The 72,089-nt window shown below is 33.8% G+C and overlaps 1 protein-coding gene and 1 long non-coding RNA gene across 2 annotated transcripts; both read right to left on the reverse strand.

Moving 5' to 3' along the window:
* Positions 1–6,496: 6,496 nt before the first annotated feature.
* On the reverse strand, positions 6,497–34,963 carry LOC123542452 (multiple epidermal growth factor-like domains protein 10). The gene is made up of 15 exons (XM_053531238.1): positions 34,745–34,963; positions 24,795–24,843; positions 21,672–24,386; positions 20,776–20,893; positions 20,296–20,399; positions 16,411–16,619; positions 16,086–16,202; positions 15,585–15,672; positions 14,734–14,798; positions 13,039–13,075; positions 12,117–12,223; positions 11,249–11,371; positions 10,369–10,517; positions 9,872–10,007; positions 6,497–8,897 (listed from the first exon to the last, which is right to left on the reverse strand). The coding sequence occupies exons 1-15, from the start codon at positions 34,961–34,963 to the stop codon at positions 8,832–8,834; spliced, it is 4,302 nt and encodes a 1,433-aa protein (XP_053387213.1). The 3' UTR covers positions 6,497–8,831.
* A 3,696-nt stretch (positions 34,964–38,659) lies between these two features.
* On the reverse strand, positions 38,660–51,600 carry LOC128551107 (uncharacterized). Its single transcript, XR_008368616.1, has 4 exons — positions 51,242–51,600; positions 42,405–42,542; positions 41,647–41,814; positions 38,660–41,135 (listed from the first exon to the last, which is right to left on the reverse strand). It is a non-coding gene; the product is annotated as an uncharacterized LOC128551107 (long non-coding RNA).
* Between the last annotated feature and the right edge of the window lie 20,489 nt (positions 51,601–72,089).

Below are 72,089 nucleotides of genomic sequence, written 5' to 3' on the forward strand. Positions count from 1 at the left end.
TTTTACTACAGATCGTCGGAACTGTAAGAAAAATACAATACGAACATAAAAACACTTTTAAAACTTGGACTTACACATGGAGATGTACTTTATGAAATTAGGAAAATTAAATATAGCACTCATTTTAATCAAATATTTGTAAAATGAGTTAAAAAGTTTATCAAAAGAGGATACGATGCGAAAATCGTGAAGCACAGTGCATGTTTAGTGACTGACCCCTCTACAGTTAATTGTTACGCTTTCCTATTTGATGGTGCGATGACTAATAAAGTCTAAGACTCCATGATGCTTTTCTCCTAAATCCTACATACAACGGACGGAGGGAGTTGATTTTTGTCTTACAATTTTCTTAGTCGTGTCCTTAAAAGTTAAGCTCTTGTTGCTCTGACTTTAGACAAGTTGTTGAGTACTTTGGTGTAATCATACCTTAGATATACCTTAATTTTATGTTTTGCTTTATTTATCTGTTATTTTTGCACTAATGTTAGAGCCTTTCTCAGCGGGGATTTTATTTACATTGTGTTGTTTAACTTGTTAAAGATAGGGTAAGTGCGAGGTTGGCATGCCCTAAACGCGTTTAAACACCCAGTTTCCTTTATATAGGTTACTGACCGTTCCAAGGCGGTGTCCCTGTTTTCAACTTGTTGTTTTTATGTCTTGTATTGTCTGTAACGTATATTTTCTTGTTTGTTGTGAGTGTTTTTTCCTCCTCCTCACTCTCCATATTGCCCCTCTTTTCCCTTGCATTTTCACTACTTTTTGCATGCCCCCCTTTACTTTGACTAAGTTTTTGTGGTTCCCCTTTGTTTTGGCAGCCGGAATCCTAAGACGGTACGCGATTGCACTTGTGTGGGTGCGTTTGCATGCTTCTGTGTCTATAACGGTGCCCTACTGTTTTCTTATGTGTTGCTTGTTCGTTTTTTCTATGTTATTCAATTAGTCGTGGTTGTATATTTATCTTTGGTACACGAGTGTCTGTGCTATTGTAGTTTACGTTGTAGTGTGACTGTTATTAATGATCATGGCATTCCCTTTGTATATTCGGCCTTGTTCATGTTTCCGCTTCGGGTTCCTCACCGCCCCCCCCCCCCGGCCCAATTTTGCCCTTACCATTTCCTTCTCCTCAATCTATATTTAGCATTTAGATGTACTTGTTGGATGTTTGAAACAACCCGTCTGAAATATTTTTTTCATAACAGCTTCTTTTTGTTGTGGGTCTACTGTGCAAATGCTCTGTGCTTACGAGAAATCTACCCTTACCTATAATCTTTTGAGTAAATTAAAATAAGATAAGTTTTATTTCAAGTCAGCAAGACAAAAAAACATAACTGACACATGTGTATTCTGTTTCTATGTCATTTAAATCAGTTACAGATTGTGTTTGCGATGTTATATTTGTTTCTGATTGTTGCGATCTTTCCAAAAAAGAAGTGACTGAAGTCTTGTGTTAGATGCTGTGGAGTTGAAGGTGATGGTAAAACCACCTCATTTATGTCACCAAGAAGAATTTTGGTAATCTTAGAAAATGTCCAGTGGTCACCCCCACATGACTCAATGTTGCTTGCATAATAATCAACACGAGCTTCTTTTAGCATGTTATTCACGTCAGCACACTAATTTGGTAAATTTTCCTTCACGCCATTTGCGCTTTAGTTTGCGATTCTGATGTTTTGCTTCGTAGAGCTGCTCGGTATACCACGGACAGGAAAGTTTTAACAGTCTTGGTAGTCAAAGGGGCGTGTTTGTCTACAACAGAAATTAGCTGATTTGAATATTCCTCCACAAAGTCAGTCATCAATATCATATGGAGTGCATTGAATGTTAAAGAAATCTATTTTTCCTATACATTGTATCTTCTCGTAATGAATCAATGTCGATGGATGTAAGACACAGTTTTTCGTATCGGGTTGTTTGGAAGCTTTAGCATTGAATAAAATTGGAGCCAGAGTCCAGAATCTATGACCTCGGTATATGAAACCGTGTTATCATTATCTCTGATTATCGCTACATCCAACGTTTGCACAGCAACATGTGTTGGTTCTAGTACACGTTGACGCATGCCACATGCATCGAGACCGCCTGTAAACTTTTTTGTGTCACTATTTTCCGGTAAATCAAAATAGACGCTAAGGTTTCTCATAATGATGTTGGTCTTACCAAGTGTAGCATATTTAGTTAAGAAATGGGGCCATTCTCGCGCTAGGAAAATGTTTGTGTTCAATCCGTTTTGTTTAGAATGGGATGACCTGTATATAATGGTAAGCCGTATGGAGTGTTCGCCTATAACTACATTGCAATCCATTTACTCAAACTGGGAAAATTATTTGTCTTTGGCTGATTGACAATGTTCACTTGTATGGCTACCTTGTAAATGATCGCTACGCCCCCGCCGCATCTACCACTACGGGTTTGTTACCATTGGATACAAGTTCGCTGAAGTACGTTTTGTCAACAGAGGTACCAGGGCATGTTCCAGTTATGGAGAGTGTTTTATTTTTCACTGATCGTGTATTGATTGAACAAATCTTGATTTTTTTCTGCCTCTTAACTATTGTACAGTTATCAGGATTAAGCCGTATCATGTTGTACCATTTACCATATTGTTACTGTCCCATACTGGTTTAATCTGAAATTTTCCAACTTAAGGCCCTCTATATTGCATTAATAAACTATTCAATGTTGTGATAACAATGGGATTAGGTCTCTTTTGTGCACTTGCTAATTGTCCAATATTGTACAATTCTGATCTTTTATAACTTATTCTCGGTGACATTCGCTCACTGAAACACATTATTGCTACAGGCTATGCTGATATATGAAGGTTTTAAAACTGAATAGCAGTACGTTTTTAAATTCCAAATATCTTTAAAATCACAATTATAATCCACATTAAATTTACAACACTCCAATCACAATAAACTAATATCCAATATATCCAATTTTCAGAAATCTGAATTTAAGTATAAATGTCAGAAATCATCAATATTTTAGAACACTGAAAAAATGCAGCCCACACTATCGCATTGCATATGTCTTATATTATAGAGCAATCTATTAATGACCACTAGATCCATTTATTAAAATATGTAATAACGAATTCAATGAGAACGTGATTGAATTATGTTAGACTGTAAACTGTTAAGCTGTCATCGTTTAAGTCGTTGATTAGAACATTACGAACAGTTAACTTCCGGTACAACAGAAGTTACAAAATAGTAAAAAATAAAAGGTATCGATAGATTTCCCCGGAAGCACAGAGCATCCCAAACATAGCCACATGTACATATGTATTGGAACAGTAAACTATCTATGTTACCTGTAACACAGATAAAACAGTTATGCATCTAATAGTCCTCAGTGTTTTCCTTGATATTCTCATATTTCTAGATAAATGTATTTGTCATATATACTTTATATACATATACTTTAACGCGTATACATATATTTCACCTTGTCCGACATAAGTACTTTTTTCATCTTTTTTTGTTCAGTCACCTTACTTGTTATATAATACACTCACACTCTTTTCAGTTAATTTTTTCTTCATCAAAGTCTCATATGCATCAATTATTACAATATTGTTTCTAATTAAAGCTTTAAGGATGTATAAATGTAACTATAATCCTATTGTTAGACAAGATACCTAAATTACACTTTACAAGTTTATTTCAGTATTATCACAGAGCTAATATACAGTAACTTCATAGTTTGACGGAGGTTGAAAATACGTAATCACCTAAGCCTAGAACAAAGTTTTAGACTTCATTTTCCCGAAATTATTTATCCAGGATAGTTCTTTACTCAACAAAAGCTGTCGGAGGACAGTAACTTTCGATTTATCAACAGCCTTGTCAGTTGAATGAAAATAAAAGTTGAAAAAGGGAAATAATTTTGTAAAATTGCAAAACAGGGTTATGGAACCTGAGTGTAAAAATGCTTATCAGTCAAACAAGTGAATGAAGTATTGCCATGGAATACAAAGTCCCCTACTGGAAGGCACCTAATTTTCTCTGCTGCAGTATAACATAATGAACTGATATTTGTCAATGATGTATAAACAATATTGTACTATATATACAATATAATGTAACAAAGCACTTGGATTAAAATTTGTATATATAAAAACGTACAGTTGTTTTCATTTGGATTTTTTTTGACCGATTATACAAAAAGTTATCATAAAAGTTATTTATAGTAACAACAAAGTGAATTAATCCTAAAAAAAAAAAAGTCTATAAAATGTAAGTCCACAAGAAAATCTTTACCAGGTAGAGATAGATCAAAATACACCTAAATATTGGATGTAACATGTATGTTGTACCATAGAAAAGTGGTCTCGATTTTTCCCTACGGCCAGTAATAAAAAGTTACAATGTAATCTATTTATAGTAACAACAAAGAGACGTAATTCTAAAAAAGTGTGCCTCATGGTGGTGAACATTTGTGCCAAGTTACATCAAAATCTCTCCATGCATGAAGAAGAAATGCTCCGGACAAAGTCATTCTTGAATTTGACCTTTGACCTCTAAGTATGACCTTGACCTTAGACCTAACGACCTGGTTCTGGCGCAAGACAATTTGTCTCATGGTGGTGAACGTGTGTGCCAAGTTACATTAAAATCCCTCCATGCATAAAGAAGAAATGCTCCAGACAAAGTCATTCTTGAATTAGACCTTTGACCTCTAAGTATGACCTTGACCTTTGAGCAAGGGCTCCGGGATTTGCGCATGACACGTTGTCTCATCATGGAGAACATCTGTGCCAAATAATATTTAAATCCCTTAATGAATGACAGAGTTATGGACCGGACACGAAACAGACCCTGTTCATGCCATGTTAACATTTGACTACTAAGTGTGACCTTGACCTTTGAGCTAGGGGTCTGAAAGTTGTGCATGACACATCATCTTATTATGACATACAATTTTGCCAATTGATATGAATATACCTTCATGGATGAGAGAGTTATGGACCGGACAGGAAAAAAGCCCCGTTGACCTTTGACCTCCAACTGTGACCTTGACCTTTGTGTTAGGGGTGCAAGTTTTGCGCATGACACGTCGTCACATCATGGGGAACATTTGTGTCAAGTAATATTAAAATCCCTTCATGGATGAAAAAGTTATGGACCGGACACGAAACAAACCCTGTTCATGCCAAGTTAACATTTGACTACTAAGTGTGACCTTGACCTTTGAGCTAGGGAACTGAAAGTTGTGCATGACACATCATCTTATTATGAGGTACAATTGTGCCAAGTGATATTAAAATCCCTTCATGGATGGGAGAGTTATGGACCGGACAGGAAAAAAGCCCTGTTGACCTTTGACCTCCAATTGTGACCTTGACCTTTAAGGTAGGGGTCCGGGTTTTGCACATGACACGTCGTCTGATCATGGGGAACATTTGTGCCGAGTAATAATAAAATCCCTTCGTGGATAAAAGAGTTATGGACCGGACACGAAATTGCGGACGGACGGAATGACGGAATGACAGAATGACGGAAAAGCGCATTCCTATAGTCCCCGAAACTGGTTTTCAACCAGTAGGGGACTAAAAACTGCTAAGTCAAAAAAGGGCCATAATTTTGTTAAAATGCAAAGTAGAGTTATGTAATCTGTGCACTGCATGTCAGATCATGACAGTGAACAAGTGTTTGATGTTTCTATCCATTCCCATAGGTGGATACTGAGATACCAGCTTACATATAAAACCTTTACCAAAAATTTCAAAGTCGAAAAAGAGGCATAATTTTGTAAAACAGCAAAACAAAGTTATGGAACCTGTGCAGTGTAAGTCAGTTTATCACAGTGAATAAGTGTGTGAAGTTTCAGTCAGTTCCCATAAGTCGTTACCACTTTACATACAAAAACTTAACCAAATCGGGACGCCGACGCCGACGCATGAGTGAGTCCAATAGCTCTACCTATTCTTTGAATAGTCGAGCTAAAAACACTTTTCTTTTCAGAAATGTTCCTAATCAAGATTGTTAACTTTGATGCAGGTAACTACCCATGTGTCTAAAACAAGTAGTGCGTACTTGAAGTTTGTATTTTTAATTCCAATGCATATATTATGACTATTGTAATGAGCAGAATTGATCTGTCTTCAGAGTAAAACTTTCATTCCACTCGCTTCTAAAAACATGTGAATGCAGTATATTGCTAAAATTGTAAATCTTTAATTTCATGTGGGTGTTGTAACTAAATTATCACAATATGTATTCCATTATTCACAACAGAAAGATAAGTAACTCAGATGCATGTTGAAAATATTCGTCGCTTTTGCATGGCTAAAAACGCATTTAAAGGACATTTACGGCTTCTCTTACGAAAAGATTATAGAAAAGAATAGAATAATTTTACTTTCTCCAGTAGCAACTATGCAAACATAGAAAGTCTAAGCCGTGAATACTGCAAGATCATGTTATGCCGAATTCATTAATGCGCACTTCTGTTGATATATAAGGGGAGAGAAACAAATCCAACAATCAACAGAAGTTAAGAAGTTTTAATTTTTCCATTAATAAAATATACAAATTCAGCTGAGCACAAACATATTCTTACAGAGTGTAAGTAAGTAATGACCAGATCAGAAGCACACGTATTTACATCATTTTATTGTGTTGTTATACAGATATTTCTAAACAATTCACACTTCATGTTATAACATTCATGAACTTGCCAAAAGGTTGATTACATTCAGTATTTTCACTACTCATAAGCTATATGAGGACATATTTGAGAAGTGAATAATTACCAACTGTCTTATATATTTTCTCGCGCTATGCGTTATATAAATTATAATACAACCAATAACAAAATGGGTCTCATTCTGAGTTTCTGCAGAACGTCATAATTCACAAAACCTCTTGTCAGAGCAGGATTTCTTTTTGTCAACTAGTTATTATGTTAAGAGCTAATGCTAAAATCAGTAAAACAAGTTCTGATATTTCTTTGTTTATTAAAGCAAAGTACTTTTCTTGATCGTGAAATTTTCAACGTCAGTTTGTACAATATAAGACATAGAATCAATGAAATGTGTTTCATACACGCTAAAAGGTTTCTGTTTAACAACAGAATAAAGAATTCTGCTGTACCAGCATCTAACTAAACTCATCTGTTTTACTTATTTCTACACAGATAATCACTTTCATAAACTGTACACTATAACAGGCTTTCTTTTTACGTTCAAAAGCTGAATTTTATAGCCTGCAGACGGTGCCTCACCACATTTTATTTTAAAACTGCAGGAGCATTCCAATAATTATAACATCTCTAATCCTATATATACTTGTTATTTCATTTCTCTGCAGTTTTTAAGGTTCTTATTCTTTTAAAGAGAAATATTCAGATATAATTAAATGATAAATAAACAGTAAAAATCGTCATTTCGAATGAGTAATGCACAGTTTCCGTATTCCCTTTTTCAAAGCGGAATAAGGAAAATAAAATTCAAAAAATGAAAACAATTACATGTACACGTCAAGAATATTGTTCTTGAAATATGTGATGACTGCATTTTTTTATATTTTGAGATGAATACAAAGACCGAAACTTCATTGTTGGAAGTCATGTACATTCAGAAACTGAGGAACATATATAATGAAGACGGCAATTAATTATAAGTAGCATACGAACCGGTTCAACTCCTTTTTCAAACGTCAAATAAGGAAAATCAGTACAAAATTCCAAACATGAAAACATTGTATATGCAAACTATTAAGAAACTGGTGAGTAGACATACTTTAGACATTAATTAATTACCAAAATTTGTCCTTTCCTCTGAAGCATATTTATTGCCTATATATGGATGTTCCACATTATGTAATACCTCTTCATCTTTTCAGTTATATGCATCTTAAATATATGAAACAAACAATTTGCTCTTTTACTTACTTACTTACTTAATTTTATACCTGATAATACAAGCAAGAACAAATCGACGGCATAAAGCAAAGAGACGCCATCTGTCTGCATTTCACATGTGCTTGCTTTGCGCTCTCGTAATGTTAGCGTGAAATTTCATGAAAACATAAAGTTATAACAGCTTTTAACTTTGTACAAAAATTGTGCATGCAAATGAATTACGTTATTATTACAGTTCTATCAAATATCAATAACGCTTATTATGATACATGTAGAGCAGACCCACGAGCTGAACATAAAACTCGGGACCTCTTATACCTAAAGCAAACACTCATAACTTTAAAAATTAGCTTTATAACATTGCAGTACAAGCATATCCTTATATTTTACCCCCCCCCCCCCTCCTTTTTAGAATTTGCCATTGAATTCAATTCATTGTAGTCGGGATATATATACACTTTGTGGAATATAAGCGCACTCTCAAACTTGGCTGGACTACACAGGTTACATTATCATCCCAATATCAAACCAGTGTCACAGAATTATTTAAGTGTATGTGTTAACTTACTGCATGAAATTCTGCAACGATTGTCTGTACTTATTCTTGCTTTCTATTCATATACTGTATACATTAATAACAGCCTTTTTATCAATTTCAGCCCTTGTGCCTCATGCTAGGTAATTATTATAAAATTCTGCAAAAATATATACAAGGAGATTCGCGAATTAATAGCGGCTGATTTAAAGAACATAAGATACATTCACATAGCAGTTACTCAAACATTTAGCGTTTATTTGGTAAAGAATGTTTCATCAGCCTAGCATACTGAACGTGCCGTCATTTTAACACGCTGCACTATATGATAATTTCCAATTTTATCGCTGGTGACTGTTGAAAGCTCCATTATCATTCATAACAGGTATGTGATGTTTGCACTTCTTGCTTAACCGGGTGTGGTTTATCATACATGGGTGTTATCAGGGGATAGAATCTGTAACAAAGCCTCATGGAGGAATCGATATTGTCCCTGAAATATACAAAATATAATATTCAAGAAAAGCCTCACACAGGACTAAACAGAACCAAGGAAACCAAACATTTACACCATTAGGAAAAGACGTAACGCTGACTACTCTTATTTGTATAAACGTTATACAGACGAACCAGCAACATAACACTTCTGTATTTATTGTCATGTTGAACAATTTTAAAAGGAAATCCAGCAATAAAAGGTATGAACCAATCATTAGAGAACAGTAAGAAGGAAATTAAGGGAAAAATGGAAACAACCTAAGAAGACATCAAAAAGTAGTTTCTTAACACATATGGTCTTTTATTACTTTTTTCTTTTAAAAGCACAAAAATGAATTGAAAAAGTGGTCTCTAACTCTCTCTAACTAGATGTGGTTTCTGGAACTGGTTTGTCTGTAGAAACACGCTTTAAGATCAACCTTCAAGATAACGGAAAAACAAATATCACCACTAATTTTAGTTTTATCCTTTAATGCGATATGAGGCAGAATATGAGTCATATGTACGATATTTATCATTGATATAACGTGAATCAAACAATGGCGTAAAATGTTATTTTTTTCGCCTACTTCATGTTTCAGTCATAACACACTGAAAAAATTTGCATACCAAACTTGTACGAACTAAATTTTCCGAATTTAATACTGGTCGGATAAACAATTCCTAGTCCATTTTAATCGACCTGGCGGGGCGGGGTTTCACAACGGTCCACTGCATTATTGTGCAGGATATGTAGTTTATTTGGCAACCTGCTTTCTTATTCACTGGCCATCTACCTTACACTGTAACCACTGTAGCTCTACCTATTTTGCTCGATTGTTTTTCTCTCTTTTTTTGTGATTACGATCATTTGCATAAGCCAGAGATTAACTCCGCCCCGCCAGGTCAAATAAAACGCACTATACTTTTTTAAATTGAGAGAAACATTGCAACAATTAGACTATGATTATGTAAATAAATACAACCTACCACTGTCTGTACCAAGCAGACGCGTTCTTCCCTCAGGTTTCTGACACATGCAAAAACATCCACGTGACCCTCAGACACTCCTTCATTGGCTAATATGTCCAGTGCTATATAAGTTCCCGTTCGGCCAACCCCTGCACTAAAGGGAAAAGAAAAGTCAATATCACCTTCATTCTTTTAGACCCTATACTCTATAGACATATAATCGTCGTGTATAATAAGAGATGGATATCGTTTGGGACAAGTGCAATTACATGTGCTTGGGTTGAAGGTTGGTACACACGGTGCATCAACTGAACTAGAAACCATTTGTAGTGATATAATGCTTGTGTGCGTTGTTCTACAAGTAGCTGTGTGTTTGAAATTTACTAATGGATATGACACAGGATCGTACAGGTACAGGTACAGAAACTAACATCGAGGATGAATTTATTAACTACTTAGTCTACATTGATTTTGATTTTCTTCTCTTCTGCAAGTCGTAAAAATGAAATATTTACCTGCAGTGAACAATTATAGGTCCATCTTCTGTTGTGCTTATGCTTTTTACTTTCTCCCAGAAGTCTGTTAAACTGGAAACTTGTTTTGGTGTACTTTTGTCCGGCCAGGCTGTAAAATGCATCTGATATAGCGTCCTTCTCTCTGTTTTCTGATAAAAACGGGAAATATAACACGTAGGAGGAATCGTTTTACTTGCTAAAGAAGCCCGATGGTTTTTTTTTTCATTATTTTGAAGTAATTACTATGTTGACGTTTTTTATATTATCTACAACATATCCAATATAAACGTATCTCATTGACACTTGATGTTAGGGAATTCAATCAAAGGCACATTACATTTCTGTGGTGTTTTCAACAGTATACACGCGGGCAGTTAACCTAGATTCTGTGCTACTACACACTTGTTCTCCGCAAGTAACTGCCAATTTCTTCACATGAATCACAAGTGGAGGACAAATGATTTCAGACACAATGTCTTATCACAAAACGTCCCGGAGAAAAAAATGCCTCGCCCGGAGATCAAACTCACGACCCCGTGATCTGTAGGTCTTCATCCTCCTAAATTAGCAAAGCGGATGGACTATACATATATAGATTGTTTCTGGACAAATCAATAATATAGCGGGGAAAAGATTGAAGGAACTGCCTTTAAACTTTTAGGTTAAACCATCAAAATACAACAATTGTATAAGTTTTATCATTAACAGAAGCGACGTCATTAATTACATTCTCCTGAAGATCCAAATGTGTATTTTTACACAATCAAGCTATGTAATACAAGAAAGACATTTTTCCCGCTATATATATTATGAATACCTGTACTGCTAGTCTAAGCATTCAAGTAATGATATACAAACTTAAAACCTATGCTTTATTTACCTCCATTGTGAAGATCCTGGCTGTATAATTAGCATTGGTCTCTTCAACCTGACACATGACCTTCACGTTTCCATACTTGTTACAACATCCTTCATCAGGCCAATATTTATCACATTTCTGTACCTGAAATACGAAGAATTTTAGATACAATAGCGCTGTTTGTATTGCATTAATTGACAGAAATATGTGAAGTTACAAAACGCCATGCTACAAGTTAAATCATATATCATGCGTTATCTACAAATTCTGGTCTTGGACATTTTTGTAAGTACGTTTTTGTTTGTACTAAAATCGGTGGAATGTCTCGAAGGTTGAAAAAAGCATAATTTCAAAATCACGGACACGTATAAATCTTAATCTCTTTAAAACATGTGAAACGAGCGCGCGCGCGCGCGCGCGTGTATGTGGAGCGGGGAGGGTGGTGGGGGTGGGGGTGGAGGTAATGAAGGCACACATAAGTTTCACCTGTAAAAGAATCTGGTATCTAACTCTACCCAACAATGGCCGTGTTATTTTTTCAAATAAAGTGGATGATCAGTCGGATAGATTAATATACTTTCCTCATGTGCATATCGGAAAATGTAAATACGCTCTCTGTTAGTCAATCTTAAGATGAATCTGACTGATTTTGGTTGGTAGGATTAGTTAAAGGTCTATCTTTATATATATTTAAGATATAAGACGGAAAAGGAAGCTGGACGCTGTGCGACGAAAGGTAAATTGTTACAATTGCTAAACTTTAGCACATTATTCTCTGTTGAGATAAAAAGATACTTAGTACCTAACAGAATTTCTTAACAAAAAACGTTAAAGAGAAAACTGAAGAAAATTTCAGTTTTATATGATTTTGAATTTAATATTTGCTTACCCCAGACTCTCTAAGATTGGTCAGCATAACAATTTTGCCTACTCTCTCCTGCCAGACCATGTTCCAGAATACATCAAAATCAGCACCCATTTGTTTGATTGTCGGTCCTGAAATCATGTTCTAACATGTCTCATCATAAATCGTAATACTCAGGATCATACTAATGATAATTTTTATTATCGTCTCTATATTGCGGCATGAAGCATGTAGCATGGCAAAATATTGACCAAAACTTCTTTAATTGCCATAAAGTAATTGTACTGTTACATCTTAATGGTTTTAGCTGGAAATTTCAGTACTAAATCGTTGAATAAATGTAATTGCCTTACGTTCTAATTTCCTACAAAATACAAAATATTCCAGCTCTAAACAGCCACTCAGCTGTAGTAACATCATTCACAGGACTGTAGCTAGGATGACGTGGCTGGTATCTGTATTTACTTAATCTACGTATTGTAATTTATGTTCTCTTTTTGTCTTAATTATCGTACTTCGAATACATTGCCCCTAACTGCTATGGTCTCGAAATCTCGCTTTGGACGAGAAATCATCCAGCTAGCTTACGGAAGATCGTTGGTTCTGCCCAGGTTAAATATTGCCTGGAGAGTATCTGCGGTTCTCATCTACCATCAAAAGCTGGACAGTCGCAATATGAACTGTAATTGTGTCGATGTGACGTTAAACCCAACAAAACAAAGGTAAGCAAATCGAACAGAACCGAGTCTGCATTTAGTTGACTTTCGTTGCGTTCTTACACTTTTAAAGCCTCTTATAGTATTCAATGTTTTCTGGATATTATTTATTATTTAAAATACATGTGTTGGAATGTGTATGACTGAAAAAAGTGTTATTTATGGTAAATTTGCACATGTGATACAGTTTGAGTACGTAAAGATATGTATAATGTATACAAATGTCATACCCATCGAAGCAATGTATGCTCTTTGTTTCATGTAACCCTAAAATAGAATCCGAAAAATGTATCACATTAGTACATTTTGAATCTTAAAGGGAATTCCGATAGTTTTTTATGCGCATCTTTCTGCGCAGCCGACACTTTCTATGGAAAACTGAACTGAAGTCAACGTTTGTTGACACATGTTACAGACAGTCTTAAATATGAGAAATCTTGAATGAAATAACATTTTTGATAAGTTTTATCAGTAATCAAATGTTGATACTGGTTTATGTTGTATTGACAAGTATCATGCCTGACAGGTATCTTGCTATTTTTGTGGTTGTATTTTCACATCGCATTTTAGTACAAAGACAGTGTTGTTCATATAATGTAAGATAATTGACTTAGTACTGATAAGACAATATCACCTTTCAGATTATTTAGTATTCAATTATAGAAAGAATTAAGAATTTTTAAAACTTTTTTTGTAACTTCTAGCAGACATACATGTAATCAATTTGGCCAGGTTCGCGCCATTTTCCGTCCGAACAGGTGTTGTATTCTAGCGGTCTTAACATAAAAATTAGCCTGGTGACCCATACATTTTTAGCCATTTTTATGCTCATAATACAATTATCTATACACAAGAAAAACAGGAAAAAATTCTATGAAAGAGTTTTTTTCAAAACTTAAAAAATAATCTTCACTTTGGGTATTTTTCACTGAAAAAAGTTCACAAAAGTAAATATGAAACAATTTTTTTTTTCCATTTTTACCCATTATTGTAAGGATAGAGTATTACAAATATGACTATGATATCAAATAAGTAAATAATAAAACATATAAAAAGAAAAAAACCTTATTGTGCTGTCTTGATGTATATTTTGGTTGGTAATTATAAAAAAGCAGAAAATTAAGAAAATGTTGAAAAATCGCTAGCAGTTTCAGCAACAGTGGGTGTGTTCAAAACAATTTTTCACAAAAACAAGCCTGGTGACCTATTGTTTTTATTTGTTCATTGTTTTCAGCACAAATTTTCCTATCATATACGTGAATTTAAAAAAATTCTATGAAAGGAAAAAAACTATAGGAATTCTCTTTAAAACAAGATCTTTGTCGTTTAATATTATTACATTCAGAGTTGTTAACAGTCGCTGTTTGCATCGACATTTAAATTTATTCAGCAGGTTTTACGTCATTTGATAACTATTCATACAACACAACTATAGAAAATATTATCCAATGACCTCCGTGCTCTAGTGATTAAGGTCGCTGACAGAATCAATCGCCCATCGGCAAGGTGGGTTCAAAACCTCGCTTTCGGTATTTAATTCTTTATAAATAGAACGGTGCTTTTACCCAAACGTCGGTTCCTTCCTATACCAATGCCCGGAGGGGCAACTAGGGTCTTCCTCAAACAAGTCGCAATATGACCTAAACTGCGTCAAACTGACTTAATAACCAACAAATATAAAGAAAGAAATAAAAGATTCTGCAAAACATTTGCAAATATTTTAAGGAACATGATGTATTTCTTATTACACAAAGAAAATGTTCGTGTTTATTTTTTCAGATATATCATATAGGTGACTCAAAAATCTTCCAGAAGTTTTTTCCCCTATCTTTATCATTATAATATATCTGTATCTATAACAATATAAGTAAATGTCTGAGTACTTCAATTACTAGCAGAAATAATGTTACGAAATAGTTACTCACGTCTATGTAACTTGCGTTAATGTAGTCAGATTTACCTTCCCGTAGAATTACCCTTTTACTGTCATCTGCAACAATCATTTTATTTGTATAAGTGATTTACATAATCGTTTCTTTGTAAAAGTTCATCCAGTATAGTGCTAATAAAGAGCGATCTGACACGAGGAAGATCCAAGAACAGAAAAAAAGAAAACAACTTTAGATATGCACTGCTTACTTATCCCGGTTGTTTGTAAATAGACAACATTGTTTTTCTAATTGTGTCCGGTAGAGAGCACCGATACACACGAAGCCCTCTTGTTTTGGAAAATACAGAACAGGTGTCTCATTTGGGTGGAAGGTACTTTTTAAGAGTATCTCAGAAATACCCAGTGTCTTGACCGTGATTCTAATAGTCGTCTGGATTGTCAGTCAAGCGTGTTTGCCACTAGACCAAGGAATTTCTTAATTTTGTAATGATTTTTAGTCAGAACCGCCATTATTATAGATATTATTCATTGCCACATTATCAAAGTTATCGCAAGTTATTTTAATATTTTATTTCGGAGAGCCAGGAGGTTTTGAAATTTGTTGTGAGGTGATTGTAACGAATCGATGTCGGCGTTATGTCTTACTTGGTTAATATAGGTATTTCCTATTTACAACGTTATTATTTTACATGTTTGACACCAGTCATATCTTTAACTTAAAGAAGGTATACATTCTAATCGTAAATATACAGTGTGATTTGTGTAATAGAAACGTATTACATGCACGATTTGTTTTTGCAAGGCGATGTTACACGCTATATATATATTTGTTATATCGAGGCCTTGTTGACGTGGTCGAGAAATGTATGCAATGTATTAACTTACAAGGGTATATGTCTCTGTAACGGTTTTTCAGTATGTTCTCTCTCTTCTGTGAAGCTTTATGCGGCTTAATAAGTCCTGACGGTAATTCCTGGTGATAGAGAATAATTTATCAAGTCCACAATCTTCACTGTCAGGTCATTTTGTCATTTTTGATTGTTCCTCTGTATATACAGAGATAGCTTTAGTTTTGGAAATAGGCGTGTTATATAACATTTCCCTTTATCTCATTGAGTTTAATTTAATGATCAGTATGACAATGAATTTCTGGCACTTGAATGTGTTTTTTATTCGGGCATAACGGTAAAATTGTTCCAGCGCAATTTGACACAGACTAATCTAGAAAAAACAAGTTGTTAAAAATTATAATTAAAGAATTTATTGACAGTCTCTTACCTTTTCAAGATCGAAGGAAACAACACCGAGTTTCAATGTAACAACTTGGAAAACAAAATAAATCAACAAATACAGCTGATCATTTATATATAAAATGTAAGATATTACCTTAAATTCTTCAACATAATTGTCTATAGTTTTGTTTTTTACAAACTCTCTAAGTTGATCTAGCGGTATTTTTCTTTTCATAACTTCATCTGCATTGAAGTATATACGATCGTCAAACTGTAATGTAGACATAGTAATTTCAGTAGAAATCTTTGAGATGTCACTGTATTTTAATATGAATAAGTGCATTACCATTTATGTTCATATTAAGCAACAGAATGCTTTTCATTATAAGTTCAATTTAGAAACTTAACGTATTTTATAATGTATTAGTACATGTACGCAATTAGTGGAAAAAAAAAACAAAACAAATAGTTATACACACTGTTTCAGAACATTCTGCTGCGCCTTCTTGGAACATCGTATCTACATGTTTCCTCTCGATTGTGGCATATTCAGCAGTGCTTTCGGACAGACAGTGTTTTGGATGGTTATCAACGTTGGATGCTGAGCTTTCTGGACAGGCTGCATTATGTTTCTTGTTTTCCGATAGCGTTTGTTTCTGTTTGTTATTTCTCTTTATGGGGACAATGCCTAACCACAAACAATCGAAATAGCAGACATAAGAAAAAATGTAATTTATAAGTACAAGAGGCCTAAATGGGCATAAGTAAATCACTTGAAAAGGACATTGGCCATTTGACCTTGCTGTCTGAATTTTGGTGAACATTCTTTAAGGAGTTTACTAAAAGTTATCATTCAATGTTTTTATATTTTGCTATGACAGCCAAAATATGCGTCACCGTTAGAAAAAACAGTGGACCAATAACAATGATGCTATAAATCAATATTAGTATCCAGCAAGCGGTTTATTACAAGAAGGCGTTTAAATGTATTTTCTATTTTGTGCTCTAGTGGTCCATAAAAGGACCAAGCGCACCCATTTCAATAAATATTGGAGAAACAAGACTGATGCTACGGGCCAAGTTTGATGACTATCTTTCAAGAAGTTCGTTAGAAGTTTTTTTTTTAAAGGCGATTCTGTTTTTAGTTTTAGCACTCTCAACAAAAGAGATCAAGCGCCCCATATGAAGAAATTTTGGAGAAGACCTACTAATGCTAATGACCAAATTACTGACCGGGCGGTTCCTGACAAGAAATCGTTTAAAGTTGCTGTTCTATGTTTTAACTCTAGTGCCCCTAAAAGTGGCAAAGGGAACCATTTAAATAAAGTTGAATAATGGTTACGCTTAAGTGTAATTCTTATCAGTAGTTTCAGTGAAAATAAAAATGTTGACACTGGTCATCCTATACGAATAGCTAACGCTAGTGAGCTTAAAACTCAAATTCGATATGTAATGTAAGTTTTTTTTTGTATTAAATAATCTGTAAAAAGATCCATTGGAAGCATAGAATGCAGCCAAGAAGACTCGGTTTGTTTGAGTCTGTTCATGAGAGGTAGCGAAATGTGCAACACCTCTCAGGTCCCCTAGCACTGGCTTAAGCGGAACTCTGTTACACATCCAATAAATTGACTCGGTGGTCCCAAAGGACCAGAAAATATAACAAGTAGAACACTAAATTCAACTACGGGGAGATTTTTAAAGCCACCACATGGCACTTAAAAGATTGCCGTTGTGACAGATAAAAAAGTCTGTAAAAAGATCCTTTTGAAGCATAGAATGCAACCAAGAAGAATAATAGTATACATTGACATAAGTAGGAAGTGAGAGTAAATGATTGGTTCTACGAGGGGCGTTCAGTATGTAATGTTACCCTGCATGTAGTTCCGTAACCGCTTGTTATTTTTAAATGCGATTTTTGGCACATTATAGAGCAATTTATTGGCAACACAATGCTATATAAATTATAAAAATCGGTAGATTCAAAGTAAAAATATAATCATATGAATGAGGTGTACTCGGGTATACTTGACAATTTTATGTCCAAAATATTGAGATTGTAATATGCAATCCTTAATTCTACTATTCAAAAACTAGAACTATAGTTCAATTTTCAGTTTAAACAGATGAAAAAAAAAAATCATGATCTTCACAAAAACATGAAATCTAAGATAAAAAAATGTTTATAACAGTTTTAAATTGAGTGTGTATATTTTTACTAGAAAAATGCTATGGTGAGTACAATAAGCCTCTGCAATTATGTCAGGCGCGATAATCATCGTTTAAGAAATTCTTGTATTTTAAGTTGATACTAGTATCTTAATTCTCGATTGCGAAACTAGTTCTTACAACTTTGATTAAACGCTCTCAACACCCATTCCAGATGGAATCAACCTCGAGTTTAGATTTTTTAGTTGTGTTGTAATATTAAAAATGCAATAAATAGTTTAAAAGAAACGCAAACTCATCACGAATTGCTGAACCTCGTAGAAAATTGATAGAATTTTGTGATTTTACAAGTTATTCTATTTTTCTGAGACTCTGGATGCCCAGGACCAATCTAAATTATAATAATGGTCCAGTATACCGGAGTACACCTCACTAAAATGATTATATCTTTACTTTAAACCTGTCGATTTTTATAATTTATACAGCATTGTGTTTCAAATAAATTGCTCTATAATGTGCCGAAAACCGCATCTAAAAATAACCATTGGTTACGGAACTACATACGGAGTAACATTACATATTGAACGCCCCTCGTATAATGTTCAATAATGAACTACATGAACTACACCTAGCTGTTCATTATTTTGCTGTTTATCGTATAAAAATGATTTTATTGAAAATTTCTTCTACCAAATATCTTTTTCTCGACTTTTTATCACTTGTTGCGTTCACAAAATGCAGGGTAATAAGGTACATATGTATACAGTGGTGCTGAATGTCACTTGAAGGTTCATGTATTACTCATGAGTTTAACTAAAAGGCTAGTGAATCAGAAAATTAAACAATGGACCAATCATCAACTGAACGTGATGACTTTGAATACAAAACAATGGACTGTTCATTTAAGGAAGATATATCGCAATTGTTATTAAATAGTTTGACTAACGCAGTAGATGTATTAACGTCGTCGTCCGATAAAGGTTGCAGTGATTAATAAATGAATCGGTTGAAAATGATAACTCATGTATGTAGTGTATTCTTTGAAACCTTTCCAAAACAGCACAACAAGGCCAACTGAAGTCGATAATTAGTTCATACGCTTACAGAATTTTCGATGTAAGTTCACTCAGGATGTTTGAACAAATTGTTTTACTTACCACGACAGAACAAGTTATTTGAGTGAAATATTTCAAACTTTCTGTTTAAGGTACTGGACCCGTAATAGAGTAACACCTTTTTGAAGAGTATTCAATTCCTACCATAAACATACTTTAAATGCAATTTTTCTGAGGGGGTGGGGAGCGTAGGTTCGTAGGTTCAATCCCCACTGGGGCCAAATTTTTTTCCATATTTTCCTTTCTTCTAGTTAGTTTTTACTTCTTTCAAGACCTATTATGGATGTATTGTACGAAAGTGGAAACAAATTTTCATTTTATAAGCAATTTCTTGCTGTTCAAAGTGAATTTACCTCTGAATCAGGAGGGGTAGAGTTAGACATCTTTAAAAATACTGAGTTACATGCGGTAAAAGTTCTCTACTTTACTTCATTCTTTAGATAACATAATATTATTGTGGAAGAAATGCAGGTAGGTTTTACTTCTGCTCCAAAGTTATTTTTTGAAGGAAGTGGGCAAAAATCAAAACAGACCTACCAGGATTCCATAAATTATACAAAATTTACAAAAAAAAAATAATACCGGCACGATAAAAGTTGTTTGAAATTTGCAACGCAGTGCGAAACATGGTCAACTTTAAGAACTTACCAAGCAAATACCATTTTTTAACTTTAGTATTAGGGGTCCAATACCTTAAATAAAACCTGTGAAGGCAGTCAAAAGTTTTATGGTTAAGACCTTCAATTGAACAAAGTGAGCATTAACTTAGCTGTTTTGCTGAATCATATAGAAATATATTTTTTGGGGTTAATGATTGCCAATTTATTAAAAAGTCATTAACGTTTGCAAGATTTCATATTTTATTTTGTGACTAAATATTGGAAAAGGCGTCTTTTGAAGCAATTTATTTTCATGAAACTTTGCTCAAGTGAGTCCTAATCTCTTCACGTGTAAGTGAAGACTTTGCATAAGTTGTTTTTAGGTTTTTCAGTAAACAAACTGGACATATTATCATTTACTTCAGAGGAAGGTATGCTGCTACAGCAAAAGTTATACGCAACCAAATCTTAATACTTATACCACCTAAAGAGTTGTCCTCCGAACGGTCACACGTACTTCTAACTTGTCTGTATGTCACAACATCACCAAACCTCCCACTGACTACACGTTCTCGCTTGGGGTTTTGTCTTGAAACAAAAAATATATTACACTATTAGAATAAATCTCTTATACACGTGTGAAACGCTTAATTCAACTAATCATAAGTGATTTTAGATTTTTACTTTTATTGTTGTGTGGTGTTTAACCTAAACCAAAGTAATAGAGGTCAAAATAAGCATAAAATGTCACAAATTCACATATTTTAATAGCGTTATATAGCGTCTGATTTTTGTTTTAAGAGAACAACTTTTCTTGAAAAAAAAAAAAGAAAAAAAAGGCTTTTTTACATTATAAAACCGATTACTCGCATATACAAAATAACGATACAATTATTATTTTTAGTTTCATTATATTTTGACATGTAACTAAAGAAATTTAGTAAATTAATAAAGATATTTTTACCTTTTAAGCAGTATGACAGCTACCAGAACTACACTAATGGTCAGTATTACCACGGATACAAGCAGTATTACAGAACCAAGTTGTTTTGTTGTACTAGAGTTATTCTCGATTGTTTTTTCTGTTCAAAACATATTTAATAAGTATAGGGTGTCTTAACTAGGTTGGCAATGTATTTTGAATTACGTTTTTTGTTGATAAGTTGTATAGTAATTTTACATGTATGCCGTAAATGAAATAACATATATTTAATCATGAGTAAGTACTAATCTACCGAATCAAAATATTCTGTTACATTTAAGAAATAATTTATGGCAAAACAGTGCTTTATCACTATTTATACACGATGGGTGGTTATACGTCGGGCGTAATTATTTCGGACGACGTATAGCCGCCCGAGTGTATAAATAGTGATAAAGCACAGTTTTGCTATAAATTATTTCGATTCTAATATGTTCTTTATTGTAAAATTTATATCAAATATGATGTAACTCTTTCTTCGCGCAAACATGGCGCCAATAGTAAGTATTTGTTAAAACACGCCAGGACCGGAAACGGTAATACGTCTTGCGGCAGAATTCAGTTCGAGCGAAAATTATTGCGAATTATTCAGCAATGCGAATAACTAATTTGTGTGTGTATAAATTAATCAAAACATTTGTGAAATGTGACATTTCGTTTAAAACATTTCATTAAATAAAATATTTCATGAAATTTGAAAGGGCTATTTCTTGATGCGTACATGACGCTAAATATCACGTTGACGTGACGTCAACATAACATCGTTGTAATGATTAAAGCATTGTCAGCCATATTAGAATTGTCAATGTGTCTTTATTAATGGGACTTTATTTCAAAATGGTATTAACTTGTACTTTAATAATGACAGTGGTTCTCACCCTGTGAACACATGGCCCCTTCAAAACCTTCTAGACATCCATGGTCACACGATCCCGTCTCTCTATCGCATGTTCTGTTGCGACAATTATCGCTGCATGAATAACTGCAATCTTCTCCGTAGAAGCCAACCACGCATCCTACGCTACATTTTCCCGTCGCAAAATCACAGTCGTGATCTTTACATTTATTATTACATTCTTGGTCACAAAGTGGTCCTAACAATGTGTTACTTTCACATTTCATACAGGCTCCAGTTCCCCGATGACACACCGAACATGTTTCAAAGCATTGCTTCTCGCATCGATCACCCCATGTACCATTTACACACCCAATAAGGCAAACACCTGTTCTAACATCACATTTCCCATCAGTGCATGTCTTTGTGCATTCTATACAATGCTTGCTGGCTGTATTTGAATGCTGGTCTAGAAAATAGCCCTGTATACAAGAGATACATCCGCCGTACTCTCCATCAGTGTTTGTTGTGCAGTCAGTGCACATGTCATCTTTTGTACTGCATTTAGAAAGACAAGCGGATCCGTAAAATCCAGCTTTACACCCATGTCTGCAGTGAAATTCAGAGAAACATTCATTTTGTCGGCAATTGCTATTACACTCACAACATGAGTTGCTTTGTACGTAATACGTTGAGTTAAAGCATGATGAGCATTGTTTTACATTGTTACATACTTTCGATGTACATGTGCAGTTCTTAGCTACATTTCCAAAACCAGCCTTACACTTGGCACAAGTGCCATCTAAATTACATATACAGTTAACTGGACAGTCGCATTTATCTCCATTAAAACCAGCTAAGCACCCTTGCCTACAAGTTCCATTATAGCTGTGACAGTCGCTGTGAAGACAATTTTTGGGACATTCCAACTCGCACTGTCCTCCCAAGTAGCCTCGTTTGCAGCCGTGTTCACATGTGCCATAGTCAGCATTACATGTTGTATTCATACAATTTCTAGAGCACCGTATACTGCAGTGATAAAACCCACTGCTTTCATTTCGTCCGTAACTACCTATTTTGCACGTTAAACATTCATTAATTCGACCACTAGAACTATTACAAGTTTGACATTTTGTATCACATTTTGACTGGCATTTGTTGCCGTACAAACCATCGTCACAAAATTCACAATAACCAGTACCAATGTTACAGTCTGTTCCTGTTTTACAGTAACTACATTTGTCTTGGCAAAACTGACCATAAAAACCATTGAAACATGACTTGCACGACATATTATCTGTACAAGACTGACAATTCTCATGGCAAGCTCCGTCACACCTCGTCCCATAAAGCCCGGATGGACAGGAATAACAACTTCCATTCCTCAAGCACTCACCTGATAAACAATTCGGAGAGCAAAGTTCAGAACAAAAGGCATTAAAATAACCTGCCTGACAATCGTTGCAATAACCTGTCATATTGCACAAAGAGTCTTTGCAGTTGTTTGGGCATTCTATATTACAATAATCACCATAGTAGCCAGGAATACATGCACTACAAGTTCCATTCAACCGACATGTGCTATCCAAACACCCATCAGGACATTTTGTCTGACAACGCTCTCCCCAATGTCCGTCTTCACATGACTGACACACTGTATTTGATATACATGTTTTGCAGTTGGCCGGACATGAACCACTGCAGTGAGTCCCATGAAACTTAGGATTGCACCCTTCCGAACAGCTTCCATCCATTTTATTACATACGTGACCCTTACAATTCATTGGACATAATAAGCTGCAATCGTGTCCATACATTTCTTTTTTACAAAGATCACAATATTTACCAGCAAAGTTATTTTTACAACTTTGAGAGCAGACCCCTGTTGCTTGTTCACACGATAACAACGAGCATCCATCAGAGCATTTCATTTCACATTGCTTGCCATGATATCCATTTTGGCACTTTGTGCACTCTGTACTGGATAAACAGGAAAGACATCTGTCTGGACAATCTCTGCTGCAGTTCTTTCCCCATCTGCCATCCACACATTTTATACAGTCTGGCAACTTAAAATATGGCTTACATTTAGAGCAATTACCATTAGGGCAGTCACGAGTACAAGTGGGACCAAATGTACCCGGAGTACATAGATCGCATGCATTTCCCGTAAAGTTACCTTGACAAGTACAGTAACCAATGTCTTGATCGCAAACGTTTCCAACGCATCCAGGAGAGCACTTCTGTGTACAAGTAATGCCGAAGTACCCTTGCTTACATTTCGTGCATTCATTAGAAAAAGTGCAAGAAGCACAGTTGTTTGGGCAAAGTGTGCAAGAATCACCGGTCTCAAAATATCCTTCTGGACATCTGAAGCACAAGGTACCATTCTGATGAAAGCCGACATTACATTCAAGGCAATTATTATCTGCTGTGCATCTTTTACATTGGGATGAACATTTTCTGCATGAATTACCGCTCTTGAAATATCCCGTGTCACATTCTAAACATATTTCTCTAGATAAACATTTGTAACACCCTTCGGAGCACGGATAACATACATCCCAATCGATACTATACCTGTAAAGATAATTTCCGATGACACATCTTAAACAAGTTTGGTGCGATGAGCATTTAACGCAATTTTCTGAGCATCTTATACAATTCAATCCTTTCAAATAATATCCATCCTCGCAGGCGGAACAGAAACCATACGTGTTACATTTACATCCTACTCCACACATTTGTTGGCCAGGCACTAAAAACAAATTGCAAACGTTATGACAAACAGAGTTATCTAAAATCCAGTATTTCGTTTATAATATAAAACATTGTAAAACGTTTGAACATTTAATAATTTGACATACTCATTTAATAATATTGAACAGGTATGAAAACACAGGTCCTTTGTGACGTATAAAGTCATTGACCGCAGCTTTAGGATTTTAGAAAATTTAACAGTTAGTCAAACGCTGAGACAGTACCATTTTAAAATCGTTTTATATATCAAGATCTCAAAGAATTTTCGATAATATCATAAAAAGACCTCTAGCATATTGTTTTATATTCTACAGCAGTTTGATCACAAGACTGAACTCTTTAAAAATGTAATTAAATGTCGTGCAAAACCTGTCAATGTCATTTTTGCTAATTTATGAATACTTACCACTGTTTATACAGAACAGCAGGAAATGGATAAGAAACAAAAGAAGCATCTGAAATAAATGAGTGATATATTTCTTGACTTTTTATAGACATTTAAAAAACTCTGTAAAGGATCTATCGAAGAATATGCAAAAACTCAACCATTCTTTGCATAAAATTAATAAAAAATCAAAATTACATATTATATCAAACTAAATTAATTAACAATATGCGTGGTAATGATGGCAAAAAGTAAAGCCAGATATGTTTTTTTTTGGCGGGGAAGGGGGGGGGGGGGGGGAAAGGTGCAGGCGGGAGGAGAAGTCAGTGGTATTAGTATTCCTGGTCCTTTCGGATCAGATGCTTCATTCAGTGTACTTATATAAAGCCGATGCTTGTTGCAGGTGTGTTGAACTTCTTTCACCTTTTATGAACAGACTCGGTAAGACCGAGTCTGCCATTATTTTGCTTGGTTGCCTCCTATCCTGCAACATAATTTTACTATAGAGCCAAGGACAAGCATCACTAGGCAATCTTGATTCAATTAATCAGTAGACACGCATCACTAGGCAAACTTGAATAGCATAATTTCATAGCCTAAGTACGAGATGTGTAAGGTAATGTAGCATAGATATTGATACTTTAACATACAGTATAAAAAAGAAACAAAAAAAAAAAAAAAAAAAAAAAAAAACATTAGATGTGAGAATACACAATGACGCAGTACAAATGTTGCACAAGCCTACAGATAATTGATAAATATCAAAATATAACATACTTGTTGATGATATAAAATAAACAGAAATATTTTTGATACTATAAATACAACACGATGTACAAAGAAACGGACAAACTGCTTTTCAGTAAAAAAATAAATGCATATTAGAAACACACAAATGCATACATAACGAGAACAAAATCTTTGTTAAATCGTTATTTCTTTAGTTTTGGGTGCTGGTAAAAATCTAGAAAACGTTTAAAATGTCGATTTTTTTATCTATACTCAAAGCTGCATATAAACTATATTTACGGTTAGGGTAAATTCACTTTATATTAAAATTTACAAAAGAGTCAATACTTAACTGTTTGTTACTTTTGAAAAAAAATTCTTATATCTTAACGGAATTTTAATCCTGTACTATATATTTGTAAGCCATAATTTCCTTCTAACTTTACCATCGATACATTAAATTTGTCAACAGCATCACGTTATTTACAATTGTACCAATGCGTCGCGCAGTTTAAAGCTCTGTTCATTATAATTACAAAGATGTAATGTTCCGTACGATTACTAAGGAGTTTAGATTTTATGAATCATAGAATAGCGAGAGTGAATAAGTACAAGGAAGATAAAGTTTAAAAAAAATAAATAAGGGCAATTATGTATGAGGCATTTAGTGTGTGTGCTGGTGGATGACAAATTTATCATTATTATTATACATTCAACACAAAAAAATGTACATTAAAAAATCATGGGGCGAAAAGTCGAAATGTCACAAATCAGCCTCATAGATAATTGCAACACGTAACACTTACAAAACGAAAATGAAAAAAAGGTCGCGCTGCGAAAAGTCTGAATTAGTGTAATAAAACTGCGGGGTCGCGGGGCGAAAAGGCTAAATATAAGAATTACAGTGGCGGAGGCGCGGTGCGAAAACTCGCTAATTGTCGGGGCGCGGGGCGAAAAGTCGAGATTTAGTAACTAAAATGGTGAGGGCGCGGGGCGAAAAACACGATAATTAGCGCTCTTCAAACGTCGAGTCTTTGCACCCAAACCATTAGATTTACTAAAAGGCGTCTTTTCGCCCCGCGACCACTCTAATTATCGTGTTTTTGCTCCGCGCCTCCTCTAAATAGTGAGGTATTGCCCTGCGCCCACGCAGTCTTAACTTGTTAATTCTCGTGTTTTCGCTCGGCGGGGTCGCGGGACGAAAACACGAAATGGCAGAAATCAACCACTATAGCAACCAGCGTGTCAGCTTTTCTAATCTTGACGGAACATCTAGAGCACAAAATTGGCGCAATTTCGTGACATACGTTACATTTGGCTACAAAAAGACGTTTCTTCTCAGACACACTTAACATAAGTAACATCCATGTAACATCCTTGTAACACACTTGTTACATCTATATAATACTACTAAAGACGTATTTCTGCCAAATTTAAGAAATGAGGTGTAACATGTGTAACATTTCCGCTAAAAAAAGACGCCTCTTCTCAGACACACGTAACATAAGTAACACCTCATTTCTTAAATCCGGCCGAAATACGTCTTTAGTAGTGTTATATAGATGTAACAAGGATGTTACAAGGATGTTACATGAGTGTTACTTATGTTATGTGTGTCTGAGAAGAGGCGTCTTTTTGTAGCCCATTTGTTAAATCAGTCAGAAGTGGGGCAGTAAAAGATATTACATGATCTTTATTTATGTTACTTAATGTTACGTTATGTTACTTGAAGTTATGGCTGTAACAAATGCAACGAATGTCACGAAATTGCGCCAATTATGTGCTCTATGTGATAAAATTGGCCCAATTTGGTGATACACTTTGTATTTGTTACAAGAATAACATCAAAAAACAAGATGAAACATCAAGTAACATGTAAAGACGTTTAAGTAGTGTTCAGTTGCATGCAAATAACCCCTCTTCCCAGACACACATAACATAAGTAACATCTATGTAACATTCTTGTAACATCCTTGTTACATCTATATAACACTACTAAAGACAAATTTCGGCCAAATTTAAGAAATGAGGTGTAACATGTGTAACTTTTTGACTACGAAAAGATGCGACTTCTCAGACACACGTTACATAAGTAAGATCCATGTAACATCCTTGTAACATCGCTGTTACATCTATATAACACTACTTAAGACGTATTTTGGCTAACTTTAAGAAATGAGGTGTAACATGTGTAACATTTTGGCTACAAAATGACGCCTCTTCTCAGACACATGTAGCACAAGTAACATTCAAGTAACATCCATGTAACATCCTTGTTACATCTATATAAAACCACTAAAGACGTATTTCGGCCCAATTTAAGAAATGAGGTGTAATATTTTGGCTACAAAAAGACGCATCTCCTCAGACACACGTAACATAAGTAACATCCATATAACATCCTTGTAACATCCTTGTTACATTTATATAACACTACTTTATACGTATTATGGCCAAATTTAAGAACTGAGGTGTAACATGTGTTACAGTTTGGCTACAAAATGACGCCTCTTCTCAGACACATGTAACATAAGTATCATCCATGTAACATCCTTGTTACATCTATATAACACTACTAAAGACGTATTTCGGCCAAATTCAAGAAAGAATAATGAGGTGTAACATGTGCAACATTTTGACTACAAAAAGACGCCTCTTCTCAGACACACGTAACGTAAGTAACATCTATGTAACATCCTTGCTACATCTATATAACACTTCTTAAGACGTATTTCGGCCAAATTTAAGAAATGAGATGTAACATGTGTAACATTTTAACTACAAAAAGACGTTTCTTTTCAGACACATGTAACATAAGTAATATCCATGTAACTTTGCTGTAACATCCTTGTTACATCTATATAACACTACTGAAGACGTATTTCGGCCAAATTTAAGAAGTGAGGTGTAACATGTGTAAATTTTTGACTACAAAAATGACGCCTCTTCTCAGACACATGTAACATAAGTATCATCAATGTAACATTCTTGTAACATCATTGTTGCATCTATATAACACTACTGAAGACGTATTTCGGCCAAATGTAAGAAATGTGGTGTAACATGTGTAACATTTTGGCTACAAAATGACGCCTCTTCTCACACACACATAACATAAGTAGCATCCATATAACATCCATGCAACATCCCTGTTACATCTATATAACACTACTAAAGACGTATTTCTGACAAATGTAAGAAATGAGGTGTAACATGTGCAACATTTTGACTACAAAAAGACGCTTCTTTTCAGACACACGTTACATAAGAAACATCCATGTAACATTGTTGTAACATCCTTGTTACATCTATATAACCACTTTGAAGCGGGAATTTCGGCCAAATTAAGAAATGAGGGGTAACATGTGTAAAATTGCTACAAAAAAAAAAAAAACGCCTCTTCTTAGACACAGGTAACATAAGTATCATTCATGTAATATCCATGTAACATCCTGTTACATCTATATAACACTATGAAGAGTATTTCGGGCCCAAAATTTTAAAAAATGAGGTGTAAAATTTTTTTCTACAAAATGACGCCTCTTTTCGGCACACGTAACATAAGTTTCATCCCTCTAAACATCCATGTAAAAATCCTTGGTTTCATTTATATAACACTACTAAAGACAAATTTCGGCCAAATTTAAAGAATGAGGTTTTAACTGTGTAAATTTTGACTACAAAAGACGCGACTCCCTGACACACGTAACATAAGTTTAAAATCCTGTAAATCCTTGTAACATCGCTGTTACATCATATAACACTACTTAAAACGTATTTTGGCCAACTTTAAGAAATGAGGTGTAACATGTGTAACATTTTGGCTACAAAATGACGCCTCTTCTCAGACACGCGTAACATAAGTAACATTCAAGTAACATCCTTGTAACATCCTTGTTACATCTATATAACAACACTAAAGACGTATTTCGGCCCAATTTAAGAAATGAGGTGTAACATGTATAACATTTTGGCTACAAAAAGACGCCTCTCCTCAGACACACGTAACATAAGTAACATCCATATAACATCCTTGTAACATCCTTGTTACATTTATATAACAATACTTAATACGTATTTTGGCCAAATTTAAGATCTGAGGTGTAACATGTGTAACAATTTGGTTACAAAATGACGCCTCTTCTCAGACACACGTAACATAAGTAACATCCATGTAACATCCTTGTTACATCTATATAACACTACTGAAGATGTATTTCGGCCAAATTTAAGAAAAAGAAAATGAGGTGTAACATGTGCAACATTTTGACTACAAAAAGACGTCTCTTCTCAGACACACTTAACGTAAGTAACATCTATGTAACATAAACCTTGCTACATCTATAACACTTCTTAAGACGTATTTCGGCCAAATTTAAGAATAGGATGTAACATGTGTAACATTTTACTACAAAAAGACGCCTTTTTTTCAGACACATGTAACATAAGTAATATCCATGTAACTTGTCTGTAACATCCTTGTTACATCTATATACACTACTGAAGACGTATTTCGGCCAAATTGTAAGAATGAGGTGTAACTTGTGTAAATTTTGACTACAAAAAGACGCTTCTTCTCAGACACATGTAACATAGTATATCAATGTAACATTCTTGTAACATCATTGTTACATCTATATAACACTAATGAAGACGTTTTTGGCCAAATGTTAAGAAATGGGTGTAACATGTGTAACTTTTGTACAAAATGACGCCTCTCTCAGACACATAACATAAGTAGCATTCCCTTAAATCCATGCAACATCCTTGTTTACATCTATATAACAGTACTGAAGACGTATTTAGCAAATTAAGAAAATGAGGTGTAACATGTGCAACATTTTGACTACAAAAATACGCATCTTTCAGACACACGCTAAACTCATGTAACATTTATGTAACATCCTTGCTTTCATCTATATAACACTTTGAAGACGTAATTTCGCCAAATTTAAGAAATGAGGGGTAACATGTGTAACATTTTGACTACAAAAAGCGCTTTTTAGACACAGTAACATAAGTATCATCCATGTAATTTTGTACATCCTTGTTAATCTATATAACACTACTAAGACGTATTTCTGCCAAATTTAAGAAATGAGGTGTAACATTTTTGCTACAAAAGACGCCTCTTCTCAGACACACGTTAACATAAGTAACATCATGTAACATCTCTTGTTACATTTTATAACACTAATAAAGACATTTTCGGCCAAATTTAAGAAATGAGGTGTAACATGTGTAACTTTTTGACTACAAAAAGACGCGACTTCTCAGACACATGTAACATAAGTACATCCATGTAACATCCTTGTAACATCCTGTTCATCTATAGAAACCGTATTTCGGCCAAATTTAAGAAATGAAGTATAACATGTGTAACATTTTGGCTACCAAATGACGCCTCTTCTCAGACACATGTAAATAAGTAACATTCCATGTAACATTGCTGTAACATCCTTGTTACATCTATATAAACACTATGAAGACGTATTTCGGCCAATTTAAGAAATGAGGTGTAACATGTTAACATTTTGGCTACAAAAGACGCCTCTCTCAGACACACGTAACATAAGTAACATCTAGTAACATCCTTGTAACATCTTGCTTTCATTTATATAACAATACTTAAGACGTATTTCGGCCAAATTTAAGAATGAGGTGTAACATGTGTAACATTTGGCTACAAAATGAGCCTTTTTCAGACACACGTAACATAAGTAACATCCATGTAACATCCTTGTTACATCTATATAACACTACTGAAGATGTATTTCGGCCAAATTTAAGAAGAAATGAAGGTGTAACATGTGCAACATTTTGACTACAAAAAGATGTTCTTTCAGACACACGTAACGTAAGTAACATCTATGTAACATCCTTGCTACATCTGTATAACACTTCTTAAGACGTATTTCGGCCAAATTTAAGAAATGAGGTGTAACATGTGTAACATTTTTGACTACAAAATGACGCCTTTTCAGACCAAGTTACATAAGTAACATGTTAACATCTTGTAAACATCCTTTTACATTATATAACACTACTGAAGACGTATTTCGGCCAAATTAAGAATGAGGTGTAACATTTTGTAAATTTTGACTACGAAAAGACGCCTTCTTCTCAGACACACGTAACATAGTAACATCCATGTAACTCTTGTAACATCCCTTGTTACATCTATATAACACTACTTAAGACGTTTCTTGGCCAAATTTAAGAAATGAGGTGTAACATGTGTAACGTTTTGACTACAAAAGACGCCCTTTTTCTAGACACATGTAACATGAGTAATCATTCATTGTATATAACAATCCTTGTTACATCTATATAACAGTACTAAGACGTATTTGGCCAAACTTAAGACATGAGGTGTAACATGTGCAACATTTAACTGTAAAAATACGCTCTTCTCAGACACACGTAATGGAAATTAGTAACACCCTTGTAACATCCTTGTACATTCTATATAACACTACTTAAAGACGTATTTCGGGCCCTTATTTAAGAATTGAGGTGTAACATGTGTAACATTTTGACTACAAAATGACGCCTTTTTCTCAGACACATATAACATAAGTATTCATCCATGTACATTGTTGTAACATCCTTGTTACATCTATATAAACTACTTAAACGTATTTCTGCCAAAAGTAAGAAATGAGGTGTACATGTGTAACATTTTGCTACAAAAAGACGCCTCTTCTCATACACATGTAACATAAGTAACATCTTGTACATCCTTGTAGTGTTACATCTATTAACACTAAAAGACGTTTTTCGGCCAAATTTAAGAAATGAGGTGTAACATGTGTAACATTTTTGAATACAAAAACACGCCTCTTCTCAGACACAGTAAGATAAGTAACATCTATGTAAATCCTGTAACATCACTGTTCATCTATATAACCAGTCATTACGATTTTAAGATCATGATATTGTAGTAGATCATGTGGGTAAACATTTGGCTACCAACAGACAGCCTCTTCTTCTGTCACATATATTTAATGTTAACATCCATGTAACATTGCTGTATACTTGTTACATACCTATAACACATTACTGAAGACGTTTTCGGCCAAATTTAAGGAAAGAGGTGTACTGTGTTACATTTTGTACTACTAAAAATAGACGCTCTTCTCAGACACACGTACATAAGTAACATCTATGTAACATCCTTGTAACATCTTGCTACATCTATATAACACTACTTTTTAAAACGTATTTCGGCTAAATTTAAGAATGAGGAGTTAAAATGTGTAAAATTTTGATACAAAAGATGCTTTTTTCAGACACAGTAACATAAGTAACATCCATGTAACATTGTTGTAACATCCTTGTTACATCTATATAACACTACTGAAGACGTATTTCGGCCAAATTTAAGAAATGAAGTGTAACATGTGTAACATTTTGACTACAAAAAGATGCTTCTTTTCAGACACATGTAACATAAGTAACATCCATGTAACATTGTTGTAACATCCTTGTTACATCTATATAAAAACTACTGAAGAGTATTCGGCCAAATTTAAGAAATGAGGTGTAACATGTGTAACATTTTGATACCCAAAAAGACGCCTCCCCTCAGACACACGTTACATAAGTAACATCCGTTTTAACTTTATGTAACCCTCCTTGTTACTTTTTTTAACACTACTGAAGAGTATTTCGGCCAAATTTAAGAAATGAGGTGTAACATGTGACATTTTTTTACTACGAAAGACGCCTCTTTCAGACACACGTAAAATAAGTAACATCTATGTACATCCTTGTAAAATCTTGCTACATCTTTATAACATACTTAAGACGTATTTCTGCCAAATTTAAGAAATGAGGTGTAACATGTGTAACATTTTGACTACAAAAAGACGCTTCTGTTTAGACACATGTAATATAAGTAACGTCCATTGTAACATTGTTGTAAACCCTCCTTGTTACATCTATATAACATACTTAAAAACGTATTTTGGCCAAATTTAAGAATGAGGTTTTAACATGTTTTAAATTGTAACTGTGAAAAGAGCCTCTTCTCAGACACATGTAACATAGGTAACATCTATGTAACACCTTGTAACATCCTTGTTACATCTATATAACACTAATAAAGACGTATTTTCGGCCAAATTTAAGAAATGAGGTGTAACATGTGTAACATTTTGACTACAAAATGACGCCTCTTCTCAGACACATGTAACATAAGTATCATTCATGTAACATCCATGTAACATCCTTGTTACATCTATATAAAACTACTGAATACATATTTCGGCCAAAAGTAAGAAATGAGGTGTAACATGTGTAACATTTTGACTACAAAAAGACGCCTCTTCTCATACATATGTAACATAAGTAACATCCGTGTACCATCCTTGTAATGTCCGTGTTACATCTATATAACACTAGTGAAGACGTTTTTCGGCCAAATTTAATAAATGAGGTGTAACATGTGTAACATTTTTAATACAAAACGACGCCTCTTCTCAGACACACGTAAGATAAGTAACATCTATGTAACATCCTTGTAATATCCACGTCACATCTGTATAACAATTCCATGTAGCGATGTTTAAATCGGTTTTGCTCATGCATTTACTTGTCATTGTTGTAGTCTAATACCAAGTTGGGGTTAAAGTCACTTTAACCATAACCAAACCAGATACCAGGCCTCTCCTGACTTCCCTTGTTCTCAATAAAATCATCTTTATCTCTATGATGCTGAACGTGCGGTCTATAGGCTTTTCGAGATAGCCTTAGACGACATGTTTCACCACACATTTCCAAATTTATGTTTCCTGATGAGAACGTGTGTAACTTTTAGCCCGCGTTTGTTAATATAGTTCGTTATTTTTTATTTATGCTATAGAAGCTTTGAAGCCGACAAAATGCGTTTTGTTTGTTATTTCCCAACATACTGATCAAAGTTTTCGTCCTCACGCTCTGTATTTTCAATATCGTCTGGCAGAAATTCGTAGCAGTTACGATATTTGTAGTTACTTACAAAGTCGTGATAACGACAGTCTTTAGCCGCGGCAATTTCCTTGTTAATTATTCCGTAGTTTATCTTTCTTTTCTGATTCCTTGAGTTTTCAGGTGCTTGTGTGAACGTGACGTCACATGTGATGGTATTCGCATTCCGCATGTGCTGGTCTTTTCGCGGTCTGCGTTAATACAGTCGCATAAAGCTCATTTTGGCTCATTCTGGTCACTCGGACAGTTAATGGTTCTAGATAAGGTCACACTTCAGAATCACGGTGAGGTATTATGGCCAGACCATCACTGTCAATTTCGCAGGCTGACGCCCCTGGTGGCGGATTCACCGGTAATTTAGGTGACAAGGCATTTGTTTTTTGTTTAATTCCCGTGTCTGAATCGCGCAATCTATTACGTTTGCATGTTTTGTTACATTCCTCAAGAGATTTTTCTGTACCTACAGCTATAGCTTCAACATCGTATACCATTATTTGCAATAATTTGGTCACTGATATCGAATCTAATATAAACCTTTTCGCAGACGACACCAGTCTGTTTATGATCGTAGAATCCGCTGTTGCGACCGCTACTCAGCTACAATCTGATGTAAACAGGATTACGGAATGGGCCGACACATGACTTGTCAATTTTGATACAGCAAAATCAGAATCTCTTGTCATCTCTCGTAATAGGATGAAACTATTTCATCCCTCCATCAGCATGACCAATTCTACAATCCCCTCTGTCGACAGTCACAAACATCTCGGGGTAGTGATTTCCAATGACTGCACATGACATCAACAGATTGATTTGATCAAATCTAAACCTGGACCAGAATCAACATCATGAAACGACTGAGACACCTTTTAGATAGAAAATCACTCGAAGTCATTTATCTTTCATTTATTTGCCCAACAATGGAATATGCAGTTGTAGTCCGGGACAACTGTAGCCAATACGAAAAAGATGATCTGGAGATAATTCAAAACGAGGCTGCCTATATTGTTACTGGTTGCACAAAACTATGCTCCATTTGTAACTTACAGCAAGAAACTGGATGGGAAAGGCGACACAAACATAAACTCGTTCTTTTCTTTAAGATGGTGAATGGACTTGTTCCTGACTACCTGTCGTCCCTTGTTCCGGATACGGTAGTCAGGCTACACAAATGAGGTTGAGAAATGATGCCGATCTTCTCAATATCCGCGGTAGAACTGTTCAATACATAAATTCCATTCTCCCATCTGCAGTTGACAGCTGGAATGCTCTACCCAACGAGGCTAAAGAGATCAGAAATTTAGACTCGTTCTTACCTAAAAACAAATAAACCCAAACCCAACTCACTGTTATATTATGGTACACGGCGAGCACAGGTTCTTCATACTCGTCTTAGAACTGACTGTAGCGGTCTCATTCAAGATTTATTCTAAAAAAAAAACATAATTCATTCGCCTCTCTACGCTTGTGGTGCCAATGAAACTACATTATCTACTACCATTATCTATGCCTTTGTCCTAATTTCTCCGATATCAGATTATAACTCTTTGACAGCATAAGACCTCTAGCGGACATCACGCTCAAGAATCTTCTCTACGGCAATGATAACTTAAGCTTGTAACAGAACAAGTTGATATTTCACAGTGTACATCGCTTCATTATAGCGTCAAGGCGATTTGACAATACTTAGTATACCAAGTATGTTCGGCCTGATAAATCACACGAACCCTAACCATTCCCCGACTCTTCAATCTTCTCTACTTTCTTTTCAAAATTACCTCTCTTTCATACATAGCATATGCGCCAATTTTCAATATTTATTGTTATTTCTGCTAGTTAAAATATAGCAATTGATGTAGTTATTTCATACTTCAGTACGCAGTTGCATAGGTAAAACAACTAGCGATACTTTAAACAAGACATACTTACTATTTTGAATTACTACTGCTCTAAACAAATGAAGCTATGAAAAACTAAATTAAGATTATTACTTGATAATTGTTACGTACTCATCTCACTACTTTTCAAATTTTCTTGTTCACCATTTTCTAAAAGTTTAGTAAAACAGCTTATTTCAATGTAATGTATTTAAGATCGTATATTCAATGCCTGCATTTATTGAATGTGTGTAATTCATCTGTAAGGAGAGAAACTGTATTAGTTAATTCTATCGTTCCAATCCTTTTTCTATTGTGTATAGTCTTGTCAGTGTACATAACGAAATAAATATTCTTAAACTAAAGATTTGAATGATTTCATTGTTATCGTTTCGATGCGTATTATTATATCACTCGGGTTGCGCCCTTGTGACATATTTTCTTCGCACCTAAACTCCTAACAATTATATTCAACGACAAATCACTGTTTGGAATATATATTTTTTAATTTGAACTTTTTAAATCGTCGTATAGTTCTCTCTACATATTGGATAAATCATGTTTCAATTTGTCAGTACCTGTGCTTATAGATTTTATCTCTGAGATCCTGATATTTTCGATAGAACCATGTTTCTGTTTCAAAAGCAAAAGGTGTGCTTGGAGAGATGTAATTATCTCTTTAGGAGACTGGATTTCCATTTTGCATTGACACTTCTCTGTATAAGTGGCAGACGGTGTAGAAATAGTTGCTCGTCTATCTCAATGTGTTTTGGTGACGCTGAGATGGTGAACTCATAACTGAATAATCATCATATTGTATAACTGACAAGATAAGATGAAGGTCACGAGCTAACTTGACGGAGGTACTCTCGCCATTTAGTGTATTTACTCTACGTTTTAGCTTACTGTTTTACTCGATCTTATCTTTTTCTATTTGCTGAATTTTCTAGGTATATTCTGAAGTTTTAAAAAATCAGAGTTTAATCAAATTCTACATTGTAGAAAAAATTCGATCCAAACGTGCATAACTGCCTTAAAGATCTATTAAAATAAATCATCCATCAAATTACGCAGAATGAGTTCAATGCATCATCTTTAGTCATTTTCTCTTTTACATTTTTATATTAAAAAAGGACAGAATCCTATTAGTAAACAATACAACATATAATTATGGTATTAAACTAAACCACAAAACCAAATAAAAATATAGAGGATATTAGTTTGTTCAGTGTAAGATTGAAATATTTTTTACGAGTGAACACCAGGTGCAATATTTCCATGAGTAGCATACCCACGAGTGAAAATGTAAATTATGGCGTTCATGAGTGAAAAATATTTCATCTTACATGTAAAACAAACAATTTACCTTTTATTTCATGTTTATGAATAAATTCACCTATTTAATCGTGTCTTGCCAGTGAAACTTTTATTTGATATTTTTCACTGTAAAAATACCAGACATGAATTCACTAAAAACATGTAAGAAAAATGCTTAAATCGGAGAATTTTTAGTTATTTTCATTCTTTTGACATTAAGAAAATTTAAAGCCATTTAGTTATTAATCTATTTAAAACCTGCATCATAACTATTTACTCCAATGCGGCTCTTTCTACTTTCAATATTTTCAACAAATAAAAATGATCGCAACTTGTGTGAGCAGGCGTCCTTACAATTGTTCTGGTAGCATAATTAAAAACTGATCCTGTAAGTACTTGGAGCGTGTACAAAGCAACTTCTCATTCAGATGATGCGACAACATACTCCAGTGTGATTACACCAGAAACAACATTTGTTACGTATAATATTTAAATATCATACATCTTTTTTTCAGGAGTGTTTATGGGAAATTTTCTTCATTCTCGAAATTTTGAACTGGGCGGTAACGATTTGTCATCAATCTCTTCGTATTCATTTGTGTTTTGTGAAGCACAGTATATCGGATGAATATACATGTAACTGTTTGTTCTGATGTCTTCTCGGCTGACTCCACCGTGCTCTGTGTTTACTGAAGGTCCTTCATAAGTCTGGTCTTCAGTTGGCTCTGCATACACATGACCTGGTAAGAAAATATTTGTTTGTTACTGAAGATAAGATGACAAAGCTGTTATAGTTATATCAATATATGTGACCATGACTGAGAAAATGGGTCCAGATGAGGAATTTTGACAATTTCAGGTTTTTGGATATTTAGAAAGTATATTCATTCAGAAATAAATCCTGAAAATTTCAGATGAAAATCTTCAAAATTGTCAATTTTATGACAGATTTTGTAACATAGATATTAAAAATAAAAACAGTACATTTCAGTTATTCTTTCTTTCTAGTTTATTTCTCACATACTGGTAATGGTTAACAATTCTGAAATAAATTTATCTTTTGTTACAATTGCATGATATAAGTAAGATCCCATTCTTAATACACAAACTGATAATCAATTAAAATCTACAACAATTTCTATAAAAATATTTCTAAAATTGTGTTACCATGGCAACAAATATATTAAAATCCCTTTTCTATGATAAAACTTTAAAAAAAAACATGTTAGCTTGAAATAAGGATTTTAAATAGTAAAATATTTTAAGACATATGTATTTACAAAAATAAACTAAAAATTTCCCATGAAAATATTAAGAATGTTTGGTTTTATGACAGTTTTTGTAACATGGGTAATAACCATAAGAATAAGACAGATTTGTCATTGTTTCTTCATAACTTGTCTTTTACATGCTGATAATAAATGACTACTTTGGAAAAAAAGAACCTTCTATTACTATGAAACTTTATTTTTGTGATGCTTACTTAAAACAGAAAAATACAGCTAATTTAAATCTTTCATATTTTCTATGAAAGCATTATTCAAATTGCGTTACCATGGCAACATATGCAATAAATTGCTTTTTCTACAATAGTACTTAAAAAAAAGCTTAATTTAAAATAATGTTTCCTGTAAGTTGAATATACTGAAGTATATGTATTTGAAAGTAAAATTTGAAAATTATATGTGAAAAGATAAAATATTTGGTTTTATGACAGATTTCGTAACACGGGTAATGACCACAAGAATAAACTATTTCAGTCGTTGTTTCTTCAGTTTGTGTTTTCACTTATTGGTAATCACTGGCTGTTTTTAAATAAATGAATCTTCTTTTACAAAGAATATTTAGATATTCACTTAAAGTGCAAAGATCTAGCTGGCTAAAGTCCTTCACATTTTCTATAAAAACATCTTAAATTAAGTTACCATGGCAACATATGCATTTGATTCTGTTTTCTACAATAGTACTTTAAAAGAGAGCTTAATTTGGAAAAGTGTTTCAGATAACTTGAATATTATAAAGTGGTATGTATTCTAAAATATTATCTCAAAATTTCATGTTAAAAAGTTAAAATGTTTTGTTTTATGGCAGTGTTTGTAACATGAGTAATAACTATAAGAATAAGACATTTCTGTCATTGTTTCTTCATAACTTGCCTTTTACCTGCTGGTAATAAATAACTATTTTGAAGTAAATGAAACATATAATACTATTGTTTTTTTTTATTGTTTATGCTTATTTTAAAGTAAAATACTAGAAAGTACTGCTAATTAAAATTTTTCCATATTTTCTAGGAAAATTGTGTTACCATGGCGACATATGTTTTAAATTCCCTTTTCCTACAATAATACTTAAAAGCAAGAGCTTATTTTAAAGAAGTATTTCTAATAAGTTAAAAATTTGAAAGTATAAGTATTCAGGAAAGAAATCTGAAAATTTCACATAAAAACTTTAAAACAGCCATGTTCTGTAACAAAAGTAGTTATGTAAGAATAAACATTTCAGTCATCCCTTTCCTCATAATCTGTTTTTTCACTGGCTAGTTATAACTGACAATACAAAAAAGTGAACATTCTTTTACCACTACATTATATACAGTAGATCCCTTATTGAAATACAAATCCATAATTTCAATGAAATATAATTTGAATTATGTTACCATGGCAACATACATACTAAATTCCTTTTTCTAAAAAATACTTTAATAATTAACACAACAGCTTAACTTTTGATGAAGGTTACACTGCTACAAACTCTGATGAAAAGTAGATATTTATTTCTAGCCAATACTTTAATGTTGGTTACTGAAACTACAACCTTTACTTGATGTTTGACCTTAACAGCTAAACACATCTATATGAACAGCAAAATAGGCTAAAGTGTTGTGTATTAAAACGTTTGAATTCAACAGCAAATTTTATCTTTTACATTCTCTTCCTTTTTTCAGTTCTCAGAAAAATCCTCGCCAATCACAATTTCAGTTTTCAGTTGAAGTGGTTTGGGAAAAACAGAATCCTTTGACTTTTCAGACAAATACTATTCTCTTACGAGTCCATACAGGTACCATTGTCAGGTTTGTGTCATTCCATGTCAATAATATTCGTTTGGCAAGGGGGAGTAGATTTTAGTAAGTTAACTGGACTGTCACTTTTAACACTAACAATCCAGGTGTTTCTGCAGACATGATAAAGTGGTAATACTGGGTTATCTTCTTCAAAAGTTTAAAATATTGTGATAAGATATTTCTTCACTGGTAGAATGTGACAGGATTTAAATCATTGTTTACCAACTGTGCAGTGTTATGGCCTTTCTTTCATGACTGACACACTGTGTCAGCAATATCATGTATTATTTAAGGTCTCAGCATTCACCCTCCTCCACAGATTCTTCTAAATTCAAAAGTGCAAGTCAGATTCAAACTTTGCATGGTCTGTGATCATTGTTGAATATTCAATCCATCTGTGATATCCTGTAACAAATAAGTAAAACATATTTAAATAATTAACCATATTATTTTAAATAATTAACCTAGGAGTCTCTTTATTTAATAAAAGCAGAGTTATCACTATTTGATAATAGATGATTCTTTAATTTCTTACAACAAATGCTCTAAAATATTGACAAACAGACTTGCAACAGTGTGCTGTCAGTATATAAAATGTACTTTGTTTGTAGATTTTGATTACTGCAAAGAGGATGTTCTAAAAAACATTTTTTGCATTTATTGGGTTAACCCTTAACCTGCTAAATTTGTAAAATTGACTACTCCATCTTTAAATAGAGACAGTACCATTTATAGCTTATATAGGGTTCTCATAGAAAATTTTCAAAGTATCAAACACTGCAGATCATGATCAGACTGCACAAATGTGCAGGTTGATCTTGATCTGCACTGGTTGCAATGACAGACATAGCTGCCTCATGCAGCCTAAGGGTTAAAAGTATACACTGTTTTAACAGCTATCAAAAATGGTTGTTACCTAGTAAAAGTCTCCACAGACTGTACCACAGCAAAATGTTTATTTCCATCTAGCTAGTAACATTGTCAAAATGGAATACCAATACAGGTAGTGATTTACCATGCTCACAAGTTGTCTGCCCCTTAACCAACTGGGTTGCTTCATAAACAAGAGGAAACACTTGCATTCCTGAAAAAAAATTAAAAGTCTTTGGTAAAAGTATCTGTTATCTTCATGTATCTCAGGAACCTTTACAGTCTTCATTCTAATCTATATTCTTGGTGCAATAAAACTGGTATAAAAATCAATCACATCACAATGTCTAAGTCAAGAATGGTTTAATTAAATTTGAAAATAATCACATTACAATTAAACTAAATTACAATTAATTTAATTGATTTACTTTGAATATTTAGAACTATATTCTACAAGTTAATGAGATATCAACTTATACACATGTACATGTTGTGTTCAGCATTCAAATCATCCATGTACTTATTGAGAGCCACAGACTTTTCTTAGGCTAATAGACAATGTAATGAAGACTTTACACCAGCTGATCTCCTCAAAACCAGATTGTTGAAGTTAAATTTCAATAATGCCAGTTTTGTCAGTTTAAGCCATTTAATAGTCATAGTACATGTACATACATTGTACAAATCATTAGTGTAGAAGAAGACTTATTTTGAACTGACTCCAACAAAACCTAGACAGAGGTATAAATAAATAATGTATTGCATTAAAATTTTAATAAGAGCCATTAGCTGCATGTTACTTACCTGATTCCTCAAAGCACATCCAAAATATGTTACATTTTCTTGGGCTCTTAAAGTAAACAGGCCAATTTCCTGGCTGTTGTATGGTATATGAACCAGCTGTATAGTGGAATGAACCATCAAAGGAACAAGGAATATCATCTGAAAGAAGATACATTACATGTACTGTAAACATCACTAAAATCAAAAACTTTATGAATACTAAATTAATAATGTGATTGTGAAAGGTTTCATTAACTTACGGTCTTACCACAAAATACTATCAAAGTTATTATACTATGAAACTATTTTTTACAGGATCATAAATTGTTTTACACACAGCAAGGCTCAAAAATTTCAAAATTAAAAAGATTTTCATTATACATGTTATATGGCATAAATTCCCACTATCCAAAAAAAAAAAAAAAATCATCCTGTTACAAAACATTCTGAATCAACAATAATAGATCAACAATAATAGAAAAAGAGAGTAGTCACCAGACAGAATTAACATGACTTATGAGACCCACAGCAAAAACAGTTACCATTTTATAAATGGAAGTGTCTAGACATCCGGTAACCAGAAACCTAGCCGGTGTTCTAGCCAACCGGTAACAGGACGCCTAGCCTATCCAAATTTCTATCCTATAGGGGTTTTCTAGGTGTCCGGTAATCAATTTTCAAATATTGTATACGCCTTGCAGATGAATATTCAAACCTATGCCAAAAAATTTATTTACTTACAGTATTCATATATAAAAAGATCGCCGAACAGCTAGAAAAACATTCGCGGAGAGGCTAGTCGTATTGTTGCCGGACAGCTAGAATGCAGGGTAGGCGTCCGGTTACCGGACATCTGCATATTTCCTTTTAAAATACCTTGGCTACTACGTGAGAGGGGACTTTTCGAGAAATGATGTGACACAGGCAGGCATCTATAAGTCTGCATCAAATTTATTAATTATCATTGCTACATCATGTACATGTATATTGTATTTTCCATAAAAATGCTTATTATGGACAATGAACTAATTTGATGAATCCTGGTCGCCTCCAGTAAGAAGCTGCCTGCCTTCAATAATCTTTGTGATAACCCAACTGGCCATTTTATATTAAATACACAGGCATAGTGAAATCATCTCTGTTTAGTGGCCACAAGATAAATTTCATAAATTTCCCTCGCTATGTTTTGGATTCACTTCAGCAGGCTGGGCACATCTCCCGATCGGGGTAATTTACCTCGTTCGGGGTATTTTACCCCGATCGAGGTAAAAAACGAACAAAAGAAAACATAAAATACTAAAATTTTGACCGGAAGCGTGTAAAAGCGATTTCTCTTCCATGTCTCGATGATTTCTAAGTGTAAAAACAAGGCAAAATAAACACATACATGTACATTTTTCTCTTGCATAAATTGCGCATTTTGGGTAGAAAAATCACTTTTTTTGAAAATACAGACAAGACTGACCCCATACTATCACTTACACTTACCGATCGAGAATTATTATTCAACAGTTCAACGCACCAACTCAATCACCGCCATCTTGAAATGAATGGATATTTTCCGTGATGCACATATCCCGTTATTTCAATTGTTTTTAATAATTAGTACAGGGTGTACTCATAAAAAGTGAAGCATCATGTTTTTTTTCATTCGTGTTTTCGTGTGGTTTGCTTGGCAAACTTTTTTCATTATGATGTGCATCCAGGTGACACGTGACAATATTGCACGATATTTTCGTGTCGTGAAAAGGAGTATCCAGTGCTGCCTTTACTATGCATGTAAGTAGACATTTTTAAATGTTCAGAACTACTCGGTAACCTGTTCATCGTCAGAGGAATCTGAAATGTAAATTGTATATTTTACATTAAACATTGCATTGAACAAGTATATGATTATACTTAGAAAAATATTTCAAATTCAGCGCTGTAGATAATCGTAACCCATATTTTCCAGAAAAACGCAAAGACAAAGGGTAACAACCCTGGAAATAATATCAAAGGGCAAGAGTGTACAGCGGAAAAACACCACACGGGGCAAATGGGACAGAACTATGTGGAAGATCCAGACGCGAGGTCCAAAACTATATCAAAGAGGACACCAACTGTGATAAAGAAAGTAAGTTTACCGCTTGAATCTGTGTGACATTCTTCGCATGCAACATTTTCTGAAGAAGCATCCTCCAGGGCATTTACCACTTCTTTATAAAATTGTAGCATATCGTTCTTTGTTGATGCTAAATGTAAAAAAAAATATTATAATTGATAACTTTATTACTACTTTTTTTTATTCTTTCCGTATTGTTTTATAAAATCATAACACTTTACATGTCAGATGGATGAGATGTATAAAACTTCACACACAAAGTGGTGGGCCAGATGGGAGACAGAAAGTGGAGCTACGGGTAGTTACTGCTCTCCAGGCTGCCGATGGTATTTATTTTAAATTACATTATGCCATTAAAATATATCTCATACTAGAATAAAGAATACTTTGTCTTCTCTCATAAAGTTTTGTACCTCTATGAAGGTTTTATCCTAAAACATAGTAATAGGCGTTGATATTTCATACTTTAAAGGGGAAACACAAAATAAATCGGAAATAGTAATAACTTTTATGTTGATAAAATGCAAATAAATATTATTTTAGGTGCCACGACTGTACAGGAGGTGGAAACGTCGAATGCTAGTATCGACGCAGAGAAAACAAGTGGACTTAAATATCCTGCACCACCTGAACCAACAGATGTTGAGGTAAATGCGGCAGAGGAGGAAGGAGTCAGGAGTAGAAGAAAAAAGATCAAACTTTCTGAGTGTAATGTATGTAAAAAGTCACATGTAGGGAAAAGTAGGAAGGGGAAGGAGAAAAAAGTTTGTAACTGGCTTAAATGTGAAGTTTTTGATTGTGAATACTGGGTGCATGCACTTTGTGTTGGGTTTGTGTATAAAAAAGATTCAGATGTAAAGAATGTTAAATATTATTGTCCGACACATATTAAAAGATTCATTTAATGTTTTTTTTTTCTGTTTATAAATTATTTATTCTATTTATACCTTTAATCTTTATCCACTGTTCCTCGAGCACAAACGCTTCTGTTATATTCCCTAATTCTCGAATTTCGCTTATAATATTTTCGATTATAGAGACAATGACTTCTTTGGTTTTTCTACCTATATCGTGGTATTTTGTTCTGTTTTCCTCAGTGACAAACACTGGTGTAAGTCCTAAATTCTTTTTTGGAATATTACCCCCGCGGGTATTCTGAAGGTATATCTGTACATTATGTGTACATTTGCATTCAAAGTAAATAAGGTCTCTGTCCAGTTTTTGGCCGCTTAATGAAATATGTTCACTGAAAGAAAAAATATGTCATTCTTCAAAATGTTTCATTTACCTTTAAGGTGGTAATGCTATCATTTTCCAGCAAAGTTTTTTTTTTCAACAAATATGGTAACAAGATAAGTAAAACATGAAAGCATTATCTTAAAATAACATTTGCAAGTGACTGTTGACAATATTATTTTGATCAATTCAAATGAAATACCTACACGTTTCCGTAACTTTTTGTGGAAAAATATTCAGACTTCCTCAAGTACACACGCCATTCCAGTATTTCCTTACGAATGTCTCGCTGATATATTGTGTCTGCCTTTGACTCTTTCAGAGCAAATTCGCTAACCAAACTGTCTTTGATCTGAATATTTCACAGTTTAAGATATATAGTTGAAGGTTTAATAGCAAACTGAAATATTTATGTCTAAAGAATTTAGTTAAAACGTATGCATATTAAGTAATATGCCATATATATTTAGTTCATCGGAGCACAAAGTGCTCTGGTGAGCTATTGTGATCACTCAGCGTCCGGCGTCCGTCCATTCGTCTGGCGTCTGTCCGTCTACAATTTCCTTTAAAAAATCTCCTCCTAAACAACAAGGTTAATTTTGAAGAAACTTCACAAGGATGTTCACTGGATTGTCTTCTTTGAAAAACGTTAAAAAAATTTAATTCCATACACAACTCTGGTTGCCATGGCAACCGAAATGAAAAAAAAATTATAAATTTTATTTTTCAAAACCACAGTTCATGGCGCTTTTATATTTGGTACGTAGCAGCATCTAGTGGTCGTCTACCAAAATTGATCAAATTATCCACCTACGGTGAAATATGAACTTCTTGTCATTAATTTAATTTGTTTACTAGAATACTACAGAAAACCTCAGAAAGTGAAAACTTAAGTCATGAAAATGATATCATATTTGGTTTTATAAACTGTTTTAAATTCGTAATTCAAAACTAAACATATTTAATTTGATAAATGATTATTTTATGCATAGTCTTTTAGGTCATACTAAATAAAGTTTAAACTATTCATTTTAATAGGGTTCCCTTATCAAGTGTATCTAAGCTCCTGCAAACCATAAGCCAGTGTGCTTCTGTCGGGATGCCAGGAGATAGCCATCTTTTCGTTTTCCCGTTAATGGATTCTAAGATAAAATCTCCTCCTTCCCCTTTATTATTATTGCCACTAACAGAAAAACTTTCAGTCTTTTCAATAAATTCTTTTACGGGACCTGGTGCCAACACACGAACCTTTAGGTCTTTAAAAATAATTTCTTGGTAGTTTGTCATGTTTGTTACAAAAAATAATTTCATGAACATAGATCTTCCGGCCATGATAAATTTGGTATTGTTTCTTCTGATTCCACACCGATATAAATATACAGCAAATACATAATTGAAGAGTGAGTCACATAAAAATCGGATATTAGGACCAGATCTTGATATGTAACCATAAAATCCTTGAATAGAAGGCTCAGATGTTTGAGCATAACACTCACAAATATATTGCCTAATTATTTCGTCCATTGTTCCAGAAAAATATAGTTTTATTATATGCCACGCTTTATGGTGGTCAGTGCAGTTGTAACAGCACACAAGGGCCCTTGGTGTTCTGTACCCCAATAACTTTGCCAAATCTTTAAAAGCAACTTCCCACAAAAGTTTGAATATTGCCTTAACAGCATTTATTTCAATATGTCCGGCACCTGGCATTATAAGTAAATTTCTTAAGTTAGGATTTTCTGTCAGTAGTCTGGTCGATAAATTGTATGGTAAACCATCGCAACCAACAACTGCCCATTTCCGTCTACCATTGACACTTTGTATTTGAATTTGCTTGAAAAAAAAATGTTAAAATCTTATAATAGTTCATAATATAATAAATGCGTAAATACTTTTATTTTTTATGTTAAAACTCAGTTACGGTAAAATGACGTAACATCAACATACGATGACGTCATTTTTTTTACGAACAAGAAAGATTGCAACCATGCGTATATTTCATATACTTTTAGATAATAAACGCATATTGAAATCAATATAGTGTATTGCAAAATTATGAACAAGGTAAACTCATTCTATCAAAATTGATAATATATCACAATAAAAATTCAATTGGGCAACAAAATTTTGATATTATTTCACGGACTATAGCCTCTTTCCGTGTATTGATAACGTTAAAGCATAGTTTTTCTATACATTATTTAGTTGATAGAGAACACTTGTATGGCTTTCGAAAATACTTTAAAACAAACTTTCAATATGTTTATTCACTTCAAGCAAATATTCGATGATGACTTTTAAAATCAAACTAAAACCGCCACCACGAGTCATGCATCTTAACATTATGATTTATAATACCTCAAGGACCCTTTTCACTGATGCATATGAACATGGGTTGCACATTACAGGCTCTGCGATACCTAACTTCGGTGGATCAGCCGGATGGATACTAGGGACCCAGTCATAGTTGTCCAAACTATCCACTTCCATATTTCGATCAACGTCATCTTTGAGTTTTAAATAACAAAATATATATTTTTTACGATAATAGTTTTTTTCGGTGAATATTCATATTCAAGTACAATTTCGATTTTTAAAACTGATCATGATATGAAGAAGAAACAGATTTTCAATCCAAAATAAACTTTTAATTAAGATGATTACTAAGACTTTTTTTTCTCCTCTATCATTAATTTTATTAAAGAAGCTTTCTTATGCGCGTGTTATTTAATAAACACTATATAACCTAATAAATTAAATGTTAATCGCGGTTACGTACACGGTGATATAATGGAAATCACGCGTGTACTGTACTTAAGATATTGAATCAGTACATTCATAGCGTGCTACCTTGAATATTTTTTACGAATTTTTATTTACCGGATATTTTCGTATCAACATGATCCATTACAAGTCCATTTGCCTTGGTCATTTCGTCTTTAACTCTGGTCTCTGATATTTTTATATAAGTCTGTTCATTTTCATTCAAACATTTCTGTATTTTATCTACTGTATCTTTGGGGTCATCATGATCATGCAGCCATTTACTTGGAGAAACATCTTCATTTTGTTGAATTAGTGGCTCTATACATGGCGTTATATTCAATACTGTTGTCACTACACTGGCCTTTGTTTTATAATTATAGTTAACACGCCAGTTTCTAGCAACAACCTGGTTGTTGTCAAAAAATATACATACATTGCCTGTTTCATTTTGACCTAAGGCCTTTTTTGACAAATTTTTAAGCCACTCTGTCAGGCAAGAGTAGCTACCAGCTGGGGCATGGATGTTATTCAATTTTGTAACAAACTTACTACCTGTAATGTAGTAAGAAATTAAATTTTTGTAAAAATGGACCGGTGACACCGTTGACAAATGACGGGCTTTATAGAGTGAATCTACTGATCCTGCAATATACAAGTTTTTTTTTATTATTTTCATCTGTGGACTTCATATTGGCAGCAGCCATTAAAAAAGTGGTAAGTATTTTATTTCTGCCTATAATCCAATTCTTCACTTTGAAGTCGTCTTTGAAAAAATCACTTTTATATTCTGTACTGATTTTCATAGCATCGTCCTGAACTGCACCCGATATTTTCGCACCAATCAATTTAACTGTGTTAATCAAAATGTCCTCTGAAATGTTATCATTTTCTAATTCTGAAAGAAATAGCTCATGCACTTCTTCTTTTCGTATTTTTTTCTGTGGCGGTTGCACCATTAAATCATTTTCAGTATGATATAAGCATATGTTGCATACAGCTGTTGCTTTCTCCGAAATTATATTTTTTTCTTTCATAAACTTTAAACTTCCTACTTTAATTTTCTTGTGGGCAATTTTTACTAGTTTGTACTGTTTTCCATCAGTCAGCGAGTCATGTTGTGTACAGAAGCACTTAGACATGATTATCTGTAATATAATATGGTATATTAAGTGAATTAGATATTGAATATTAATTTCATTCATATATGTATACAAGCACGTAATTTTCGTAAGGACCAGATATGCTTTATCAATATATAATAGGGTACAATGCTATCATCCATTGACCCAACCACACTTATTTCAAATTTGTTACTATATGGAAACTGTGTAGGGTAACTTCCATTTATTTGAATACTTATTTACTTATTGAAATGTTCTGCTTATTTCAATACAACATTCAAGGAGCAGTCAATCCCTATATAATTTCAGTTAAAGTTTACTTGATATTTGGATTGATGTGTTGTTGAATTTTGATAGCAAAATGATCATACACTCCATCTTTATAGCAGAACCTATTTCAATACAGATTTAGGTTTTCAAGCATTTAGTGATTTTCATCAAAGTTAGTGTAGCTGTATAGAGCCTTTGAAGTACAATGCGTACATAACAATGACATGGCGTATTTTTAAAATAACATATACATAATAAATGACCACAAAGCTACCTTAAATATCACGGTGATATGAATTTTTGGAATGCTCATCTTGTATGTACTGTATATCAAGCACCAACAGTTCCAGCGAAAGTCCATATAACATTAAAATTCAAATATGTCTGCATAGAGGAAATACCATGTATCAAATGAGAGTCAACAAACAATTAAAAACATTAGTACTTTGGGAAACTTACTATCTTATCGTGGATCCTGAAGAATTTTTCTATATCATATATAAAGGTATCCCTCACTATACTATGTAAGTACTCCACCTTGCCACAATAGTATAAACTGTGTATATGTCGGTGGGGGTGGGGGAGAGAGAAATAACATGAATTCCACACTTTCTTCATTTATTTTGCATTTAATTACATAATACAATTATAGATAATACAAGTCACTGTCAATGAAGCTACTGGTTGGTTATACCGGTAAATAAATCACTTGTATTCGCGCTTCACTTGTTCGCAGTTATAACTTCAAACGTTATAGTAGGTAAAGTAAATAAAATGCTGATTTATTATATCAACCACATAGTTTTAATAAACATTTTTTCTTTCATAACTTAAATTGTATCTTGTGATAATTTTGCGCACACCCTGTACTAATTAACATAAAACAATAGAATATTCCGTAGTGAGCATCACGGATAGAATTTATTCACTTCAAAATGGCTGCTGTTGATATACTGGATTGAATGGGAAACATTTTTTGGCTAAATTTAAAGCGTAAGTGATAGTATGGGATCAGTCTTGTCTGTATTTTCAAGAAATGTGATTTTTCTACCCAAAATGCGCAATTTATGCAAGAGAAAAATGTACATGTATGTGTTTATTTTGCCTTGTTTTTACACTTAGAAATCATCGAGACATGGAAGAGAAATCGCTTTTACACGCTTCCGGTCAAAATTTTAGTATTTTATGTTTTCTTTTGTTCGTTTTTTACCTCGATCGGGGTAAAATACCCCGAACGAGGTAAATTACCCCGATCGGGAGATGTGCCCAGCCTGTTCAGGGTAAAAAAAAACGACTTATTTCAGTGAAAGTTTCAAATATATTAGAGAACTTCATTAACAACTGTTTTAAACGGTACTTACCAAATCAGTAAACAGTATTACAAGTCTCAGATCCCTTCATCGTTGAACAAAAGGTAGTTAAACTAAAGTAAACTTCACTGGCTTCCCCGTTTTACTGTTAAAATCCGAAACCGGAAACATCCATAGCGAAGGGGAAACAACTGATTTTCAACGAAATATTTTGCCTCAGGCGTAATACCACTATTTTTTTACAGGCCTGATGTCTAAATATTCTTTCTGTAGTAGGTTGTCATCAATCATGTAACAAGCAGTCGTACTTTAACGTTCAAACTTTTGCTAATTAAAACATGTGTAAAAAAGCTGCGCGCGTAAACTTGGCGCAACTTTAAACGTCGTTTCTCGATATTACGTCATGCCGCATCTGGACCGGTTTTCAAAGACGACGTCACATATTATAGCTCTTTCTACAAAGACATATCAAATCATTTACGAAACCAGTAGTATGATAGCTAAACAAGGTTTAGCGCATTTTTTATGTACTTAAGTCGCTATTCCAAAATACGCTATGTAATCTATGCATAAAAAATAAAGGCATTTTAGTGTATATTTAATGTACTAGAATGGACTTTCTTACAAATGGAAACTTCTTTTCAGCTGTGTAGGTTATACTTTTAATTATGTAAATAAAAAATAAAATGTTCATTCATTATCCATACTCATGAATATGACAACGTATTCCGATGTTAAAGATTAGATCATATCAAGATGAGGTATGATTCACAGCTTAAAAATTGAGAATTGGCCATGAATAATATAACTAACAATGGGTTTTATCATTCAGGAAATTGATTTCAATTAATATTTAAATCAAATAAAGATAGTTAATAATAAAGCCGAAATAAACAACGCAATATAATGAATTAAATTCACTTCATAATTTGAATTTGAACTATTATAGAGAATTAGGGAATTTTACAAACATACCACCACTATAACATGAAATCTGTCAAATTACGACAAACTCCCTAGCAGTACAGTCGACCTGCACTACACTGGTTCAACAACATTTGAATACTCGAACCCCTGTTATAATGCCCCAAAACTAAGTGTCACTGTAGGAAAAAACAGTGTCATTGTAGTCTTTTTAACTTATTGGAACCAGAGAAACTATATATTATAATGCTTTTTTGAGAGTAAGCCGGATTACGAAAATACAATGGATTTTATAGCTCAGACAAATAAATATACTTTATTTGACACAGTTACCTTTTTTCCAGACACTGGATACACCGAAAGAGATAGAATTTCGCAGTTATAATTACTATAGATTCCAGGTCAGTTACCATAACGACAAAGCGCCTAGTAATACAACTGAGCGTGCATAATCTACTTAACATCCGCTAACCCAGTAAAATAATTTCAATGTTGACACATGCCCGGCCTTTATATTGGAACTAGTACAACATTTGCATTATCATGTCCACCGTGACAGCATAGTCATTGTAATTCATTGGGATCATCGAACTCTCAAAAATAACTCTGACAGTTAACTAGATTAGATTTTATAATAAACTAAGGTAAAGGGAGATAATTTAATTCAATACAGTAAGCTTTTTTCAGACGTGACATCACTGTAAGAGCTAGTAGTGTAATGTGTAATTAAAATCAACTACGTAAGTGATGAGCATAGTACCATATCGGCGTCCGTGAATGAGTGGTTAAGGTCACTGGCTTCGAATCTTTTGTCGCTCACCGATGTCACGCCTGTAAAAAAACTGTATTTTTTTTGTAATTTCAAAATTACAATCATGATTAGTTCAAATTTTCACCTGTAGATTTCATATAACAACAATTTCATATAACAACGTAGATTTCAATTTACAGCTGTAAAACGACTGTAAAACAGTTCGAATTATGCAAATGAAATACTGTAAAAAAACTTTTAGTTGTAAACGTGCCTCAACTTTACAACAGGTTTTGAAAAAAAGGACATTATTCTAAGGGACGAAAGCAGAGGTACAAGATGTTGTAGGATGAATTGTAATTCTCTAGTAAGGATAGCAATATAAATGATCTTGTAAGTAAAGAAGAAATGATACTAAATAAGTTTACAGTACATCATTTGAAAAAATCAAGAGTAGGGTACAAAGTAGAGACTATGCATCAGATCTTGTTTATGAAACTTTCATTGTCATGAAAACATATTACAATTTTGTAAATATTTCATTTAAACTTCAGCTTCAAATATAGTGTAAATAGTTAATACAGGTACTCATACATGTCCTTTTACATCTATATTACATAATAAAACAGTTGCACTTACTCCATAATAGTTAGAATTCCAATACATTAGAAGATGTGGTGTCTCTGTGATCGCCAGTTATATCCAGCCAAAATTAATTAAATTAAAGATGGCTGACAGTACTCCTGTTTCCCTCCAAAAAATTACAGCTGTAGTGAACGTTTTACAGGGTGTAACTTTCAACTGTAATTTGTTACAGCTGTGGTTTTGGGAATTACATGTTTTACATATGTAAATTCAAACTGTATTATTGGTCATTATCCACTTACAGGTCTTTTACAGCATACAGTTTATTTACAGACGTCATTTTACAGCTGTAAAACAGTAAATATTTTCGTACAGGTGGGCTCGAAATCTCGTTTAAGATTTAGAATTGGTCATGCGAGGTAAGCCATTCACCTGGCTAACAGAAGGTTCGTGGTTCTACCAAGGTACCTGCCCATGCCTGAAACAATGCCTGGAGTTATCCTCTATCTCCAAAAGCTGGAAAAATTGACAGTTACATTGTGTCCGTGTGGCTTTTTATACTACGAAAGACAAACATATCTTAAAAATGATACGCTATGTTATTAGAGACACTGTATCGTGCAGACACTATTATGTGGATAGAAAAAAATTCAGTACCCGAGTCTTCCATAATTCTGCAAGCTGCTGTTTCATGGTTATATTCAACTGCATCCTTTAAACGTAAAGTAACTTCCTGTCGCTGTTTTCCATTTTGCCTTGAATATAAATTAGATAAGAAACAATATACTTTTGACTTCATGATGCATTTATATCAAATTTATTGAAATGTACAGATTAGATCTCTTGATTAGATTAATAGTCAAAGTACTAGTCTTTCAACCAGGGTATTTAAGGTTCAAATACTGGAGGCAAAATTTCATTCGACCTTTTCCAACACATGTGTAATCAGGTAGATTTTTCTGGTATACAACTAGGAGCAAAAACTAGACAATCAGAGACAAATGTTGAAGAAACGGTTATTTTAAATTCTATTTCCAGATAAACGATGGCATCGTCGTTCTTTCCTTATATGTGCATCACCATATAAAGGAATTTTACGAAATCATATTTAGCAGGAAATATATTTAAATATTACTAGTACAGTAGAATTGAAGAACTGTTGATAAACGTCGGAATGATAAAAGTTCATTTAATTGAATTAATCATAGTTTTGCCATTAACACCATATTTAATAATCATTTCTAAAAATAGAAATTAAAGAAAACATAATTTCTTTTTGGAAAATATAATAACTTATAATTTTTTGTGTCAATTACGTAATATTCTGTAATGCACAGAGGTAAAAATCAAGAAAATGTCACCAATTTGTAATGAAATTTCTTTATACATGTAGTTATTGGTTCATTTCTTGGTTCTCAATTTCAAATTGGTCATGCACTTATCATGTCCATAAGATTAAAACGGGCATTGTGACATACCCTGATGATCGCCGAAAATGACAGAGGACATGTTGAAGTAGAATTATTGAAAATCTAAAATCTAAAAGAAATTTGTCCATAGAAAAAGTCTAGGATATGTCTTTAATTACACACTTATTGAGAAACAGTCATATAAATAGAGTTACGCATTTTTCTGAAACATCTGTTAACTTTAAACAGTAAAAAGTAAATACTTTTCATACAAGTAGTATAAAAAATTAATATATATGTCCTGTTGAAAGGTTCAAAGAAAAACTAAACTCTGTGGTAAATAGAGATAAATACCGTTTCCTGACAAGTATAATAGTTGTAACAACTGCATAGATGATCAGCACAGCTATAAAAAACGACATAATCATGGTACCCACATGTCTAGTGGAGCAAAAATTTCTTTCATATTTTCCTTCTGATTAAAAACATAAAAACAAATTATTCCAGTCTTTAAATAGCATAATAACAATCCAGGCCCCGTGTTCACAAAACAATTTTCGGACTCAGCTGAGTTTGAGTTGGAAATTTTGATATCAATTTTATTAAATCTTCAAGGTTAAATTCCATCTGAGACTGACCATCAATACTGAATAGCCACTTGAAAAGAGTTATTAACTTAAAATTTAGTTTTAAACATGCTCTTTAGGTATAAATGGCAAATAAAGTTTCATTATCAAACTCAGCTGAGACTGAAAATAGTTTGTGAACACGGTACAAGGTTTCCGCAATCATGTTTTGCTTCGGAGAAAAACTAGAGGTTTTATTCTCATCCTCAAACAGTATTTCCATGCAAGCTTTATATTCTGAAGACAAAAAAGAACTGACTGGTTGACAAAATTCTTAATATAATTGATTTTAATTTTATTTATTCCTTGTCAAACTTCACTTTTTTGTTGTAAGATGCAAACATGTTATTCCGAAAAAATGTACCTTATCGACTGAAATCAAAGTGAATATAAAATTAAATTGATTTGCAACAATTAATATTAGGAAAAGGCATAGTAGTTAACTGAAATGATGAACCAGGCAGTAATATCTTTGCCTTGTAATTTATTTTAATATACGTTTTCGTTGCTAATTTATGAAGTCATAATAATCGGTAAATGGAATCGTATGCATGCGATAATAATTAGTTCTAATTTGCAAAACCAAAACGTTCTTTCCGTTGTCTTTCCGTCGTGCCATTTCTCTTTACATCTATAAATATGTCTTTCTTAATCGGACTTTATTTTAAAATGGTATAAACTTGAACTAAACTAAATATCATTGATTCTCACCCTAAAAACACTTGGCCTCTTTAAATCCTTCTTATGTATTTAATCATGAATAAGTACTAATTTGCCGAATCAAAATGATCTGTTTACATAAATTAATCCGTGTTTTCGTTATGGGATTTTATTTCAATAATGAAAATGGTCCTCACCCTTTGAACACATGGCCCCTTGAAAACCTTCTAGACATCCATTGTCACAGGATCCTGTCTCTCTATCGCATGTTCTGTTACGACAATTATCATTGCATGAATAACTGCAATCTTCTCCGTAGAACCCACCGACGCACCTTAAGCTACATCTTCCTGTCGCCCAATCACATACCTGATCTACGCAGTTATTATTACATTCTCGATTACAGAGAGGTCCTAACAATGTGGTGTTCACACACTTTGTACATTTTCCAGTTTCCCGATGACATATCGAACATCTTTCAAAGCATTGTTTTTCGCATCGATAACCCCATGTACCATTTACACATCCAATAAGGCAAGCACCTGTTCTAGCATCACATTTCCTATCAGTACATGTCATTGTGCATTCTATACAATGCTTTCTGACTGTATTTGAATACAAGTCTGGAAAATAGCCCTGAATACAAGAAATACAACCACCGTACACTCCGTCAGTGTTTGTTATGCAGTCAGTGCACATACCATCTTTTGTATTGCATTTAGAAAGACACGCGGATCCGTAAAATCCTGCCTTACAGCCATATCTGCATTGAAATTCCGAATAACATTCATTTTGTCGACAGTTGTTATTACACACACAGCAAGAGTTACTTTGTACGTAATATGTTGAGTTCAAGCATGATGAACATTGTTTAATATTGTCACATGTTTCTAATGTACATGTGCAGTTCTTAGACAAATTTCCAAAACCAGTCTTACACTTGGTACATGTGCCATTTGAAGAACATAAACAGTTAATTGGACAGTCGCATTCTTCTCCATAATAACCAGCTAAACACCCTTGCATACAAGTTCCATCATCACTGTGACAGTCGCTGTGAAGACAATTTTCGGGACATTCTGACAGACACTGTCCTCCCGAGTAGCCTCGTTTACAGCCGTATTCACATGTCCCATTGTCAGCATTACACGTTGTGTTCATACAGTTTCTAGAGCAGCGTATGCTGCAGTGATAAAATCCACTGCTTTTATCTCGTCCGTAACTACCTGCTTTACAAGTTAAACAATCATTCATTAGAGCACTAGAACTATCACAAGTTTGACATTTCGTATCACATTTTATATTGCATTTATAGCCATATAATCCATCTTCACAAAATTTACAATATCCAGTATCAGTATTGCAAACTGTTCCTCTTTTGCAGTAACTGCATTTGTCTTGGCAAAGTTGACCATAAAAACCATTCAAACATGACTTGCACGACATAATATCTGTACAGGACTGACAGTTTTTATGGCAAGGTCTGTCACATCTCGCCCCGTAAAGCCCGGATAGACAGGAATAACAGCTTCCATTCCTCAAGCAATCACCTGATAAACAGTTTGGATGGCAAGTTTCAGTACAAGAAATACCAAAATAACCTGCCTGACAATCTTTGCAATAACCTGACATATTGCACAAAGAGTCTCTGCAGTTGTCTGGGCATTTAACATTACAAAAATCTCCGTAGTAGCCAGCAATACATGCATTGCAAATTCCATTCGACCGACATGTGCTATCCAAACACCCATCAGGACACCTTGTTTGGCAACACTCTCCCCAAAATCCGTCTTCACAGGACTGACATGCTGTATCTGATGTACATGTCTTGCTGTTGTCCGGACATGACACATTACAATTAGTCCCATGAAATTTAGGATTGCACCCTGCTGAACATTCTCCGTCCATTTTATTACATACGTAGCCCTTACAATTCTTTGGACATAATAAGCTGCAATCGTGACCATACATTTCTTTTTTACAAAATTCACAATATTTCCCAGCAAAGTTATCTTTACAACTTTGAGAGCAGATCCCTGTTGCTTGTTTACACGATTCCAACGAGCATCCATCAGAGCATTTCATTTCGCATTGCTTGCCGTGATATCCATTTTGGCACTTTGTGCACTCCGTACTGGATAAACAGGAAAGACATCTGTCTGGACAATCTCTGCTACAGTTCTTTCCCCATCTGCCATCCACACATCTTATACAGTCTGGCAACTTAAAATATGGTTGACATGTGTAGCAATCACCAGTTCTGTGACAAAGTTTACTTAAACACTCATTTCGGCAATTTAAATGACAATGAATTCCGTAATAACCAGGAAAGCACAAACCGCAGTTTTCTGACGAATTACAAAATATACAACGTTTAGGGCAGTCAAGGGTACAATTGGGGCCAAATTTACCCGGAATACATAGATCACATGCATTTCCTATAAATATACCATGACAAGTACAGTTACCAATGTCTTGATCGCAAACGTTTCCAACGCATCCAGGAGGGCACTTCTGTGTACAAGTAATGCCGAAGTACCCTTGCTTACATTTCGTGCATTCATTAGAAAAAGTGCAAGAAGCACAGTTGTTTGGGCAAAGTGTGCAAGAATCACCGGTCTGAAAATATCCTTCTGGACATCTGAAGCACAAGGTACCAGTCTGATGAAAGCCGACATTACATTCAAGGCAATTATTATCTGCTGTGCATCTTTTACATTGGGATGAACATTTTCTGCATGAATTACCGCTCTTGAAATATCCCGTGTCACATTCTAAACATATTTCTCTAGATAAACATTTGTAACACCCTTCGGAGCACGGATAACATACATCCCAATCGATACTAAACCTGTAAAGATAATTTCCGATGACACATCTTAAACAAGTTTGGTGCGATGAGCATTTAACGCAATTTTCTGAGCATCTTATACAATTCAAGCCTTTCAAATAATATCCATCCTCACAGGCGGAACAGAAACCATACGTGTTACATTTACATCCTACTCCACACATTTGTTGGCCAGGCACTAAAAACAAATTGCAAACGTTATGACAAACAGAGTAATCTAAAATCCAGTATTTCGTTTATAATATACAACATTGTAAAACGTTTGAACATTTAATAATTTCACATACTCATTTAATAATATTGAACAGGTATGAAAACACAGGTCCTTTGTGACGTTTAAGTCATTGACCGCAACTTTAGGATTTTAGAAAATTTAACAGTTAGTCAAACGCGGAGACATAACCATTTTAAAATCGTGTTATATATCAAGATCTCAAAGAATTTTCTATAATATCATAAAAAGACCTCTAGCATATTGTGTTATATTCTATAGCAGTTTGATCACAAGACTGAACTCTTTAAAAATGTAATTTAATGTCGTGTAAAACCTGTCAATGTCATTTTTGCTAATTTATGAATACTTACCACTGTTTATACATAACAGCAGGAAATGGATAAGAAACAAAAGAAGCATCTGAAATAAATGAGTGATATATTTCTTGACTTTTTATAGACATTTAAAAAAAGTAAAGGATCTATCGAAGAATATGCAAAAACTCAACCATTCTTTGCATAAAATTAATAAAAAAAATCAAAGTTACATATTATATCAAACTAAATTAATTAACAATATGCGTGGTAATGATGGCAAAAAGTAAAGCCAGATATTTTTTTTTTGTGGGGGGGGGGGGGGGGGGGGGGGGGGGAAGGTGCAGGCGGGAGGAGAAGTCAGTGGTATTAGTATTCCTGGTCCTTTCGGATCAGATGCTTCATTCAGTGTACTTATACAAAGCCGATGCTTGTTGCAGGTGTGTTGAACTTCTTTCACCTTTTATGAACAGACTCGGTAAGACCGAGTCTGCCATTATTTTGCTTGGTTGCCTCCTATCCTGCAACATAATTTTACTATAGAGCCAAGGACAAGCATCACTAGGCAATCTTGATTCAATTAATCAGTAGACACGCATCACTAGGCAAACTTGAATAGCATAATTTCATAGCCTAAGTACGAGATGTGTAAGGTAATGTAGCATAGATATTGATACTTTAACATACAGTATAAAAAAGAAACAAAAACAAAAACAAAAAAACATTAGATGTGAGAATACACAATGACGCAGTACAAATGTTGCACAAGCCTACAGATAATTGATAAATATCAAAATATAACATACTTGTTGATGATATAAAATAAACAGAAATATTTTTGATACTATCAATACAACACGATGTACAAAGAAACGGACAAACTGCTTTTCGGTAAAAAAATAAATGCATATTAGAAACACACAAATGCATACATAACGAGAACAAAATCTTTGTTAAATCGTTATTTCTTTAGTTTTGGGTGCTGGTAAAAATCTCGAAAACGTTTAAAATATCGATTTTTTATCTATACTCAAAGCTGCATATAAACTATATTTACGGTTACGGTAAATTCACTTTATATTAAAATTTACAAAAGAGTCAATACTTAGCTGTTTGTTACTTTTGAAAACAATTCCTATATCTTAACGGAACTTTAATCCTGTACTATATGTTTGTAAGCCATAATTTCCTTCTTACTTTACCATCGATACATTAAATTTGTCAACAGCATCACGTTATTTACAATTGTACCAATGCGTCGCGCAATTTAAAGCCCTGTTCATTATAATTACAAAGATGTAATGTTCCGTACGATTACTAAGGAATTTAGATTTTATGAATCATAGAATAGCGAGAGTGAATAAGTACAAGGAAGATAAAGTTTAAAAAAAATAAATAAGGCAATTATGTATGAGGCATTTAGTGTGTGTGTTGGTGGATGACAAATTTATCATTATTATTATACATTCATCACAAAAAAAATGTACATTAAAAAATCATGGGGCGAAAAGTCGAAATGTCACAAATCAGCCACATAGATAATTGCAACACGTAACACTTACAAAACGAAAATGAAAAATAGGTCGCGCTGCGAAAAGCCTGAATTAGTGTAATAAAACGGCGGGGTCGCGGGCGAAAAGGCTAAATATAAGAATTACAGTGGCGGGGGCGCGGTGCGAAAACTCGCTAATTGTCGGGGCGCGGGGCGAAAAGTCGAGATTTAGTAACTAAAATGGTGAGGACGCGGGGCGAAAAACACGATAATTAGCGCTCTTCAAACCTCGAGTCTTTGCACCCAAACCATTAGATTTACTAAAAGGCGTCTTTTCGCCCCGCGACATCTCTAATTATCGTGTTTTTGCTCCGCGCCCCCGCTAAATAGCGAGATATTGCCCTGCGCCCACGCAGTCTTAACTTGTTAATTCTCGTGTTTTCGCTCGGCGGGGTCGCGGGACGAAAATACGAAATGGCAGAAATCAACCACCATAGCAACCAGCGTGTCAGCTTTTCTAATCTTGACGGAACATCTAGAGCACAAAATTGGCGGAACTTCGTGACATACGTTGCATTTGGCTACAAAAAGACGTTTCTTCTCAGACACACTTAACATAAGTAACATCCATGTAACATCCTTGTAACACCCTTGTTACATCTATATAATACTAATAAAGACGTATTTCTGCCAAATTTAAGAAATGAGGAGTAACATGTGTAACATTTTCGCTAAAAAAAGACGCCTCTTCTCAGACACACGTAACATAAGTAACACTTCATTTCTTAAATCCGGCCGAAATACGTCTTTAGTAGTGTTATATAGATGTAACAAGCATGTTACAAGGATGTTACATGGGTGTTACTTATGTTATGTAGTCAGGAACAAGTCCTTTCACCATCTTAAAGAAAAGAACAAGTTTATGTTTGTGTCGCCTTTCCCATCCAGTTTCTTGCTGTAAGTTACAAATGGAGCATAGTTTGGTGCAACCAGTAACAATATAGGCAGCCTCGTTTTGAATTATCTCCAGATCATCTTTTTCGTATTGGCTACAGTTGTCCCGGACTACAACTGCATATTCCATCGTTGGGCAAATAAATGAAAGATAAATGACTTCGAGTGATTTTCTATCACGCTCAAGAATCTTCTCTACGGCAATGATAACTTAAGCTTGTAACAGAACAAAAGAATAATATTTCACAGTGTACATCGCTTCATTATAGCGTCAAGGCGATTTGACAATACTTAGTATACCAAGTATGTTCGGCCTGATAAATCACACGAACCCTAACCATTCCCCGACTCTTCAATCTTCTCTGCTTTCTTTTCAAAATTACCTCTCTTTTATACATAGCATATGCGCCAATTTTCAATATTTATTGTTATTTCTGCTAGTTAAAATATAGCAATTGAGGTAGTTATTTCATACTTTAGTACGCAGTTGCATAGGTAAAACAACTAGCGATATTTTAAACAAGACATACTTACTATTTTGAATTACTACTGCTCTAAACAAATGAAGCTATGAAAAACTAAATTAAGATTATTACTTGATAATTGTTACGTACTCATCTCACGACTTTCTTGTTCACCATTTTCTAAAAGTTTAGTAAAACAGCTTATTTCAATGTAATGTATTTAAGATCGTATATTCAATGCCTGCATTTATTGAATGTGTGTAATTCATCTGTAAGGAGAGAAACTATTTTAGTTAATTCTATCGTTCCAATCCTTTTTCTATTGTGTGTAGTCTTGTCAGTGTACATAACGAAATAAATATGCTTAAACTAAAGATTTGAATGATTTCATTGTTATCGTTTCGATGCGTATTATTATATCACTCGGTTTGCGCCCTTGTGACATATTTTCTTCGCACCTAAACTCCTAACAATTATATTCAACGACAAATCACTGTTTGGAATATATATTTTTTAATTTGAACTTTTTAAATCGTCGTATAGTTCTCTCTACATATTGGATAAATCATGTTTCAATTTGTCAGTACCTGTGCTTATAGATTTTATCTCTGAGATCCTGATATTTTCGATAGAACCATGTTTCTGTTTCAAAAGCAAAAGGTCTGCTTGGAGAGATGTAATTATCTCTTTAGGAGACTGGGTTTCCATTTTGCATTGACACTTCTCTGTATAAGTGGCAGACGGTGTAGAAATAGTTGCTCGTCTATCTCAATGTGTTTTGGTGACGCTGAGATGGTCAACTCATAACTGAATAATCATGATATTGTATAACTGACAAGATAAGATGAAGGTCACGAGCTAACTTGACGGAGGTACTCTCGCCATTTAGTGTATTAATATTTATTTACTCTACGTTTAAGCTTACTGTTTTACTCGATCGGACAGTCCTTTAACTGTCTCACAATCGCGGATAACGTCTGTCGGAAATGTTCTAATTTAATAAAAAAGCGGCGCTTTCTACTTTCAATTTTTAACAAATATAGATTGTGTGAGCAGGCATCCGTTTCCGTTTCATTTTACGATTGTCCTGATAGCATAATTAAGGAATGATCCCGTAAATAATCGGAGCGTGTACGAAACAACTTCTTATTTAGATGTTATGACAATATAGTCTTACTAAAATGTAATCACAGCAATATTTCATATTATGATGCTTTTTAACAAATATGGTAATACCCTATATCCAGTTATCAGAGAATCCATCTATGTTAAGATATTTTTTATTAAAACAAGGACAATCAAGTTTAAAGATTTTTTAACTTGAAAGTAAAACAATTCTTACGTCTAACATCTAAATATCATACAATTTTTCAGGAGTGTTTATACGAAATATTTCCTTATTCTCGAAATTTTGATACGGACGGCAACGTTTTATTACTGATCTCTTCGTATTCATTTGTGTATATATATCGGATGAATATACATTTAACTGTTTGTGCTGATGCCTTCTCGGCTGGCTGCATCGTGTTTTGTATTCCTGATGGTCCTTCTTCAGTCTGCATACACCTTACCTGATAGAAAAAGATTTTTAATAAAGACGACAATCTCTTACAAACTATGCCATTTTCTCTTATACGAAACAAGTAGTTTGATGGCGAATCAATGTTTAGCTGATTTGTGAACTTGCATAAGAAGCGATTCGAAAATACGCTATATAACGCAAATGGTATTTTAATGTATTTAATGTACTGAATGAATTTTCTCACAAATGGAAACTTCTTTTCAAATTGGTATGTTAAACTTCATGTATATAAAAAAGAAAAATATATTTAGTTCTTATATACATGAATATGACAACGTATTTCAATGTGAAACAATTCCACTTATGACTGGTTCATATTAAGACGAGTTATGATTCAGTTGCCGTGAATAATATATTTAACAATATTAGGTTAAAGCTTAAATTATTGAAGCTTTTAATGGAACCTCCAGGTATCTTGATGATATTTAAATATGGACAACCAATATTTTTCAGAAATAGTGAAATATATTTACCCAAAAGTGTTACAGCTTAACAAGGCTAATACTACAGATTTAGAAGCGATATTTTTTTATTTGAATTTAACAATTGTGAGAAAAAAGTCTAGAAACGAAAATATATGATAAAAGGGACTATTTTAAATTTAAAATTGTCAACTTCCCCCATCTTGATGGAGATGTTCCTCGAGCAACATCATATCGTGTCTATATTTTACAACTAATTCGTTTTGCACAAAGACGCATGATTTTAATGACAGAAATCTTTGTATCACCAAGATATTGTAATGACAGAAATCTTTGTATCACCAAGATATTGTACCAACAGGGTTACCGTTATCATAAGCTACGGAAAGCTTTTAGTACATTTTACTACTGATCGTCGGAACACGTAGAAAAATACAATACGAACCTAAAAACGCTTTTAAAACTTGGACTTACACACACGGAATACTATGGAGATGTAGTTAATAACATGCGGAAAATTAAACATAGCCCTTATTTTAATCAAATGTTTGTAAAATGGATTAAAACGTTTATCAAAAGAGAATACGATGCGAAAATCTTGAAGCATAGTGTATGTTTAGTGATTGACCCCTCTACAGTTATTTGCTACGCTTTCCTATTTGATGGTGCGATGACTAATAAAGTGTAAGACTTCATGATGCTTTTCTCCTAAATCCTACATACAACGGACGGAGGGAGTTGACATTTGTCTTACAGTTTTCTTAGTCGTGTCCTTAAAAGGTAAGCTCTTGTTGCTCTGACGTTAGACAAGTTGTTGAGTACATTGGTGTAATTATACCTTAGATTTACCTTAATTTTATGTTTTACTTTATTAATCTGTTATTTTTGCACTAATGTTAGAGCCTTTCTCAGCGGGGATTTTATTAACATTGTGTTGTCTAATTTGTTGAAAATAGGATAAGTGCGAAGTTGGCATGCCCTAAACGCCTTTAAACCCCCAGTTTTCTTTGTATAGGTTGCCGTTCCAAGGCGGTGCCACTATTTTCAACTGTTTTTCCTGCCTGTCTTGTATTGTCTGTTGCGTATCTTTTCTTGTTTGTTGTAAGCGTTTTTTACTCCTCCTCACTCCCCCTATTTCCCCCTCCTTTCCCATTGCATTTACGCTACTTTTTGCATCCCCTCCTCCTTTACTTTGAGTAAGTTTTCGTGGCTCCCCTTTGTTTTTGCTACCGGAAGACGGTACATGACTGTTTTTACCTACTTGTATGGATGCGTTTATACGCTTGTGAGTAAAAAACGGTGCCGTACTGTTTTCTTGTATCTTACTTGTTCGTTTTTCTGTTGTTTAGTTTGGTGTGGTTTATATTTATCTTTTGTACATGATTGTCTGCGCTATTGTGGTTTACATTGTAGTGTAAAAAACGTAGCATTCCCTCCGTATATTCATCCTTGTTCTACTTTCCCCTTCAAATTCCTTTCCCCACTACCCCATTTTGCCCCTTACCATTTCCTTCCACTCTATCTATATTTGGCATAAAGTAACATGTACTTGTTAGATGTTTGAAGCAACCCGTCTGTTATATTTTTCCATTACAGCTTCTTTTTGTTGTTGGCCTACTTTGCAAATGCGTGGCTCTGGGGCTGTTGTTTTGGTGTTCTGTGCTTCCGAGAAATTTACCCATACCTATTTTCTTTCATCATGTCATGTTCCGAAGTAAACAAAGCAATATATATTTAATATGATTAATTATATGAAATAAAGATTTTTTTTGCATACGTAGATACGTTTTCACAATTTGAATTTGGCCTAGTGTTATAAAATGTGAGGAAAATTATAAGAGCATATACCAGCACCATAACATGATTCCAGCGTGTTAATCAGTGATGTTGGTTCGAAACCTTGCATGGGTTGGCGAATTGTTTATGTGAGAAAGCCATTACTCCGGCTTACGGAAGGTCAGTGGTTCTACTCTAAACGATGCCTAAAGGAGTACCTAGGGTCTTCTTCTATCTTCAAAAGCTGGACAAGTCTGTTGCAATATCAACTACTAGTACATTGCGTTGAACAGAACAAAACCAAACTAGCACGAATCTTAAAAATGAAATCACTATCTTATTTGAGTCACTGAAATGTGAACATTTTCTTGTGCAGACTAACATGTGGATAGAAAAGATTCAGTCATATGCATATATATAGAATCTTCAATACCCGAGTCTTCCATAATTCCACAAGCTGCTGTTTCTTGTTGTTTTTTTTTTTTCAACTGCGTTTTATTTAAACGCAAAGTAACCTTCTGTCTCTGTTTTTCATTTTGTTCTGAGCATAAATTAAATAAAAGAAAATTACATTTGAATTCATAAACATTTAATATCAAAGTTAATAAATCGTTCAGATTAGTCCACATGATTGGATTAATAGACGGGGCCTCCGTGGCCGAGTGGTTAAGGTCATTGACTTGAAGTCACTTGCCCTTCATCGATATGGCTTCGAGCCTTACTCGGCGCGTTGAATTCACCATGTGAGGAAGCCATCCAGCCGGCGTACGGAAGGTCGGTGGTTCTACCCAGGTGTCCGTTCGTGATGAAATAATGCACGGTATTTCTCCACCATTAAAGCTGAAAAGTCGCCATATGACCCATAATTGTGTCGGTGCGACATTAAAACCCAACAAAGTAACTAAAATAACTAAACTTGCACAGCGGCCGGTCCGTAACTTACGCCTTCTTTTTTTTTCGTTAACAAGAAAGTCGAGTTATTTTAAGAAAATATTAATACTTCGCGTTAATGGAAACGAACTGGTTATTTTAGTCGATAAAATGTTTCAAGGTAAAAGATAGACAAATGCATTGGAAAAGATGTCCAATTACAAGAAAGAAGACGGAAAGTAAAGTAAATGTAGTTTGGATAGTGTAGCCCCAAATGAATACAATAACTGACAAAATGCTTGCAGGTTTACGTTTTTTTTTCTGAATCATATATTCAAATAATGAAACAATGAAAGCGGATAGTAAAGTATTTTTGGCAAAAATCAACCAAAATTCAAGAAATATCTACATATCGCAGTTGCCTGGTGGTCCGAATCCATTGAAATCTAATCTATTAAATACGCCCTTTTGAGTCACAGCATGATATGTCTTTAAGTCGATGAAAGTATATCTCATAACATTTTGAGAAATAAAAACAAGAATACAGCAATGTATAACCTTTATTCATTTTCTCTTTTATACTTTTACATAAAAATGATCGGATTTTATTTTGTACCCTGTAAATATTGGGAATACAGCACATATTAAACAAATGTAAACCGCAAAATCAAACAAAAGTTAGTGCTTACACTGGTTACTTTTTAGTTGTTTTAATTGACTTTTCTTTTAGAAAATGTAAGGTCAATCAGCTGTAAATCTGTTTAAAACCAGCATCAATTCTATTTTTATATAATAACTATTCACTCCAAAGCGGCGCTTTCTGCTTTCAATATTTTCAACAAATAAAGATATTTGCAACTGGTTGTGTGAACAGGCGTCCTTTTCCGTTTCATTTTACGACTGTCATGGTAGCATAATTCAGGGATGATCCCTTAAATAAAATCTGAAAAGTAGATCCCTCGGAAGCATTAGGAACAGGACAAACAGTGAAAATTGCAGACTCGGTTTGATTGAGTCTGTTCTTGAGCAGTAATGGAAAATGCAACATTGCCCACGCCCCTAGCACTGGCTTAAGCAGTATACAATCTTCAAATCTAAATTAATTGTAATCAATGATCCAGAAGGACCAGAAAATATAACATAAATACTTAGAGCAAGTACAAAACAACTTCTCATTTAGATGATGCGACAAACATAACTTTACTCTGATGTAATTACATCTAAAACTATATTTTGTAATATGATTACTTTAAAAAAATATGGTCAAACACTGTATCAAATGTTGAAAAACCTACCATCAATGTCACAGTTGGTTATGTTGTAGGTTCCGACATATATACATAAAAAGGTCCTGTCTGATTTACACACAAATACGTTTGAGAGATGAAAAAAGAGAAAGAGACAATTTCAGTGCCAATGCTTTCCCTTTACTTCATTGGCAAAACAATTAAACTAAACATATATATTCTAAAGGAGGTTTTCTGGTTGCTAAAATATTTATATTAAAGAAAAAAGACAAAAAAGACAAGTTTAGCAATTTTCTAATTTGAACATTAAATTAAATATTTCTTTCTTCTAACATTTAGATATCATACACTTTTTCAGGAGTGTTTATACGAAATAGTTCCTTCATTTCCCTAACATTTGATCCGGGCGGCAACGATTTATTATCAATCTCTTCATATTCATTCGTGTTTATTGAAACAGAATGTATCGGATGAATAAACATGTAACTGTTTGTTCTGGTGCCTCCTTCTCGGCTGACTGCACCGTGTTCTGTGTTTACTGAAGGTCCTTCCTCAGTCTGGTCTTCAGCTGGCTCTGCATACACATGACCTGATAAAAATATTTGTTTTTCACTGAAGAAGACAAGCTGTTATACTTAAGTCAATATACGGCTCTTTCTACAAAAACATATTTAAGCATATACTAAACAAGTTGTTTATTTGTATATGTATAGGTTGACAGCCCTTATAACCATGAATCACACAACATCAAGCTGTAAATAATAAAATGAATGAACTAGCACTACTAATAACACGATACTGGATCAAGTACTTTACACAGCCCATTTTCTCCAACCACAAGACTTTCGAATTGTGACGATAATCGATACATACTGGTGACCGATACGTTATAGGATATAAGAGAATAGTGATTTAAAAAGAAACCACCCCAGTCACTTGAACATGTAACTATTCATTTAATAAACAGTAAAATATCAACATCCGGATACATCGATTGTACCTACATTATTGCCACTAGAGACTGTATAGTTGCATAAGCATGCCTATCATATGACATATTCTACATGAACAAAAACTGGGAACTTAGATGGGGGGAGGGTGGGGGTGGGTGTATGTTTAAAAAACCATTACTAGTAGAAAATCAAGTGAAAAAGAAACAATATTCACGAAACAAATCATGATTTACCATACCGGCTACTTGATCAATAACAATTCTCAGGTAGAAAATTTTATACATACGTTAGTGATTAATACAGGCCAACTCTCATAGCGAAAAACAATCAAATTGTCATCACCAAGAAATTACGCGGGACTGTGAAACATTTGTTTCTTTGTTTATGTGTAGGTTGGTAGTCCTTTTAACAAGTGCTTTTGCCACTGTATACATGAATAACACAACAACAAGCTGTATATAATGAAATTAATGAACTAGCACGCAGAAAAGTGCTATTCAAATATTCCAAATTAAATGTAATCACACACGTTCAAATGAAGTATGGGTAATTTTAACTAAGATGAGGATAACCACACTCATGCATTAAGCATCACCACAATCCGACAACTCTACATAAAAAATTAACAGTTACATCAAAATTTAATGTCCTTTACTAGAAGATGTTTTAAATTACCTTAACATTATTTTACGATAGCTGTTTTAGTTTTAAGGTAGCAGTCCTAAGGCGGCGATTTGTATATATTTTAAGGTATTAATTCAATAGAAAACGAAAATAAAGTAAAATAAGGTAGCATACATCCTTAGCTAGTATTACAGACACTATCTCTCGGTTTAGCCTGTTCTGGAACAAGTCAAGCATATATGGCATTATACATTCCTTGTGAAAATGTACTGGTGTCTTAAGCATGTTTTATTCAGCTGAATTACTCGGCACTCTAATGCCATATATTCTAAAATACAATCAGCATACCAGACATCACTGACTAAGGAGAAGACACGAACAAAGGATAATGGAATCATTTTTTATTTCATAAATTAAATCATGTTTCATTTATATTAGCTGTGATATATCAAGGACATTTCTTTAATTTTAGTTTCCATGTTTTGGGACAATTATAGTAAAACATTTTGTCTATATCGTTTAGTTTCTCCATGTATAGATATTGATTTTTCTTTAATTTTATTTTCCATGTGTATGAATATTAACAGTCGAAATTTCTATCTTTTAGTGTCTCCGTTTGTAGAAAGTGCAAGCACTACTGGTTTCACCTGCTGTCAATACAGATATTGTCCTTTAATATTTAATTTCTCATTGTAACTGTGCAAAGTGTTTGAAAATTGTATCCATATTATACAGTTACTTCCTCTGTAAGATGTTGAAGAGAATGACTTCAGAGCATTTGAAAACAGACAATGATCTTTCTTAATGATACAGGTTCTAAATCTGTTTAAATATTTTTCTTACCATAAATAATTTGAAATATCAGAATGTTTTGTAACATTATATATCTAAGAATCTAATGGAAACATGTTTTTTGTTAATTATTCTTGAATTTCACAATATTTACGTCAACATTATGTCCAAGTCTTGATTAAATAGCTTATAAATGAAATGGCACATACCTCTGAACAGTTTCATATGATACTTTTACATCCAATTTTCTATATCATGACTCACAGTCCATTTTTTATCCTTTCATTACGGTTTATATCCGAAACTGACTACACCATGGCATAAGGTTCGAAAAAAATAGCATGCGCATATCACAGTCTAAATCAATATATTTGACAATAATTATTACAGAAAATAGCCACGAAATCATAATAATACCATGCAATTCATAACACTTAATAATTTAACTTGAACATTTTTCTTGTCTGCTTCATAAACCAGAAGGGACGGAAAGTAGCTCTTCTCCCATACCAATACCGTATTTACTGTATACTGCCCTAGGGTCCTATAAAAAATTTGACAAAATATTATCATGAACTGATGTAATGATCTGAATGCCGTCTGATGTAAAAAGGTATGTTGTCTGTAAAGTATACAAATGTAGTAGTTTTTATTTCCTTCATTCTCGGAAACGTGATCCGGACGGCAACGTTCTATTATCAATCTCTTCATATTCATTTGGGATTGGTGAAACAGAATATATCGGATGAATATACATGTAACCGTTTGTTCTGATGCCTTCTCGTTGGACTGCATCGTGTTTTGTATTCCCTGATGGTCCTTCTTCAGTATGGTCTTCAGTTGGCTCTGCATACACATGACCTGATAAGAAAGTATTTGATTTTTACTGAAGAAGACATAGAGGATATTTGTTTGTTTTGAGTGAATATGGAATATATCTCACTGCTACGCGCTCATGAAAATATTTGAAATTTTCTCACTTTGAGGTGAGATATTCTATATTCACGAAAAACAAAAAAAAATCTTTTTATTCTATGCTTAAAGAAATTTTATTTTCAGCGCGGGAAACAGACGCACGTAAACGAACATGACGTCAGACGTGTTGTGCCGTTAGAAAGACGTTCACGACATAAAGGTCCATTTCATTTTATTTCTTACTGCATAACGTTATGAAGTTTTCTTGAAGTAAAATAATTTGAATCGAGAAATACATTATAAAGAACAAAGTGCGACTATAATATTCAGCCTGTTTTATATCATTTAACGTGAGTGATATGCAGTGAGTGATATGAATTATATCTCACTGATAAAACACAGTATTTCATCAGTTATCATAGAATAAAATCTGTTATACGCTCTTATATCTATATTCGATTCTTTCTACAGTTA

This window comes from Mercenaria mercenaria, chromosome 19 (genome assembly GCF_021730395.1).
Source record: "Mercenaria mercenaria strain notata chromosome 19, MADL_Memer_1, whole genome shotgun sequence".
Taxonomy (NCBI): Eukaryota; Metazoa; Mollusca; class Bivalvia; order Venerida; family Veneridae; genus Mercenaria; species Mercenaria mercenaria.

Excerpts from the sequence above, each read along its gene's own strand:
- LOC123542452 (XM_053531238.1), bottom strand. The coding sequence starts at position 34,963 with ATGGTATACGATGTTGAAGCTATAGCTGTAGGTACAGAAAAATCTCTT. Across the intron at positions 15,673-16,085 it reads ATTATGTTGAAGAATTTAAG|GAATTACCGTCAGGACTTAT; the intron begins GTAATATCTTAC and ends CTCTATCACCAG. Across the intron at positions 8,898-9,871 it reads TCTGCTTGGTACAGACAGTG|GGACAATATCGATTCCTCCA; the intron begins GTAGGTTGTATT and ends TGTATATTTCAG.